This window comes from Humulus lupulus, chromosome 3 (genome assembly GCF_963169125.1).
Source record: "Humulus lupulus chromosome 3, drHumLupu1.1, whole genome shotgun sequence".
Taxonomy (NCBI): Eukaryota; Viridiplantae; Streptophyta; class Magnoliopsida; order Rosales; family Cannabaceae; genus Humulus; species Humulus lupulus.
The window spans coordinates 134,195,550-134,267,638 of NC_084795.1; the positions used below are offsets into that span (position 1 = coordinate 134,195,550).

At 37.5% G+C, this 72,089-nt stretch overlaps 1 protein-coding gene across 1 annotated transcript; it reads left to right on the forward strand.

Moving 5' to 3' along the window:
* Positions 1-33,263: 33,263 nt before the first annotated feature.
* Positions 33,264-33,900, forward strand: LOC133825069 (uncharacterized). Its single transcript, XM_062258065.1, has 2 exons — positions 33,264-33,477; positions 33,578-33,900. Exons 1-2 carry the CDS (start codon positions 33,264-33,266, stop codon positions 33,898-33,900), a joined length of 537 nt encoding a protein of 178 aa, XP_062114049.1.
* Positions 33,901-72,089: the final 38,189 nt, after the last annotated feature.

Consider the following 72,089-nt stretch of genomic DNA (forward strand, 5'->3'; position numbering starts at 1 on the left):
TTGAATTTCAAATTCCACCAACCCCCATGGCTGTTACTAATGTTTCATTGGATTTTATGGAATTAAAATGGACATTTGGGAGTTATTTGGGATGTTAGAACCGTTCAATTTGGAAAAAACTGAAAAACAATATAGGCTGTCAGCCTCACTGGCCGCGGCCACTGGCTTCTGTCCCCCAGGCTGCGGCCACAGGCTATTTTCAGCACAAAAAAGTCATTTTTCCAAAACGTTCCAAAACATCACAAATCCTTTCCCACATGATTTTGTAACCTCCAAACACCTATTGAGAGTTAAAAACATGTCTCCAACAGCCATATTTCATCATGGCTTTGTGAAATCCAATCATAAATGTTTAACATATAATATACACATTATTGGGTAATATTTGGGAGTTACAAATTTGTAACTGATTTTGTAACTCCAAAATATGTCACATTTGGGCACACAAATGTGTCTAATTTTTGTGACTCTCAATAATATGTTACAAGGTGTGACAAATCACATTTTGTCACATTATTTAATCTAACATTCCCCCACTAGATTAAATAATCACATTTTGTAACACTTATTTAATCAATCAAACATTATATTAAAATATAATATTCCCCCACTTGATTAAATAATCACTCTCTATTGAAACCTTTGCATTGGTGCATAAAGTAAAATGTCTTTCAACTTGAATTTTACCTTAGTGTAATTATCACAAAGTTTCTTGAAATTTTTGTTGCCGAAGCATTGAACCACTATCCCTTGATAACAAACCGGTGATAACACACACATTTGTTGTGTTCACTTAAGACCTCAATGTCTCACTCTTGAACCGTTAATGGCCATGTGAACATTCCATTCATAGACTTTTCTTGAGAATGACTCCCAATTCTCATGAAGGGTAGCACCACCTCTAGGTCTATATAGGTAGAACTCTTACAGTATCTTGTTACCCTAAAATACTTGTCTTTTCAAGACTGAGTTCTATTAAAAAAAACCTTTCGGTTTTAACCCTCATTTTTGTAACACACTGGTACTCATATCTCATATGGGAAAAAATTTGAGTACTACTACTATTCACTTCATTGACTTGTTATTACCTATTGAACCTAGTACCAGTTTGGTGACTAGTATTAAGATAGGTTACCATCAACCGTGAATCTCTTTATGGAGTCTAAGTCCCACCCCTTGAGATGTAGAAATGAATATATTTGAATCATTTCTTTTTTCATGTATGCATACTTTAAACACTCTCTTTATTTTATTCAAACTTTGTTGCTAGCCATAGTTTGATTAAAATAGTTACCTCTTTAAAATAGTGATTTTAACCATAGTCAACACCCCCACTATTTTATAGTTTAATATCTAAGATAAACATTTTCCTTGAATATTAATTCTTGAAACCTCTTTGTTTCTAAAATTCTCCTTTATGTTTTAAATTGATTCCTTCTTGAATCAAAATATTACAAACAATGACTTTAGACACCAAACATGTCTAGATTTGTCCGTTCTATACACATATAGCCAATGTGATTTAAAATGTGGAATTCCAAATCATCTATTTGATAGGATGACCAAATTAATCAATTGATTAACAACAAAATAAATTGAGTAACTTTGGAGCATCACCCCCACATTTCTCACATAGTGATAATAAAATATCACTTTAAAATAGAAATCTCTTCATTTCTATTAAGTCATTTATCATTCAAGATAAATCTAGACCTACGATTCTCAAAGTTCATCATGAGTCCTCTATGCCACATGATAAACTCTCAAGATAAAACCTCAATGTTTATCTTGATTTATTTACTTGCTAAAGAAAGAAACACTTATTTGAAAGTAACTTTCACTTGGTTGCTTTCTTTTATATATTTCACAAAATAAAATGTGAACACAAATGTAATATGAGAATTTCTCAAACAAATAATCACAAATGTTCATTTTTAGTTGTCTAAATAATCTCAAAATCACTTAAACAAATTTTGTATATTTCTTAAGAGTCTCTTTGAGATTCTTTTGAAAACATCAATTTGACATCCATTGATTTTCTCATCAAAATCAAAATGAAAATGTCAATTTTTTAAACACTTTAAATCAAAGAAAATAAACCCTCATTGATTTATTTAAACATTTTGATTTCTTATGTTTTTGTTTAAAATTCTCTCTTCATTGAGATTAATTTAAACATATCACCCTCTTTAACCAAAATGAATAAAGTTCTCTTTTATTCACCATTGGTGTAAAGATTCAAAATTGCTTCTCCAATTTTGAAATGTCTCCTCATTTAATATTTAAGAATTATTGTCACTAAATAATTCTCAAATATATTTCATTTGACCACACTCTAGACTATAAGTCTATTGAGTCAACGTGTCATCCCACAATTTTTGAATCCACTTTGATCCATTTTTCTTGCAATGGCAAGACACAACCATTAAAAGATGTAACCCCCTTAGGTTCATCTTTTCTTATCTCATAAAATGAGATGCTCATCTTTTAAATGTGAAAATTTTAAATTCTCAAATCATTCTTTTATTCACGAATCACATACTAACAATAATATTGGATAAAACCTATTAACATCTCACAAATGTTTGCATGATTATATTTCAATATAATTTCACATAGTTGTCAACATATATGACTTATATCATACTAACATGGCTCTTTATTAATATGTAAACATAAATTACAAGTATCATACACATATGATTTCATATTTCTATTGATTCACAAAATCAATATATTTATGCATGTCATATAGAACTCATAAAATTGTCATTCTAATAACTTATCATTATCACATAATAAGACAATTCTATAACATGCTAACATATTACCCAATAATCCACTAGATTATTTACATATTAACCACATATAACAAAACTCAAGATATTATATTATCTTCTAATCTAACCACTAAAAAATAAAGGAGATTAGAAAATAATGAACCTCATTTATAAACTTTTCTTCTTATCATTTCTATCACTATATGAAAGTCATTAGATATTCTAAGAAAACCAAAGAAGAACATTACCTTATCTTACCATCTTTTCAAAGTTGGATCCTCATATGATCTCCATGGTTTCTCCTTCCATTGAAATAGGAACATAAGCTTTTGATTGTTAGAGAATATATTTTTATACTCAATGGAAATATGGAAAAACAAAAATACAACTCTATGCAAAAACACAATAGACAAGATAATTGATTAAATAAATATTAGAACTCAATTGCTCAAAATACAAGTAGCTAGAAAGATGTAGAAGAAGAAGATTACAAACTCAAAAAAATAATAATACAAGTAAATAAGATCAAAAAGATCAAATGAATGAAAATAAAACCAATAAAAATGGACAAACTCTCACAGAACCAAAGTGTAGAGTGGTCAGGATCACCAACTTGAACAAGGTTCAAAACCTTTGTCCAAAAGCTTATTTCACCCTATTCTCTAAGCACTAAGGGATCTCTCTAGGAAATAGCTCTCTCGAATTATCAAGCCTCTATGGTGTATTTTCAAGCCAAGTGCTTTTTGGATGGAAAATGGTGTGTCTTATAAGTGAGCATTAGGCTCGTATTTATAGAGTTTGAGATACCCCTTTGAATTTCAAATTCCACCAACCCCCATGGTTGTTACCAATGTTTAATTGAATGTTTATGGAATTAAAATGGAGATTTGGGAGTTATTTGGGATGTTAGAACCATTCAATTTGGAAAAAACTGAAAAATCATATAGGTTGTCAGCCTCACTGGCCGCGGCCACTAGCTTCTGTCCCCCAGGCTGCGGCCACAGGCCATTTTCAGCACAAAAAAGTCATTTTTCCAAAACGTTCCAAAATATCCCAAATCCTTTCCCACATTATTTTGTAACCTCCAAACACCTATTGGGAGTTAAAAACATGTCTCCAACAGCCATATTTCATCATGGCTTTGTGAAATCCAATCTCAAATGTGTAACATATAATATACACATTATTGGTTAATATTTGGGAGTTACAAATTTGTAACTGATTTTGTAACTCCAAAATATGTCACATTTGGGCACACACATGTGTCTTATTTTTTTAACTCTCAATAATTTGTTACAAGGTGTGAAAAATCACATTTATTGAGTTGGTAGCGGTGGTTTTTGCGTTAAAGATCTGGCGCCATTATCTTTACGGAGAATGGTGTGAGATTTATATAGATCACAAAAGCTTAAAGTATTTCTTCACTTAGAACGAGCTCAACATGAGGTAGCAAAGGTGGTTAGAACTAATGAAGGATTATGACTGCGAAATCCTATACCATCGGGGGAAGGCAAACATATATGTTGATGTGCTAAGTAGGAAGAGTTATGGAAGTCTAGCAGCACTAGCCGGAATAGAAAAGCCACTATAGTGGTAGCTGATCAGTGTCGGAATAGAAGTAGTCATCGGTAAGCTTGCTAACTTGTCTATCTAGTCAAGTCCGCTAGAAGAAATATGGATTGGGCAAGAGCATGATGACACATTAGTAGTACATATGGATGCAGTTAAAAAAGGCAAGGCCACAGGTTTCTCAATATCAGGACAAGGGTTATTGAGAAATAAGGATCGGGTATGCATGCCAAATGATCAAAGGATTAAGATGAAGATTTTAGAAGAAGCGCACAATACCCCAGATTCAGTTCACCTAGGGTCGAACAAGATGACTCACGACATTAAGGCAATATATTGGTGGCCAGGAATGAAGAAAGATATAGTGGAATTTGTGTCTAAATGTTTAGTATGCCAGCAAGTGAAAGCAAAACATCAGCAGCCTGCAGGCTTATTGCAACCACTTAGCATTCCATAATGGAAATAGGATGATATAGCCATGGATTTCATGACGGGTTTGCCACAAACAAGTAAGCAGCATGATTCGGCTTGGGTAGTAATAGATAGACTAACCAAGCCAGCTCATTTTCTGCCTGTTAAGACTTCATACACACCAGATCAATACACAGACATTTATGTTAAAGAAATAGTATGACTGCATGGAATCCCTAAGACAATAGTATCAGATAGAGGATCGGTGTTTACATCGAGATTTTGGGGAAGTTTGCAGCAAGCCATGGGTACCAAGTTAAGTCTTCGTACAACATTTCATCCTCAGAAAGACAGTCAGTCCGAGCGTACCATACAGATTTTGGAAGATATGTTGCACGCTTGTGTACTTGATTTCAAAGGATCATGGAGTAAGTACTTGATGCTGATAGAATTCTCCTACAACAATAGCTACCAATCAACGATCGGGATGGAACCCTATGAGCTACTTTATGGAAGAAGGTGTCGATCGCCATTACATTTGGACGAGGTAGGAGAAAGGCAACTTCTTGGTCCTGAAGCTGTTAGAAAAGCTCAGGAAGCAGTAGCGCTGATTAGAAAATGTATGCTCGCTGCTCAAAGCCGTCAGAAAAGTTATGCGAATGCCAAGCGACGTGATGTGGAATTCAAGGTCGCAGATCAAGTCTTCCTAAAGATATCTCCTATGAATGGTGTGAAGCGGTTTGGGAAGAAAGGCAAGCTTAGTCCCTAGTTTATAGGTTCTTTTGAGATATTGGAGAAAGTGGGAGCAGTTGCATATAGATTAGCCTTACCGTCAGCATTGGCAGATAGTCACAATGTGTTCCACATCTCGATGATATGAAAGTATGTGTCAAACCCATCTCACATCCTCAAGTATGATACGATCGCACTCCAGAAAGACTTGAGTTACGAGGAACGACTGGTGAGCATCCTAGATAGAGGGATGAAGAATTTACGGTCTAAGAGTTTTCCGATAGTCAAATTCCTACGGAGTAATAGTTTTGAACGAGAGGCAACGTGGGAGTTGGAGGAAGACATGTTAGCACGGTATCCCGAATTGTTTGGTAAGTAAATTTCGAGGACGAAATTCTTTTTAGTATGGGAGAATTGTAGAGTCCCAGAACTTTACTTAGCTAGTTAGATAGTAGGAGTAGTAGTAGTAGTAGTAGCTAGTAGTAGTTATAGTATGATAATTACTGTGGTTTTTTGTTCAAGCTGAGACTTAGTTGAACACTCGTAGCAACACTTATAGATTTTATAAGTTTAACCTATAGTTTTAGAATATTAATTATAACATAAGGTTTGATTAACATAGTTGATTATAAAGATGTCATCTATTATACTATAATGTTTAGAAAGAATTAATAATATCATGACACTTGTCGTGTGCATGTTTATTTAAGGATTTAATTATAGTTTAAATAAAAGAAAGTTCTAGAAACTCTAGAATCTTTCAAACCATTAAGAGCATGACACTTGTCACAATCTTGTTTATTTGAGGATTTAAGCATTTTAAGTGGATAATTCAAAAATAGAAGTTTCTAGAAGCTCTAAACCCTTCTAGAACTTGCTGGAATCTCGTATTACTCACTCAAATCTGATTAATCAATTCGAATTATGCTGGAAAAAGTGCAATTACGTGTTTAATATATTCACGTATGCCGATATATTGAAGCATAGGGGCCGATATATCGCCTACGGAAGATACGAAAAACACATCAACTTTGCACGAATGATCGAACCAGCCTCAGGAATAATGGGAGAGGCAATATATCGCCTATAGGGGGCGATATATTGGCCCCACCTATGTTTTTTTTAAAGTCTGGTTTTTCAATTTTATTAATTTCCTTAACCTCTTGACTAGCCTCTGAATGTTTTTGACCGAGTCTTAAGCACCTGTTGAACGAATATTCAAATATTTTTAAATTAATATTCATTATTTTATTCAAGCTAAAAGGAGGTAGTTTCCCTCCTTGAACTCTATAAATAGGACCTAGTACCCAGCCATTTTTCTCATTCTTCAAGCTGTGTTCAGAGCCTTCAAGCTGCTAGGATTACTATAGAATGATAAACACTTGGGTTGGGATAAAAGCTTTATAATCCCAAGCTTTATAAACACTTGGAGAGTGAGATATAGAGTGTGTTTTCAATATCGAGGTGTAGATCGGTTCTAGTACATCAAAAGGCATTCTTATTCTTAAGTTCATTTCTGTTTAAGTCCTTAGTTTTCTTTAGTTTTCATTCAGATCCTAACTCATTATTTTGAATTCATGCTTAGGTATTTCAGTTCTTTGAACTTAAGGTTTCTGTTTGGAGTGTTCCAAATCCCGTCCTTGTTCTCAAATATCCCGGTGTTGGTAAGGAAAATAGGATAGTTTCTATATGCTTATATGTTATGATATATATATTTATATGAATATGTTTTTATGTTGCTAGGGCCTCATAGTTACTTATCTAGCAAACCTCAATGTATTTTGAGGCTCATAGTTGCTTAGCTACTAAACCCCAATGTTTTTATGTTATCTAGGGCTCATAGTTGCTTAGCTAGCAAACCTCAATGTATTTTGAGGCTCATAGTTGCTTAGCTAGCAAACCCTAATGTTTACCATGTACATGGGTCAGAGTTGTGATATATGTTTTATAGTATATGTTGTTTTATAGTATATGTTTTGTAGTTTTATGTTTATGTTTAATGTTGTATGTGCTAGTAGATTTTCCTTGCTGGGCATTAGGCTCATTCCTTTATTTTTATGTATGCAGGAAAATAGTTATGGCGACAGAATGATTCTTGGTAGCTTGGTTTGTGTATTAAGGATGAAGGGATTCAATGTACTGCGTGGCGATTCGAGGACGATGTTATTTTTAGTCCCTTTAAATTATGTTTTTTTATGTATTTTCCGCATTTAGCTTTGTAAACAATTTCCTTCAGTTTAAAGTTATGTTTTATTTTAAAACAATAGGATCCCATATCAATCATTTATGTATTTTAATATTTACTTTGGAGTTTTTAATAAAGTTATGAATATTTCTTATGTATGTTTTATTTAAATTAGTTGCTATGTCTAGTAGTTTTAATGGTCCAAGGTCCTAGAATTAGTGGGTCATTACACCTAGGCCTTAAAGTTCATGCAGGTCGTGGTGCCCAAGAACATTGCCACGACGCAACTTTGCGAACCCATATACTCCAACATTTTCCTGCATTCTCCCCGAAGCCCAAATAATCAAAATACAACTTAAACATTCATCACAACCAGAATTGAGCCTCTATGCCTCAATAGTACACTCAGAGCAATAAAATCACCTAAAACTCTAACCAAAAGCCGCCTAGGAACTAAGAATTCGACAAGACTTTTAAAAACTTAAAAGCTTAAGAAAACTCATAATTAAAAATTTAGATTACCATGGTTGAATTAATCCTAGCTCCTTTTCTTTAAGTCTAGAAGTTCCCAGCTTCAATTGAGCTCCAATCCCCAACAATCGTTGCCTTAATTTCAGAAAATTCAATGCCTTCCCTTAAGATTTCCAAAACCTCAACAATAGGAGTGAGAGAGAGGGAAATGAGAGAGAGAGAGAGAGAGAGCTGAGAGCTTCCTTTTATTTCTAGTTGTTTCTCAAGTCACCTAAGTCTATCCTAAGCTTATAGAATGACCAAAATACTCCTAGACTCATCCTTAGCCTCTTAATGCCCTTAAGGGCAAACCCTTCATTTATTGCATTTCCCGCTAATCCTCAAGTGGTCCTATAAATTCCCAATTAATCCTGACGTGCCCAAAATATTAACCAAATAACTACCCGTTACCCGATGAATCCCAAATGCGCACTAAGTCCCAAAAATACTCCTAGGCTCATCCCAAGCCGGGCATATAAGCTCGTTGTGACTATTCCGCTAATAAGATCACTAGGATCGATTTGAGCCAAATACCGCAAATATATCCACATAATAATGTGGTCTCAATCATTTAACACATATAATCACATTTATACCCTCAATGGGTCGAAATTACAAATATGCCCTTATTAACAAAAACGAGCCAACATGCATATTTAATACATGTAAACATGCACATAAATTCATATTACCATATAAATCATGTATGCCACATAGTCACACATTTAATCTATTAATTCCACATATATATATATATCCAATTATGCCCTCTAGACACACTAATCAAGGCACGAAGCCTTATTAGCAAATTTGGGACGTTACAATAACAATCTTCATGGGAACGATAATTGATTCATCACTTTATTACTTGTTATGATTGTGTATACTTGTGTACGTAAACTTGACACCACTTGAGAAGAAATACAAAGGAGAAGAGGATGGTACCAAGAAATTCCTTATAACTCATTACATGGAATTTAAATTTTTTTTTATGAGAAACCCATCTTTTTCATTATTTTATTTCATTGAATAGTGAACTTGAAACGCTTTTTATAAGAATCTATCATTGACGAAATCTATTATCAACATTTTGGTCCTTTCATTAATAGCTTAATTAACCTTCTCATTCCCTAAAACTATAAAGTTTTGAATCTACCATGCTCCATACAAAACCACACATAATTTGCTTCAGAGAGCTCAATCATCCCTATGGTTGCTCTTGAACTTGCAGATTCTTAATCATGTCAACTATGGTAGGAAAGAACCACACTCCAGTCAAGTTTGTGCCAATGTACTTTTGTAGCACATTGCAACTATGGCAAGCGTCAAGATCCAAGAGTGATTGAAGAGGATGTAGACAACGGAAGTAGAGACTCAAGCTGCCCTACAAAATGCACTGCACCATGTTTTCACCAATGGTTCAAACCCAAGCATAAGGTGTCGATTTCCTTTATCAACTCAGTCTATATATTCTTCTGCTAAAAGGAGGAACGATTCTTGTGAAGAACATGGGAAAACTTGGCAAAAAACATCGATCAAACAGAAGAGACACTACTAGAAAATTCACTTTTCCTAGCAGATTTTGGAATTGCTCGGTAAAATAAACTATTATCAATGCAATTCATGAAAGACACCAGTAAAAGTTGAATATAATAACGTCTTCTTTTTGCACCGGTAAAGATTTACTCTTGTGACAAAATTAAGAAATTCGGGTGAAAAGAGTCTTTTGCTGACGCATTGACAAAACATGCTAGCAAAAGTCGAAAACTTTTGACAACAAATCTTTTCCCGGCTCTTTTAATCTAGTTTCGTGGTGAATAGTTTTCTTTTTAATATTTACTTGTTGAATTTTGCCGGCGTCGATAAAGGTATAAATTGAGATGAAAAAAGTCTAATTGAATAAAAAAACACATTTTAAAAAAAGAGTGCTTTCTTTGTATTCTAGGATCCTTGTCAAATTAATGAGTATTTAAAACCTAATCAATGATTTGATTTCCTCGAGAGTGTTCTGATGTTAATAATGAGACAAGTCAACCTTGTTTTTATTAACTAATAGTGGTTAAGTGTTGCGATCTATGTTGATCGTTCTTGATTTACCCCAAGGTCATTGTTTCTTTTAATTATTGGTTATTTTAGACTTAATCTATGATTTAATTGCACACACAGTGTATGAAAATCCATAATGATACTACTATTGACTCAAAGTAGTTAAAGTACCTATTATGATTTGTATCTTTTAATTTTGACATATGAGAATGGGATAATAGTTTACTGCAACGTTAAATAATTGATCATTATTTGAGAACTAATGAAGGGGTAGATGATACCACTAATGTTCTAAAATCGACACTTTCAAAAAATTAATAGTGTTCTTATTGAATTTAGTAGTTAAAGTGTTGTAATTTATATCAATTGATGTCCCTCTCACTCGACGGTAGTACTTTCTTGCAATATTTGAGTATTTATTAGTTATTTTAAACTTAGTAAATAGTTAGATTAAGTCCTTATTGTTGAAAGATTCATAATGGGTAGCTGGGGGATTATTCTTGTTAATTGATAATGTTATCATCTATGTAGATTGTTCATGATGACACCTCAAAGTATTAGTTTGTTGATATCTTGGCTTATCATTTTGTGTTGTAGATGTAATGAACGGTACGATTATTGTCCCCAAAGTATAAGAAAATTTAAGAAATTCAAAAAGTTAGTTTCTTGAGCTTTGCCAATGCAAAAATACCTTTGTCAGCACATTTTTCCACCAACAAAGAATCTTTTACTGGCGTGAAACCCTAATGTGCCGGTGAAAGTCAAATTGGGAAAAATACCACGCTCACATTTTAAATGAGTTGTGTTAAAAACTTTTACCGAACTGTTTCATGTAACATGCCGACAAAAGTCCCACGTTTTTATTGCCGTTGGGACTTTTACAAGCGTGTTAGGTGAAAATCCTTAGGAATTCTTGTGGTTTAAGGAGAATCGAGGCTAGCTTAGGCTCGAGATAGCTTGGGGAAAGACTTACCATCGATTGGGGAAAAAGAGGTAATGATTTCTAGCCCAAAATCTTTGTGTTTTTCTAGTTTTTAGTTAATTTTTTAAATTTTTAGAAAATCAATTATGAGTTGTGAATTTAATGGGGTTCTGGCCAAGCTTTTCCTTGGGTTTGGATGGATTTGGTCTGCTGAATTGATTGGGGACTTTACTTTTAAGTTTTAGCTATGTGGGATAGGATTTTGGAGGGATTTGGATTGAGGAAAACGGAGAAAAAAAATTATTTTCATGTCGAGCCACGACCTTGTTCTAGGGGCGTTGTGACTCTCTTGAATCCTAGGAGAAACAGGTGCCTTTTGCCCATTTGAGCCGCGACGCCTACTAGGGCGCGCCGTAGTGCGAGTTGAAGCAGAGGAGAGCTTGGGCTCTCTGACTTTGGGTGGGCCAGGACTCCTTTCGTAACAACCCGGATTTTCAAGACTCGATAATGCGGAAATATAAATGTTTTCATTTAACAAAATTTCTCAAAAACCCGTATAAAAAAAACTTTTTAAAAGTCATATGGCCATACTTAACATTTAATTACAAACATATTTTATAAAGAATAGAGTGAGCCTAGTTTAGGAAAATTACACAACATTTCCAAAAATAAAATGGCTTCCCAAAAGGTCGGTCCACATGTACATTTGAAAGGTAGACTCCATCGCTCACTGCTCTGCCTTGCCCTTGTTCTTACCTACAACAGGAAACAACTTGGTAAGCGAAAATGCTTAGTAAGGTTAACTTTGAAACAAAAGCATGCAGAGAATTAGGGTTCTGAATCCATCTGAACCCTACACAATCAATTTCAAGAACGCAAAAGCGTCCTAGCAAACTTATGGTCATGCCTGATAACCAATGATAAATTATTTCCTATAAACAGATAAATTCATGCACTCAGAAAATCCCAGAACAAGCAGATATATTATATCATAACAATATCTTATCAACAAATATGTCCCTGCACTCACAAAATCCCAAAGCAAGCAGATATATTTTATCATAACTATATCTTATCAACAAATATATCCCTGCACTCAGAAAATCCCAGAGCAAGCAAATATAATATATCACAATATAATTCAAGACCAACAGTAAAAAATTTCCAACAATTTGGGCGCAACATGCCCTCCAACATAAATGCTAATCTGTAAGAGAGAATTGAGTCTCAACACTATGATCTAGCCAATAATATCCCCATCCAGGGTAACTATCGTGTTACCTAGGGCATCGCTACTAATCCAAGAGTAAATCAAATTTACACGATTTTACAGAGACTTCTAAGTTAATCAGTGGTGCTGATGAGCAGTTGCCCCTAGGGTGTTCAGCCTCAATCAAACTTGGCAACCCTTAGTATCTTTAGGCACTCTCACCGAATGGCCAATATTCACGGCTGCTATCTGGCAATAACTTATCAGAGCACTTGCTCGGGTTTTAACCGTTCACTGAGGGCCCCTAGATCCCATTCATTTTGGCGCTCCTAGGTTTAACCAGAAATCCTCACCTCTTGGCCACTCGTTGTGGTAATGAATCGGACATAATAAAACCAAGCAGTGTGACGGGGATCAGCCGTCTAGGATATGATAGATATCTACTGTTCATTTTTCCAAATCATCACACACTAGACTAACGTCTCTAAGCAACTTTCTACGATAGTGTATATATGCGCATTTGTCCCTATACTAACATACAATACATAGTTGTTTCATGTTGCAACCACACAATACAAGTTGACTTACTTGGAGTCCTTAGCACTCAGTGTGTTTTCACCCTCCAACGTTCAGTCCAGTTACGCTAGCCAATACTGTAGTTATCCATACAGTATACTTGGATTTATTATGACACTCATAATTCATTATTATTATTTTTGGAAGTTTGGTCATTTTAATAAAAAATTATTTGTAAGGATTTATGATCCTTATTTGGTTTTAAACCTATTAAGGAAATTCATACAAAATATTTGAGACTAATCCCTAAGTGTAACGACCCAACTATTCTAGACCTTGGACCATTAATAACTACTATACTAATCTTAAGCAAACGTACATATGAAAACACAGTAACTTTATTTAAAACTGTAAAGTAAAGGTTTAAATACATAAAAATCTCACTTAGGATATGGGATCCCATTGTTTTGAAAATAATACAAAACATAACTTAAATAAATTGGTTACAACATTAAGTGCGGAAAAATAATACATAGAAATCATAACTAAAAGACTTAAAAACTTCATCCTCGAATCGTACACGCAATCCACCGATTCCATCCTGTCTCAATACACTTCCCCAAGCTGCCAAGAACCTTTTCCGCCGCCATAACTATTTTCCTACACATATAAAACATAAAGGAATGAGCCTAATGTCCAGCAAGGAAAATCTACTATAAGCATGAAACATAAACATACACATAAACTATAAGCTATAAGCTATAAACTGTAAACTATAATCATATAACTATATAAATACAACATCTATTATAATGGCCATCATACTTCATGGGACTTGCTACCTAAACAATCATATGCCCATAAATTTACGGGGCTAGTTATCTAAACAAGTCATATAAATTTATGGGGCTGTTATCTAAACAATCATATGCCCAAGGAATCTACTATTGGGACTTGTTATCTAAACAAGTTATTTATTTGTTATCTAAACAATCCAACAACTAAAAACATATCATACTTACAACATAAACATATATCAACAATATAAAAGCATACAAATCTACCATATTTTCCTTACCAATAATACCAGAATATGAGAACAAGATCGGGACTTTGGAACACTCCTAAAAACCATAATAGAAAGATGAGTATACTAAAGCAAAAAGAGATGGAAAGAATAAACTACACCATCGAAACGATACTTACCAACGAAAACCTTAAGTTCGAAGAACTTAGATGCCTAACCAAGAATAGAGAATACGAGTTAGGATTTGAGTAGAAAAACTATAAGAACTTAAGGAAACAATAAAGAAATGAACTAGAATTTGGAATACCTTTAATGCTTCTATGACCGAGCTACTCCTCGAAACCAAAATATACTATAAACCTTACTTCCCGAGTGTTTATTAAGCTTATAATGATTAAGCTTATAACCTCAATCCAAGTGTTTATCACTCTATAGTCTCACTAGCACCTGGAAGGCTCTGATCAATGGTTGAAGAATGAATGAAAAGGCTTGGTGCTAGGTCCTATTTATAGAGTTCTAGGAATAAAAATCTTCTTTTTGGCTTTGAATAAAAACAATGAATTTAATTGAAAATATTCGATATTCTTCAGGCAAGGCTTAGGACTTGGTCAAATTATTCAGAGAGAGGTTTAAGGAGTCAAAGCTTGATTTTTAAAAACAAAAATAATAAAAACAAATAGAATCCTAACTTCTAACTCCCTAAATCTCGTAACTCTAAACTCACCTGCAGTAAAATCAATATATATGGAGTTTTAGGACTCCGATTTAGACTCTATGTATACCGTTAGAAAGCTAATTCAATTATCTACAACTTTATAGAAATAATATTTTTCGAAATGTATACCATAACTGGGTCAAAATTAGGTTGGAAGTTACAGTACCCTAGAGTTACGAAAAATTTATTTACAACCTAATCCACAAATAAATAAAATTGTGACAAATGTCATGCTCCTAACAGATTCTGGTGAAGACTAAGTCTTCTATTTCCCTTATTTTATCATTAAAATAATAATTCATTAATAATCATGCATATGACAAATGTCATAATCCTATTGGCTCTATCTAAACCTTAGGAATAACCATGCTCATGACAAGTGTCATATTCTTATTGGCTCTATCTAAACCTTAGGTTATAATAATTGTCATATTAATAACCAGCTATATTAATTAAACCTTATGTTATAATTATTATTCTTAAACTATAGGTTAAACTTATAAAATCTACAAGAGTTACTACGATTGTCCAACTAAGTCCCCGCTTGAACCAAAATCCACAGTCATAAACATACTACAACTACTACTAGCTATTACTATTACTACTACTATCTAACTAGCTAAGTAAAGTTCTTGGACTCTACACTAAGTCTCGGGGAGACCTATCCTATGGTCTCGATACCTAGGCTCGGGTATCACAATAGTATTTTCCCACAATCCGCTAAAAATCTTGTTCTTTAAACGCATCGCTATTGATCCGTACTTTCAACAAGTCGGTTAAAATATATAGAAGATTTTAGCCGGTATTATATCCAGAAAATACTAATTAAATTCTTTAATTATTTTTCAAGAAAATAAACTCTTAATTTTCTTTTCATTTTTTTCTTCAAGTTTTAATCTCTAAAAATTGTTTTAAGAAAATTGCCTAATTTGTCTTGATTAGGAGAACCGTTAAAAATTTCCCATCTTGACTAGTTAATTTTTCAAAATCAATTAATCAAGTTTACTTACTAGAAAAATAATTCACTTGATCATTTTCTCAAAAAATAAGGTTTTAAACCCTCTTTTAATTTATTAACTAATAATAAATTAAATCTTTTATTTTTAAAAAGAATAAAAGTTCTTTAATAAAAATAATTCACACTCAACTCAAAGTGGTAAATTTTAGTGAAAATATGTTTTCAAGACTTACCAAGCTTATATCTTGCAATAAGCAAAAATTTACTTTTTACCTTATGTTCCAAAATCTTATTTTTTTTTACACTAAATGTGAAAAGCCTATTTTTCACATTTTTAACTACATATTTTGTTAGTTCATAACTTTAAATTTGCTTATCCAATTGTTACCAAAATTTCCCAATTCTATTTCTGGTATGCTATTTAGGTCTCTGTAAAATCTTAGATCAAAATGAACATTTTTTATAAGTAAAATTATTTTCCAACAATGATGTAAAAAATGACCTTATTTTCAAGTCCTTATTTTTTCCAAATTTGACAGTTAATAACTTTCAAAACGTTCAGTATTTTCTTACCAAATTTTACATTTGAATACTAGGTTATGCCAATAATATGTCCACCAAATTTTAGGAAAAATTGGATTCATTTGCCCTATACCGTGGCTGTCCAAACTTGGTCCCGAAATTAAGAATATGAAAAAACAGTTTTTTACCTAATCTTTTGAAATAGCATAACTCACTCATTTTTTTACATTTTTGTGTGTTTCAAAAGCTCAATTTTATGTACTCAATCTCAACAACATCACAGTAAAATTAACGTTAATAAAATCAATATACAGTGGATGCTTGACCCCTTGGAAGTCACAACTCAATATATGTATTTTGTTTTAGGATTTCCAACAAAACCATTGGGGTTTTGGTCCCTATTTTCAAAAATCAACACTCAAGCATCATAAAAATTATAAAAAAACTGCCATAAACTTATTACATCACCAATAAGAAACTTTAAGCATTAAATATACAAAATAATGCTTAAAAATAAAAACCCTGCAACAAAAATCATAAAAAGTAAACTTTTTACCTCTTTGTTGTTCTTGCTTAAGGTTTGGATCTTCCTATTAGCTTTGGCACCTTCAAAACCTTTCAAAAACCATAACCAACTCCCCCCAACAACATAGATAATTAGCTATTTGAAAATCTATGGTTAAAACTGTACAAAAGTCTAGTTTATTGAAACTTTACCTTAGGGAAAACCCTTCCTAGACCAAGGCTTAGCTTCCAAGCCTCCTTAGTGTTCTTGAGGTTGAAGGTGGAGAGAAAAATTTGAGAGAGTTTTCAAAAAATATGAGAGTGATTGAGAGAGAGTGGGGGTCGGTTTTGGGGAGGGTTAGAAGAGTTTATACAACTCTTTAATATCTAAAACACTCAAGTGTTTTTACTTTACTATCAACTTGTCTATTTTCCCTAATATATAAAATGGGTTTAAACTCAATTAAAATTTTGTCATCCCCATTTAATTCTTCACATGGCTGGCCACCACATATATTATATATGTGATCTTATTTTTTTTATATATAAAGGTTAATAAATAATTCCTAAGAAGAAAAATCCAATTTGACTTCCTATAAACTTTTTCACTCTTAGTAAGTTTTAAGCAAAAAACTTAACACATAATAATTAAATTAAATGTCTCGCACATTTAATTTAATTAATTACACAATAAAATTTAACCTAAGGTCCATTCGTGGAATAAAATTTCCCATTTCGATAAAAATAATAATTTAACACAAAATGCACTAAAATTTCCATTTTCCCTTAGGTTTATTATTTTTAACCAAAATTTAATTTTTATGAATGTATTTTATGCCCAAACAATATTTTCCATAGTTTCTCATTTTATTTTCCGAGATTTTTACCTGATCAGGGTTTTTGTGTCGGTCCAAGATCGAAAGTCTTATCTTGACTTTTAAAACAAAAAATTCATATTTTGGCTAGAAATAACTCAAGGAATAATTTACAAACAAATATAATATTATTTAAAATAATATTCTTAACTCAGAGAAAAAAAACCTCGACTCGAGTCATTTAAAGATACCCAAAAATGCAGGACGTTACAATACCTAAAATTTATAGAGGTTTCGTCCTCGAAACTTAAAACAAATGAGGATACAGCTCCCTCATCTTGTCTTCTGTTTCCCAGGTTGCCTCTTCAATGCCATGGTTACACCACTACACCTTTACCAATGGCACCGTCTTGTTCCTCAACACTTTTTCTTTTCTGTCTAGAATCATCACCGGTTTCTCCTCAAAGATGAGTTTAGGATCAATGCGCAACTGCTCATTGCTGAGTACATGTGAGGGATCACACATGTATTTTCTCAACAAGGATACATGAAACACTTCATGCACCTTAGACAAGGCAGGCGGAAGAGCTAAATGATAAGCTACTTCCTCGATCCTCTCTATGATTTCGAAAGGTCAAACAAACCTTGGACTAAGCTTTCCTTTCTTCCCAACCTGCATATCCCCTCGTAGCGAATCTACCTTAAGCAGCACATTATCGCCAACCTCAAACACCAGGGGTCTCCTGGGTCAGTCGACATATTTGCGTTGTCCATCAACCGAAGTTTGCAAGTGTTGCCTTATCTGTTGGATGTCCTCAGTAATTTGATCAACCTCATCCGATCCGAGAAACTTTCTTTCACCGGTCTCGTGCCAATGAATCGGTGATCGACATTTCCTTCCGTACAAAGCCTCATACGGAGCCATCTTGATGGAATCATGATAGCTATTATTGTAATTGAACTTTATCAGTGGGGGCTTCTCATTCCATGACCCTTGAAAGTCGAGCATGTAGGCTCTTAGCATATCTTCCAGGGTCTAAATTGTTCGTTCACTTTGACCATATGTTTGCAGGTGGAAAGAAGTGTTGGACTTCAGTTTAGTACCCAACCTTGTTTGGATTCTATTCCAGAATGTCGAGGTAAAACGTCCATCGCAATCTGATATGATGGAGTTGGGTACACCATGCAGTCTCATTATTTCTGCAATGTAAATATCTGCTAACTTATGTGCCCCACAAGTTACCTTGATTGGCAAGAAATGAGCATACTTAGTCAGCCTATCTATTATAACCCAAATGGCACTGTGCCCCTTGGGAGTGGTTGGTAGACCTGTGACAAAGTCCATAGTGACAATCTCTCACTTCCATTATGGAATTTGTAAGGGTTGTAATAATTCGGCGGGTCGTTGATGCTCGACCTTTGTCTGCTGACAAGTCAAGCAGTGTGCCAGATATTCTGCCGTCTTCTTTTTCATCCCAGGCCACCAAAAGTACTTCTTCAAGTCTTGGTACATTTTCGTGGTACCTCCATTTATTTATTAAATTAAACCATAATCTTATGATTTTATGTAACTATGGTTTCTCTTAAGAAAGGTCTTCTATTTCCTTTGACTTACGCTATTTTATTATTCCATTTTTTATGAGATTATCTAGAGTTTAGTTCTTTTGAATTATCATATTCATTTTTTGATAATAAGCTATACTCCCAACAATCAAAAAACTATATCCCCAAACTCTCGATTTCTCTTCTAAGGTTCTTGTTTAAAACTCTAACCCAAAGACCATGGAAGAAAGTTCATCTATCTCAGCCCTCAAGTTTATGTCCAAAGATCTAGTGAGGCTAGATCAATTTGATTGCTCTAACTTTGTTTGATTGCAAGACAAGATCAAGTTCCTTCTAAAAATTTTGAAGGTTTATTACATCCTAGAAACAAATTTGAAAGATTTGGGTGCACCTAAAGACAATGATTCTCAAGAAGTGATCAAGGAGAGGAAGAAGTGCGAAGAAGATGAGCTTATATGTCGTGGTCACATCCTCAATGCTCTCTCAGATTGTCTCTGTGATCTTTACACCAACACAACATCGACAAAATATATTTGGGAAGCATTTGAGAGGAAATATATAGTCGATGAAGAAGGTACCAAGAAATTCCTTATAACTCAATACATGGAATTTAAATTTTTTTATGAAAAACCCCTACTTCCCCAAGTGCATGAATTACACGTTATTGTGAATAAGTTATCTACTATAAAGATAACCTTGCCAGAGTCCTTTATTGTGAGTGCAATAATAGCCAAGTTGTCTCTATCATGGAGGGGCTATAGAAAGAAGATTCTCCATAAGAATGAGGATATAACTTTGGAAGAAATCCTTAAGCACCCAAGGATTAAGGAGGAGTCTTGTTATAGAGCAAGTGTGTGGAAGAGTGCAGTGGAGGGACATCCAAGGCTAACGCCATAGAGAAATCCCTTCAATCATTAGGGAAAGCTTACAAGAAGCCCCAATCAAAGAAGGACAATTACCTAGCCAAAGGAAGAATGAAGGGAAATTCAAGGGAGTCAAAGGCCTTTGTTTTTTTTTTATGGAAAGAGTGGTCCCTTGGCTAGGGAATGCGAATTCCGTTCTACACAACCGAAGAGGGGTTTGTTGCAACCTTGAGTGATGTGACTGCCATCTAAGGGAAAGTGAAAAGATGGTGGTATGACACTTGTGCCACCATTCATGTAACTTATGATAGAGGAATCTTCAATAAATTTAAAGAGACCAAAGAAGACCATGAAACCCAAATGGGTAATAAGCATATATCCAAGGTTATGGGCAAGGGCAATGTTGGTCTCTTCTTCACATTTGGAAAGAAAGTTCTTACAAATGTGTAGTATGTTTCAGACATGAGTTGAAATCTTGTAAGTTTAAACTTGTTGAGCAAACAGGGCATCAAAGCGATGTTTGAGTCCAACAATCTAATATTGTCCAATGGGAACTACTCTGTGGAAAAGGGGTATGGTTTTGACAATAATGAATCTAAATATTCATCTTATATGCTTGCTCATATATAGTACAATTAAAAGAGTTATTAAATGTGGTTTAATTGTATGTCATAATATTGAGCATGATAAATGTGAACTATGTGTTAAATAGAAAATGGTGGAGAAACCTTATCCTAGTGTTGAAAGAGAAACTAATATGTTAGATTTGATACATAATGATTTATGTGAATTGAATAGATTGATAACTAGAGGTGGACATAGATATTTTATTACATTTATTGATGATTATTCGAGGTTCACATATTTAACGCCCTAATACCCTAGGGTCGTCACATTGTGTGTTTTGAAAAGGTGCTGAACTCGCTAAGACAGTCGTTTAGACTCAAAACTGTAATTAGAATAAATTAAAATACTACATTATAAATTTTTTGGATAAAAATGTTGAAAGTGTCATTAAAATTATAAAATAGTTGACACGGGATCCCAAAAATTAGTTTAAAATGTAATAGCAAACACAGATTTCAATACAGTTGACCTAAGCGACAAAATTTGGACTACTAAAGAGAGTTTCTCAAAACACCTCAACCGTGACGTACGATCAGGCCAAACATTTACGCGCTGCTCCGAAGCCCTCCAACTCATGGCTAGTTCTCTTTCTCTTCCCTTACCTGCAACATAGAGCACCCTTGAGCCCGGGCCCAACAAGGAAACTTTACAAGAAGATAACATATCAATTCAAATAAATGCAACAACAAACATGCTTTATAAATAATAAACCACTTCATTTCAAATTAGAAGTACTTATGCGGCCCATGCCGAGCGAGGTGCATCATCAAAGCACTAGGCTTGTGGCCTTCATCGGGTGGGTGTGTACTGCACCCCCTAGGTGGCCCTGCCATCACGGCCAGCATACTTCATTCTTATTGTCAATTCCTACCCATGCCAATCAATCCTAAATAATTATGATATAAACAAACACAACTATTCAAGATAGGTATTAAACCTCCACATATTTACATACATAATTAGGCCATGCCTTGCTCTAAGTTCATACAACGGTCCCTTACCAAAATTCCAATAAGTAAAATGTAGCGACACAGATGCAATCCCCATCAACCACTCGGAAAAGCCCTAAGTCACAATTATAATAACAACAGTTACATAACTCAACTTATCCAACATAATTTATCAACACTACAACGCTGCCAAATAAATCACAAATATGCTTAAAAATGTCGTGGGAACCTCGACCCATGACCCATTGGATTCCCCCTTTAATTTCACAAGAGAGAGGGTCCAAAACCCATTTGCCAAATAGGCCAGTCTACCGGTTCCCAAGGACAGTTGATCTTTTGGCCAAAACAACCTATCCTTCACAAAACGCAAACCGGTCGATCGTTTCCCTAGGACGGTCGACTGTTTCATCACAGAGAGTATACTCTGTGTTTTTTCAATTGTTTAAACTCCCCCAATTCGACTTCAATCTATTCCAAACTCAAAATTCCTACTCCAAAGCATACACACAAGTCAATAATACACCTAATAACACCAATAAAGCTTCAAAATCTCCAGTCCCAACTCAAATTCATAGAAAATTTAGGTCAAAATCCTATTTCACTAAAAACAAGCAATAAATCAATAAATTTCTTGTTTCCATCTTGAATTCAAACTTCAAATCTCTTTATAAACATGTTCTGAATCCTCATACATCTATATAAAGTTACCATAGCCACTAGTTACGAAAACTAAATTAAAACTACCAAGATTCCTCAAGAACCTAAGAAGGACAAGCTAAAAATATTGAGAGAAATTCTTACCTCTTCAAAATTTAAAAATTTCCTCAAGTATAGTAATGATTAATGTAACGCCCTACTTCCTTAGAGGCGTTACTAAGTGAGTTTAAAATGTACTTTTATCTTTCTAATCGAGTTTTTAAGGTAAATGTGTAATTAAATCAATAACAGAGATATAAACTTTAAAAATAATTCCATTTATTGAAATTCATAAAACATTTAACATTTGGGATCCCAAAATACTACTTATAAATGTTTACAACTCAAAATATATACTTTAAGTCGGCTAAACGAAAAAATAGGGTTCTTTACAGACAACTTTAAAAAAAATACCCCTGGCCGAGGCAGCGAGGCAGACCAGACATGTACGCGTTGCATCACGCTCTCCATACTCATGGTCGGTTGAATTTCTCCTTGCCCTTACCTGCACCACAGAGCACCTGTGAGCCGAAGCCCTGCAAGAAAACTCCACATAAACAGATAACATATGCATATGAACCATTTAGCATATAACCAATTTGTCAACAAGCTAAACACATACGACCATGCCGTCTCAGGTGCTTTACCAGGCCCTAAGTTGCGGTCTACACCGTAAGGATATCCCATGTATCCTTTAGGGTCTTACCCTGGAAACTCGCACTCCACGTGCTAAACGTTGCTCCCGGCCCCTTGCCGTTCTCGACCTTTGTAATTCCCGGCCTTTGCCGCTCCTGGCCTTCGCCGTTCCTAACCTTTGCCGATCATTCACATATATGCATTCACAGTATAATCAAAATATAACTTAAACATATACTAACACAATCAACGGGCTATACCCAATACATAACCACATAGGGTCGTGTCGTGCAACACAACCATGGGGCCTCGCCCTGCTCTATGGGTACACCTGCTTTCTTACTTGCGTCCCGAGCTTCTTGAGCACTTAACCCTCGAGCACTGTCCTCTAGTCCGAGCCTCACCGGGAACCTAGTCACAACACATACATAGCACTCCCATTACTAACCAATTCAAAAACATCTCCTGGAACCAATCCCGAGCTCTCGGGACCTCTCGGATCCCCACACAAGGTGGCGAAAGCATCCCCTGAGCCCCCTGGGCAAAAGCCTAAAAACTGAGATTTTCCCCTGCCCAGAAATGGCCTAGTGTCGCGGCGCCACCCTATGAAGGTCGCGGTGCCTAGAAGGCCCAGCCTAGCGCCGCGGCGCAGAAGAACAGGGTCGCGGCGCTCCTTCGCAAACCCAGAAATCTGGGTTTCTCCCAACATTTTCCCCGAGCCAAAACACTCCCAAATCAATACCAAGGCATACCTAAGTCCCAAATTCAATTCAAAACCCCAAATTAACCATCTAACAACTCAAAAACATCAACAACAAGCTCAAACATACAATCAAACCTACAATTCATAAATTGTTTCAAAATTCTCAAAACTTATACTAGCCCTTGCAAAGTTTAAACCACCCTTCAGAATTCTTAAACTAAACCAGAAATAACTTTCCAATATGCATGGAACTCCTTGAGCCACCACCAAATCCACTTCCAAGATTGACACCCTTTGATTCTCTAGCTGAATTCCACAATTACTAAGCCAAAACCTATCTTTCAATATTCAACCTAATCTCCAAAATCAATCTTGCAAGAAACTAAAATTCAGAGATGATGCCTTACCTCTGGACAAATCTTGGCCTAAGCTTGACTTTAGCTGCCCCAAACTCTGCTCTAAACTCCTTCTTTGATCTCAAGAAACTAGGCCTTTCCTCCCGCTTCCTTTTGCTTCTTGGTTCTCTCTATACTTCCAGCAGAAAGTTCCTGAGTAGCATAAGTAAAAATAACGTATCTGAATTTCCTCAGCCAATATTATCCTCTCCTAATGCCAAATGACCCAATTTCCCTCCTTTCCAACTTAGTCCCTAGCCAACCCTCAAGGGCATTCTAGACTTTTCCTTAATCCCTTGCAAGAATACCACTTTCCACTTAAAACAACTATCCCCAAGAGTTACCTATGGTTACCCAAGTTACCAAAATGTCACTAACCATTACTTACAAATTCCCAAACTCAAGTTATAATATTCCCGAAATACCCCTAGGCTCCTCTCGAGTCGGGTATTTAATCCTGTTGTGACTTTAAGCGGAATAGCTCTCTAGGACCGTCTCAGAACGTGCATCACAAATAAATCACTATTATATCGAAAATATCACATATATTACATTTATGCCCTCAACAGGCTAAAATTACCACTTTGCCCCTAACTACCAAATGGGGCCCACGTGCATATTTAATCACCTAAACATGCATTCTAACCATATAATCATATAATACACATATATTATCATAATGAACCATTTATTTCCCTCCAGGCACGCTAATCAAGACCCAAAGTCTTATTAGCAAATTTGGGTCGCTACAATTAAGCTACCTTCACTTCCTTCTTTGATGCTCAAACTCCTTCTAATTTCGTCCAAAAATTTCAGAAATTAACACCAAGCTTTTCCTTGAGTTTATGCTCTAGAACTCTTATGAAGCCTTTGATAAATGAGAATAAATGTTTTATCCATACAAGGAAGCCTTCAGCAATGGTTTTATCTAAACTTAAGGTCAAAAGACCACTTTACCTTTCCCATTTTTTTAGTTCCTTTAATAACCTCAAGGGCAACCTAGTAATATACCACTATTTTAAAAAATACCACAGTTCCCCTTATTTCAATAATCACCACTAAACCTAAAAGTTCTCAAATAATACCACAATTCAACTAAGCTCCAAATATCTTATTTTGTGACTTTCTGCTAACTCCGCTTGACGAAACTCACCATTGCTGAATTCGCACAAGACATATCATTTAATTGAATATATACCCTCAATGGGTTAAAATTACAAAGATGCCCTTTTTACAAAAAATGGGACTTAAGCATACTTAAATTCACATAATCACAAATTCGTTCAATTATAAGCATATAATTTCACAAATATCCACTTGTGCCCTTATCGACAAACAAGCCCAGGTATAAGAGCCTGATTAAGGATTTTCGGGACGTTAAAACTATCCCCTTCTGAAAAGCTCGAGATACTGGTCCTACATAACTCACTCAAGTTCCCAAGTTGCTTCTTCCACTTTACTATTTCTCCACAATACTTTCACTAGTGCAATAGTTCTCTACCACAAGACTTTATCTTTTCTGTCTAGGATTTAAATTGGTCGCTCCTCATAGGATAAGTCCTGGTCTACTTCCAGATTCTCATAAGATAGCACGTGGGTAGTATTTGACGCATACTTTAGGAGCATCGATACATGGAACACGTTGTGAACCCTTGATAAAGTTGGTGGCATCGCTAACCTGTAATCCACCTCTCCAATATTTTCTAGGATCTTAAATTGTCCAACAAACTGAGGGCTCAATTTTCCTTTCTTTCCAAATTGTCTTATCCCCTTCATCAGGGAAATCCAAAGAAAGATATAGTCCCCCACTAAAAACTCCACTTTTATGCCTTTCAGATCTGAGTAGCTTTTCTGTCTACTCTGCAAGGTGAGCATTTGAACTCTAATCTTCTCAATGGCCTCACTTGTTTTCTCAATTACTTCAAGGCCCATATACTTTCTCTCACCCATTTTGTCCCAATGAATGGGTGGCCTACACTTTCTACCATAAGATTCTTATACGGAGCCACTCTGATAGTTGACTAATAAATTTTATTATAGGAAAATTTTATCAGAGGGAGATACTTACTCCAAGATCCCCCAAAGTTTAATAAGCATGCTCGTAGCATACCCTCTAGTATCTGAATTGTCTTCTAGATTGTCCATCAGTTTAAGGATGATAAGTTGTACTAAACTTTAAGAGTGTACCCATAGCCTTTTGCAGGCTTCCCAAAAACATAGAGGTAAATGTGAGGTCCTGATCTGACACTACTAACTTGGGAGCCCCATGCAGACGTACAATCTCCTTCACATACAGTTCAATATATTGGTCAACTGTGTAGTTTATTCTCATAGGAAAAAAAAGTTGGCTGACATGGTGTATTTATCCACAATAATCCACACTGAGTCATGTTGTTCCACTATCCTAGGTAACCCAACAAAGAAATCCATGGCAATGTCTTCCCACTTCCATTTGGGATAAATAAACATTGTAGCAACCCTGTTGGCCTCTGATGTTCAACTTTTACCTGCTGACAGGTTAAGCACTTAGCCACATATTCAACTACATTTTTCTTCATTCCTTGCCACCAAGACAGAGATTTTAAATCTTGACACATCTTCATCATGTCTGGATGTAATGAATAAGGAGTAGTATAAGACTCATCCTGTATCTCTCATCCGATACCAACATCCATCGGAACACAAATCTGATCTTTGTACCTTAACATGTTTGTCTTTAAAATAGTAAAGTCTTTAACCATTCCAGCTAAGACATCCTCCCTGTGTTTCCTTAATCTTTTAGTCTGAGCATCTCTTAGTCTTTCAAGAAGTGTGGACTAGAGAGTAATGTTGGCTAAGTGGCCAACCACAAGTTCTATCCATGCCCTAGTCATATCTTCTACTAACTTTTCTAATATCCGCTTCAAGCTAAACAATTTCCCTAGACCCCACCGACTTAATGCATCTTCCACTACATTGGCTTTCCCGAGATGATAAGGGATCTCACAATCGTAATCCTTTACCAACTCCAACCAACGTCATCGTCACATATTTAAGTCTTTCTGTCTAAAGAAGTATTTCAAACTTTTGTGGTCAGTGTATATTTCACACCTTTCCCCATACAAGTAATGTCTCCATACTTTTTGTGGGCACACCACTGCTACAAATTCTAAATCGTGAGTGGGGTATCTCTGCTCATAATCCTTCAACTATCTTGAAGTATATGTGATCAATTTTCTAGCTTTCATTAAAACACACCCTAACCCCTGCCTCGAAGCATCACAATAGACCACAAACTTTTCTTGATCTGAAGGAAGACATAGTACTAGAAAAGTAATCAGTTGTCGTTTCAATTCTTGAAAAGTGTTCTTACACCTGTCAGTCTAGACGAACTTTATATTCTTAGGCGTCAATTCCGTCAACGACATTACAATTCTCGAGAACTCTTCAAAAAATCAATGATAGTACCATGCCAACCCAAGGAAACTTTTGATCTCCATAGCGGTCCTTGGCCTTGGCCAGTCACTTACTACCTCTACTTTGGTTGGATCAAGCAAAATCCCATCGTTACTCATAATATGACCTAGAAATGTTACTTGAGGCAATGAGAACTTGCATTTCTTGAACTTAGCATGCAACTTACGCTCCCTTAATCTCTGAAATACCAGACGGAGGTGTTGCTCGTGCTCTGCCTATGATTGAGAGTAAATCAATATATCGTCAATGAACACAATTACAAATTTATCCAAATAGTCCTTGAATACTATGTTCATCATGTCCATAAATGTTGTCGGGGTATTGGTCAACCCAAAAGACATGACTAAGAACTTGTAGTGCCCATACCTTGTACAAAAGGTTGTATTTAGAATATCCTCCTCCTTGACTCTTAACTGGTGATAACCAGATCGAAGATAAATTTTTGAGAACACAGTCTTACCCTACAACTGGCCAAACAAGTCATCGATCATAGGCAATGGATACTTGTTTTTTATGGTTAACTTATTCAGTTTGCAGTAGTCAATACACATCATTAGCAACCCGTCTTTCTTTTTTCACAAATAAAACTAGAGCACCCCGCGGTGAGAAGCTTGGCCTGATAAACCTCAAATCTAGTAATTCCTACAACTGAATCTTTAGTTCCTTCAACTCTGCTGGCACCATTCTATACGGTGACTTCGATACTGGTCTTATCCCTGGTGCAAAGTCAATAACAAATTCGATCTCCCGAGGCAGTGGTAATCTTGGTAGGTCGTCTGGGAACACACCACGAAACTCACAAACCAGTTTGGTCTCTCCTAGTACAACTGGAACAACCTTAGCGGTATCCACTACGTAAGCTAGGAATCCTATGGAACCTTCTTGCAATAGGACTCTAGCCTTTAGTGCGGAGATCATAGGGACACGGGTCTCGTTCACACCATGTACAAACATAAACGGGTTGTCATCTTCAGTCTCAAAGGTTACCATCCTTCATTAACTATCAATCTTTGCTCCGTACTTGGTTAACCAGTCCATTCCCAAAATCATATCCACAGCTAATTCTCTAGCGTCTATTTCTATTGGTAAAGCTCTTATACATCTCTTAAAGACTACCGATACCCCAGTAAGCAGTATAGTCCCAAATCCCAAAGCTTATAAATCACAAGGCCTACAAAGATGATCTCTCACCCTACTAGACACAAATGAATATGTAGCACTAGAGTTAATCAATATAGTAAATGAGGAAGCAACATTGGAAATCTGACTTCTCACCACCGAGGGACTAGCCTAAACTTTAGTTTGGGTTAACGCAAACACTCTAGTTAGAACCAAGCTATCACTATTCTTCGATTCCTCCTTCCTTTCTTGTGGAAAATCCTTCTTAAGGTTACCCATAATCCCATAAAAAAACATTCCTTAACTCGGCTCTCTCCCAAATGTCATCACCAGCATCTGGCACAATCTGGGTAACTTCTCTAGATTTCCCCACTGCCATGACGGCCATTCACAGCACCCCGAACCCTCCTATCTTGACCAAGAGTTGTAAAAGTGTCTAGGGTCTTCCTTTTCTGCTCACTAGGGCCACTGCCCCTACTAGACTATGTAAATGGAGGTTCCACCCTCTGAACATCACGTCATGGGGCTCTCTCCTTCCATATATTTTTCTCCGCACCCTCAGCAGTAAGGGCTTTTTCAACCACCTGCGCATAATTAGTTTCCCCAGGCACTTAAGTAATCCTAAAATCTTGGGCTTGTTGGGGTTTTATGATCTAATTAACACTCAATTTCTTTGTAATCCCATTTTATTATCTATAAAAGATTAGAAATCAATTTTCGATATGGTCAATCACTTTGCTCAAATGTTATATTTTCATGATTATTTTTTTAATATAAAATTCTATTAAATCTTGAGAATATAGCTAATCATATTTGTAGTGACGTCATCATAGTGGAATATAAATATGATTATATGTTCAAACATAAGTAAGTGCACCGGATTTACAATGACTTGCCGATCTACGATATGATCTACTTACACATCGTAGTGTTATGTTCTTTCCAAAATAATAGCAAAGTACATAAGATTGAATGTATTTGTTACATCGGACTGGACAAATAATTACAATAGACAGGATAACTAAACATACCGTTTTTATCTATTCTAGTCATATCATATTGTTGACCATAGGTCAATTCAATCTAAATTCTGAGTGGTTAGTATTCTAATTGATTGTATTATTTGAGTTCTTTCACTTGTTCAGTACCAGCTTACCCTACAGACTAGCCCATACTTACATCGTGGGAACTCTGTAGTATAATTGAGTGAGAGTTTTAATCGTAGATATGAACATCTATAGCTTCGGATGAAGAAGTAAAATGATTGTTTCCTTTTAGTTTGGTTCAAGGTGCTATATTCTCATTTTAGTAATTAATATTAGTTTACTGAAATATCATATGCAAGGAACTAAGTGTTTTAAGCATTCATACAATGAGGGGTAAAAGGTATTTTAGTCCCATAACATTGTAGACCATCTATAGAGGAATGAGTGACAATTATGGTTGTAACAATGGATAAATAATAACGTATCTATATTTCTTATAGAGCATTCTAGGAATTCAAGAGTGCAATTCTGAGTCTTTAGCGGAGTCACGAGGAATTAATAAGTTAGTAAATTTATTTGTTAAATTTATGATAACTTATTGGAGCTTTATTTCATAGGCCCATGGTCCCCACTGTACCTTGGATAAAATCCTCTAGATATTCTCAATTAATTGATTTAATTACCAAAGTTGACTAGGTCAATTTGGATAATTTCACAGAGTTATACAATTTTGAGAAGAAAAGAGATTTTAGGGCAGATTTATTAATTAAGACAAATTGGTGTCTGAATTAATATATAAGTTAAAATCAAGGTTCAAATTTTAAATAATTAATTTGATATAGGATTTAAATAATTATTTAATTAATTAATCAATAAAAAATAATACATGCCTTGATTTTTAGTCCAACAAGCTTATAATTAAATTGGAAATTTTACGAACCTAAAGCCTATACATGCCTTGATTTCAACCTAATGGCTGATTCTATATATTATTTTATTGATTTTTTTAATTAAAATAAATGAACCAATTGAGCATGTAAAAGGAATGCTAAGTGATAGTTGAAATTAGATTTTTGAATAACTGGTTTTTTGAGAAGATCAGAAGATCTATTCTTGATGCTCTAGGTTTTAGATTCTCTCTACAACATAAGTCCTTTTCTAAGCCTCAATATTCTCTTCTACTCTTCTTCTCTTTGTATATATCTCATGTGTTGAGAATTGCCCATTCTAGTCTAGGTGATTCTAAGGATACTTTGGAAGACTGTGAAGAAATTTGAAGATCGGTTTAGTTTATTGGTGATACACTGCGACAGAAAGGATTCAAGGATTAGAGAAACTGAAGGAATGACTAATACATGCCGCTGCATATCATGTAAGTGTCCTCATCATTATCTCTGTTTATATTCAATTGTAGAAACATGTTCTAGGTTGTCTTATATTAATGTGTTTAATATATGATTTACATGAAAATAATTAAGATCTTGTACAAGTTTTCCAACAATCGGCCTTGGAGCCTTTGGTAATCTTTATTTTCGTGCATGAACATGATAAAAAATTAATTATTTGATGTGTTGAATAATTGGATGGACTTCATGTTTTTTATGAAGCATATTGACTCTTATGTGATTATTAGCGAAATTGGGTTATTTTGTTGTGTTTTCTATGCAATTGATTTTTATAAATGCTTTATTTGATACAAAACATGTTAAAAATTATTTAGAAAATGTTTTTGGATTGAAAAATTACACAAAATTTTATTGAATTTTTTTTGGCTTTGGCCGCAGCCACCATTTCACAACCCGTGGCATGCTATAAATTTTTTCTTAAATTTTTGGGATTTGGCTGCGGCCTACGATAATTTTTTTCTTAAAATTAAAATTGTGAATGTATTTTTTAATGGGTTAATACAAAAATATCATATTTTTTCTATTATTCAAAAATATCTTTTTGAAATACGATATTTTTGTTGTTCAATCTTTTAAAAAATAGATATTTTCTACAAAGATTCAAATTAAAATTTAAAAATAGGTTAAGTAATTAATTTTAAATATATTGATATATTAAAATATTATAATTAAGTTAACAGATATTAAAGATATTTTTGAAATATTTTATTTGAAAATAATAATATTTGATTATCCTATGGATTTTAATATTTAAATAATTTGAAATTTGAAAATTTGTTGACTAGATATTTTTATCGATATTTGAATTTGTTTAACTGTTGAAGATATTTTTTTCAAAAACAGGAGATGATATTTTTTTTAAAGTTTATAACTGGTTAAATTTTTAAAAATATCACATTTTTCAAACAAATTAATAAAATATTTTTAATAAATGGGACTTAAATTAACTTTGGTTAATTTTTGATAAATCCTATTTAAATTAAATTAATGTTTTTCAAAATGACCTAAACTAAGTTGATTGTTGATAAATGAAATTTAAATTGACATTTGTTAATTGTTGATAAATTTCATATAAATTGACTAATTTATTTTTGAAAAAATTTAATTAATTCAAATTTTTGGATAAATTATAGAAAATTAATTGTAGTGTTTTTGCAAATGAAATAAATTATGGTATTTTTGCATAAATTCATAGAGTTGCTCACATAGTAACATGATTAGGCCTATCCAAATGAAATAAATTGTGGTATTTTTACAATATGACTTAGATGCATATAGTGGCCCATATGTTTGCTTAATATATGGATTTTGCTAAATAAAACATTCATAAAATGATAGGTTTTATTTGGGTCCATTAAAAAATGTAAAGTTTAAATTTCTCTCTTGTCGGTGATTCCACTTCTGAAGGCTGATTTGCTTTACATGACTATAGTAGGCCTAATCAATTAATAACAATTAATAAAACGAAAGTTTAAACTCCTCTCTTTTGGACCTTGTATGGAAGTATGGGGGCCTTAGTAGTGGGAAGGACATACTGGACCCAGCTCTCCTCCATACAAGCCTAATTTTTAAGGCTCTTTTGCCTGAGTTAGACTTAATTGTATAGATTCATTATAATAGTTAAACCTAAATATTGATTAGCAACAAATTAATTCTAATTTAATTGAATTTGTTTCAATGTGACACTTTATAATTAATGGAAAATTATAGGACTTTGGTTTGAAAAATTTAATCATTTTACAATTTTTTGGAGAACCATAATCATTAATTTTTAAAAAAAATAATAAAAATACTATTTTAATTGAATAATGAGCTTATTTTAATAATTATATTTGATCTTCACCATTAGTATATCAAGGTCAATAGCTTAATGGGGCCTTGAGATGCTTTGATTTGTCACCCAATGGAAGGTTTTCATTAGTTATTTTGACAAGGTTAGATTTCGAAAAGATAGATAATTATAGGTCAAATTCTACTAGACTCACTCCTACGGTGACTACTAGGACTAAATCTATGATTATCGAAACCGTTGGTCTAGCTCATAAAATAAGAGATTTTTTTCTTATTTTGATCGAAGAGTAGGTAGTTAATAATGGTGTCCATTATTAAATGAGATTACAACTCTATTTAACTAATGATATTTTTTGTCTATCGCCAATTGGGACAACGATATCATAGAATAGTTAAAACCTAAAGAAATAAAGATATGATTATTTTGGTATATTTTCCATATCTTACATATTTATTGAAATTAGAGTGAATAAAACTTTTTTTGAGCAAATGTGATTGATTTCTATTTTACCAATAATATGTAGTTTTAAGTATGGTTATGTGTATTCCCATCCTTTCTCAACTTTCTATGGAGAAACTCACTAGAGAAAACATCCTTAAATGGAAGTAGAATATCAATAGTGTTGATTGGTGACAATGCTAAGTTCGTCATGACTGAGGAATCCCTGAAAGTTCCAGATGAAGGAGCTACCAAGACTGTTAGAGACAAATATGAGCATTGGCAGGTAGCTAATAACAAATCACTGTACTACATGTTGAATAGTATGGTCGACACTCTCAAGACCAAGATGGGGAATGTCAAGACAACCTACAAAATCATGGTTCAGCTCCAAGACATGTTCAGTGCGAAGTCTGTGCAGACTCGTTTTGAGGCCACCAAGAAATATGCCAATGCTCGGATGGCACTGTCTCAGGACGTTTGTGATCACCTTTTAAAGATGACCAACTACTTTCATGAAAGCAGAACTGCATGGAGCAAATATAGATGAGGAGAATAAAGTCGGCTTAATCCTCAACAGTCTCTCTCCAGCTTTCATGTCGTTCACCAAAAACTATGTGATGAATAAACTCAACTATGGTCTGATGCAGCTCGTGAACGAGCTTTTGACTTTCGAGTCTATCGTGGGTGGACCAAGCAAGGGAGGAGAAAAGAAGACTACTGTTGCTTCTATTGATCCATCTAAGGCTGAAGCTAACCAAGCTTCGTCTCCGAAAACTGGAAATAAGAGGAAAGATGGACAAAACAACAACCCCAGGTGCCTTGTCCCACAATTTTTACTTAGCTAGATAGTAGTTATAGTTAGTAATAGTTTGTAGTATGTTAGTTTCCTTGGATTTTGGTTCAAGACAGGACTTAGTTGGAAACTCATAGCAACAGTTATGGATTTTATAAGTTTAACCTATAGTTTAGAAATATTAATTATAACATAAAGTTTGATTAATATGACTGGTCCTAGAAATATTATTTATTATAACCTAAGGTTTAAATAGAATTAATAGGAGCATGACACTTGTCATAATCATGTTTATTAAGGATTTAAGTATTTTTTATGAATAGTTCAATTAAAAGAATGATCTAGAAGCTTGAGAACCTTCCAACAGCTGTTAGGATCACATTTTGACTTAGTCAAAGCTGTTTAATCAATTCAAAATATGTTAAAAAATTGCAAATACATGTTTGATATATCAACGTATGACGATATATCGCAGCTATAGGGGACGATATATCACCTACGGAAGAAACGGAAAAAACATCAACTTCGCACGAACCAACGAACAGGGCTCGAGAAAATGGTCTAGGCGATATATCACCCAGGGTAGATGATATATCTCCCCTGGTGCAATTATTTTGGAAGTTTGGGATTTTAAATTTAAAAACAACCTTAACCACTTAGACCTGCCTTTGAACGATTTTGACCGAGTTCAGGGCGTTTGTTGAATGAAAATTCGAATATTTTTCATTTTATATTCATTTATTTATTCAAATTAAAAGGGGTTAGTTTCACTCCTTGAACTCTATAAATAGGACCTAGTACTCAGCTATTTCCTCCATTTATTCAAGCATTGTTCATAGCCTCCAAGCTGCTAAGATTACCTTAGAGAGAAACACTTGGGTTTCGGGATAAAAAGCTTTTCCAATCTAAGCTTTTCTAAACAATTGGGAAGTAAAATATAGAGTTATTTCGGTATCGAGGTATAGATCAAGTCATAAGATCATTCAAGGTATTCTTATCATTAAGTTCAGTTTTTCATAGTTCTTTAGTTTTCAGATCCTAAATCTTGTTATGATTCTTGGTTAGGTGTTTAAGTTTCTTGAAACTTAAGGTTCTTTTTGGTAAGTTTCTTCTTGGATGATTTAGTTTTCTTTTCATCTCTTTTTCTTTAGAAACACATGGTTTTACTATTGGTTTTAGGAGTGTTCAATATCCCATTCTTGTTCCCAAATATCCCAGTTTTTGGTAAGGAAAATAGGATATATTATATTGTTTATATGTTTATGTTATGATATGTTTTATGCTAAGATATGAATAAGTTTTGTAGTCACTTGGGCATATGACTTGCTTAGATAGCAAGCGCCAAGAATTTATGTTGTAGTCGCTTGGGCATATGACTTGCTTAGATAGCAAGCCCCAAGAATTTTTTATCATTTTCATGGTTTAGAGTTATGATTTACCCTACCTCGATTAGTAGACAGAGGACCTAGATGGTTTTATCACATACTATGTTAATGAGTTAATGGCCATTAATATTGTAGTCCTATATGATATACGTTTTTATAGTCATATGTTTTATAGTATATGTTTATGATATAGTCTTATGTTTATGATTTATGAGATATGTTGTTAGTAGATTTTCCTTGCTGGGCATTAGGCTCATTCCTTTATTTTTAGTTTGATGTAGGAAAATGAACAAGGAAGTTGGGAAAGATTCATGGCCGCTTGGCATGTGTGTTGATGATGAATGGATTGAATGGGCTGCCTGAAGATCGAGGATGATGTTGTTTAAAGCTTTTTAAATTATGTTTTGATGTATTTCTTCATTTAGTTTTTAAACAATTAAGTTTATGTTTTTTGTTTTATAAACAATGGGATACCATACCATATCACAATTTATATTTTTACCATATTTTGTATTTCGTACAATATTTTGGGTTTTAAATAAAGTTATGTTATTTCATATGAATGTGTTTCAAATTAGTAGTTATGTCATAGTAGTTTTAATGGTACGAGGTCTTAGAAATAGTCGGGGCATTACAGTTGCTATCAGAGACAGGTTCATATGCATGAAGTTCTCCTTGATACACACGCTCAAGCTTTGAATCTAACCGCCAATGTAAGTGTTTATGTTTATTATGGTTATGTTTAGGTTATTAGCTAACATTTTAGCCATTACATTTTCAGTTAAGAATGGATGGAGCCTTGACCTATGAGGATATCTAAGCCATTAAGGGATTGAAAAGGATTAGAGAGCCAAGGAATACTATAGGAGTGTTAGAAAGAATCACTCAGAGATTAATCTGATTCCACAAGGAGATAGTTCATCTTCAGACTACTAAGCAAATTATGATGAGAGCTATGCATAAATATGTCCTAGTAATTAGGCTTTTTAAAGAATTTTCTTCTGTAATTTCAACATTAGAAGAAATATGGGAGACTATAGATGATGATGATGATGATTTACCGATAGCTATGAGATAATATTTTCTCATACTTAGGTTTACCTCTAAGTTGGAATTTTAATTCGCTAATGAACAAAAGCATAGAATCTTTATGAATCTTCCCTGAGGTAATTTTGAGGCTCAAGATAATGATGATTATAAAGAAATAGATGATGATATGTTAGATGAAGGGTTAGATGTAGAAGATCCTGCTTTTTAGATTTACCCTAGTTATGTTAGTTTATTTATTTATTTTGCATTTATGATTGTACTTAGTGAAAATCTTTTTCCAAATGAATATTATTGTTATTTTTGAATGACATATATGTGTTTGATATTTTTTACAATCATAATAAATAATATATTCAATAAATAATGGCCAATTTCTGTGAGGGTGGATACAAATCAATGGACCGAGTTCTAATTGAGAGTTTAGGGGGCCATAGTAGTAGGAACGATTTTACTGATCCCAGCTCTCCCTCAATATGGTTAATTTTGGAACAGCGACGAGTTTCGAGCCTGAGAATTAAGTCATATAGGATAATTAGAAACAGACTTAGAAATAATAAAGATGGCTAATTTTTAAAGTATAGAAACACACACTAATTATAAAGAAGGCTCACATAATTTTTTCATAAGATATCATAACTACTAGGTCTGAGTGATGTTTGCTTAGACTAAGTTTTGCCTTAGAGCCTATTAGGGTAAGTTTTGATTTTTCTCAACAGTTAGAACTTTGCTCAAGATGCCACTCAGAAGGTCTGCACGCACAGCCGGCAATGCCTCCAGCACCGCCAACGAGACTAATGAAGCCCCTCCAGTCCGAATAAGGGGAACACGTGCTACCAATGCTGATGCAAACATAAGTGCACCGCCTCTGGTTGACAACACCGCTGAGATTGTCCGACTATAGCAACAAGTGGAAGAATTGCTTCAGCAACAATGACAATAGGCTCAGCCGCAGCCACAGACTCAGACGCAGCCTCAGCCTCACCAAATGGCTCAAGCACCCCAACAAGTAGGTCCTTATGGGGGATGGCTAATGGCAAACTATGCGCCTTAACCAGCACAATACATAGAGCCAATCTACGAGCAGTTTTGAAAGCAACACGCTCCAAACATTGAAGGGATAATCGACCCCTTCGAGGCGGAAGAATGGCTTAGGAATGTAGAGCCGATCCTAGCACACATGAACCACGGCAACGGGGACCGCGTATCCTGTGTTTCATCTCTTCTAAAGAAGGATGCTAGAATCTGGTGGGATTTAGTACAGTAGACTCACAACGTCATCACTACGAGGGTAGAAGAGTTCACCCGTATGAAGCAGGGCAGCTTAACGGTAGCAGAGTATGCTCGACAGTTCGACCGACTAGCCAAGTTCGCGCTAGAATTGGTCCCAACCGACTTTTTGAGGGTCATCAAGTTCGTTAGAGGACTCAAACAATGATTGAACTAGGAATTAAACTAGCAAATCTGGGAACCACTTCTTATATCGATGCTCTAGAAATGGCTATAGAAGTGGAAAGGCTTCAGGCGAATGTTAGTAAGGAGGAGACCAGTAAGCCTGAACCTAAACAGCAGAATTAACCTCAGAATGGTCAGAACCACAACAATAACCATTAGCATAGAAATAATAATGGTCAAAAGAGAAGGCATCTTGACAATAAGCAATCTAACAATGACAAAAGAGCACAAACTAACAATGGAAACAATAGGTCGGGTTATGTAGAATACCCGCAGTGCTCCAAATGCCAAAAGAAACATCCCGGTGAGTGTCGTGCAAACAATAAGGGATGTTAAAATTGTGGTCAGGAAGGTCATCGAAAGAGGGAATGTCCCGAACTTAAGTAAGAAGAGAAACAGGACAACAAGATGGTTCCAGCCAGAGTCTTTGCCTTGACCCAGGGAGAAGCTAAAGCTAGTAAAAAAGTGGTCTCAGGTCAGATTCCTATCCTCGATAATATATGTTCAGTATTATTTTATTTGTGAGGAACACACTTGTATATATCGTTAGGAATGATAGAGAATTTAGACAAACCTTGTGAAAGATTTAGAACTAGGTTTGTGACAGAATTGCCTTCGGGCGAAGTGGTCATATCATTACGGATAGTACGAGGCGTATCGATCAAAATTGAGGACGTAGAACTAGAAGGAGACCTAATAGAGCTAGAGATCAAAGACTTTGACGTAATACTGGGCATGGATTGGCTAGCAAGGCATGGCGCAACCATCAACTGTAGACGTAAGCAAGTGACGTTCGAGACTCCTAACAGTCAGAGACTATGTTTATGGGAAAGGTTTCAAGACTACGAACAACGCTTATTTCATCTCTCAAAGCTTAAAACATGACTGAAAAAGGATGTCGTGCATTCTTAGCAAGTGTCACGAATGTGGCAAAGGAAATACCACTACAGGTTGGAGACGTCTGCATCATAAAAGAATTCCCAGAAGTATTTTCTGAAGACTTACCAGGGCTGCTGCTGACTCGGGAAATTGACTTCATAATCGAACTAGTACCGGAACCGAGCCTATCTCAAAGGCACCATACTTGATGGAACCTACCGAACTCAAGGAGTTGAAAACGCAGCTACAAGAACTCCTGGGCTTGGGTTTCATTAGACCAAGCCATTCGCCATGGGGAGCATCGGTTTTATTTGTGAAGAAGAAGGACGAAAGCATGAGAATGTGTATAGATTACCGCAAGCTAAATAAGGTGAAAATTTAAGAATAAGACCCCGCTACCCCAGATCGACGATTTGTTTGATCAACTCTGAGGAGCGACCGTGTTTTCTAAGATTGATTTACGGTCCTAGTATCACCAGCCCAAGGTACAGGAAGAGGATATTCCTAAGACAGCCTTTAGAACTCGATATGGACATTACGAGTTTTTAGTTATGCCTTTTGTTCTTACCAATGCTCCAGCCGCATTTATGGATTTAATGAATCGGGTCTTCAAGGATTACTTGGAAAAATTCATCGTAGTATTCATCGACGATATTTTGGTGTACTCCAAGGACGAAGTTGAGCATGAGGAACATTTACGAATAACCCTGCTACAATTGAAGGAGCATCAAATATACGCCACGTTCAAGAAGTGCGAAGTTTGGCCTTCGCAAGTAGCATTCCTCGGCCACATAGTATCCAAGGATGGAGTTGTTGTAGACCCAGCTAAGGTAGAGGCTGTGAAAGATTGGCCAAGAGCTATGAATGCGTCAGAAGTTAGAAGTTTTCTCTGGCTAGCAGGCTATTATCGGAGATTTGTAGAAGGCTTTTCTAAGATAGCCACTCCGCTTACCAACCTAACCCAAAAAGAACAAAGGTTCAACTAGACAGATAGATGTGAAGAGAGTTTCCAATTACTCAAGGATAAGTTATGCTCAACACCATTACTTTGTGTACCGACACCCAACGACAACTTTGTAGTATATTGTGACACGTCAAAGCAAGGTTTGGGTTGGTGCTGATGCAGAATTACAAAGTGATAGCCTACACCTCAAGGCAGCTGAAGGAATACAAGCAACGTTATCCAACGCCTGATATGGAGTTGGTAGCGGTGGTCTTTGCATTGAAAATCTGGCGCCGCTATCTTTATGGAGAACGGTGTGAGATTTATACGGATTACAAGAGCTTAAAGTATTTCTTCACATGGAACTAGCTCAAAATGAGGTAGCACAGGTGGTTAGAACTAGTAAAGGATCATGACTGCAAAATCCTATACCACCCGAGAAAAGCAAATGTAGTTGCTGATGTGCTAAACAGAAAAAGTTACGGGAATTTAGCAGCAATATCTACAATAGAAAAGCCACTTCAGCAAGAGCTGATCAATGCTGGAATAGAAGTAGTCATTGGTAAACTGGCTAACTTATCCATCCAATCAAGTCTATTAGAAGATATACGGATCGGGCAAGGGCATGATGACACGTTGCTATCTAACTTATCCATCCAGTTAAGTCTTTACCAGAACAGTGGTTCTTGAGATATAAAGGTTAGTATGTGGGTTGAATGACTATGGAATTAAGATGAAGATTTTAGAAGAGGCACTTAATACTCCATACTCAGTTCACCCAGGGTCGATCAAGATGACTCATGACCTTAAGGCATCGTATTGGTGGTCGGGAATGAAGAAATACATAGCAGAATATGTGTCGAAATGCTTAGTATGCCAGCAAGTGAAAGCAGAACATCAGCGGCGTGCTGGCTTATTGCAACTGCTTAGTATCCCAAAATGGAAGTGAGAAGATATAGCCATGGACTTTGTGATAGGATTTCCACAAACAAATAAGCAGCACGACTCGGCTTGGGTAGTAGTAGATAGACTAACCAAGTCAGCTCACTTCCTGCCTGTCAAGACTACAAACACAGCGGACCAGTACGCAGACATTTATGTCTGAGAAATAGTACGATTGCATGGTATCCCTAAAACCATAGTATGTGATAGAGGATCGATGTTTACATCGAGATTTTGGGGAAGCTTGCAGCAAGCCATGGGTACTAAGTTAAGTCTTAGTACGACATTTCATCCTTAGACCGACGGTCAGTCTGAGTGTACCATACATATTTTAGAGGATATGTTGCGCTTGTGTACTAGATTTTGGAGGATCATGGAGAAAGTACTTGCCACTAATGGAGTTCTCCTACAACAATAGCTACCAATCAACGATCGGGATTGCACCCTATGAGTTACAATATGGAAGAAGGTATTGATCGCCGTTACATTGGGACGAGGTAGGAGAAAGGCAGCTTCTTGGACCCGAAGCTGTTAGAGAGGCTCAGGATGTAGTAGTGCTGATCAGAAAGTGTATGCTCACTACTCAGAGTTGACAGAAAAGCTATGCAGATGCCAAGCGACATGATGTGGAATTCAAAGTCGAAGATCAAGTTTTCTAAAAGATATCTCCCATGAAAGGTTTGAAGCGGTTTGGGAAGAAAGGCAAACTTAGCCCCCGGTTTAAAGATTCGTTTGAGATATTGGACAAGGTGGGAACAGTTGAATATAGATTAGCCTTACCGCCAGCTCTATCTGATAGCCACAATGTATTTCATATCTCGATGCTGCGTAGATATGTGTCAGACCCATCTCACGTCCTCAAGTATGATACGATAGCACTCAAGAAAGACTTGAGTTACGAGGAACGACCGGTTAGCATCCTAGATAGAGGGATGAAGGAATTACAGTTTAAGATTATTCTGATAGTCAAGGTCCTATGTAGTAATAGTTCTGAACGGGAGGCAACGTGGGAGTTGGAGGGAGACATGTTAACACAGTATCTGGAATTGTTTGGTAAGTAAATTTCGGGGATGAAATTCTTTAAGTAGGGGAGAATTGTAGTGTTCCAAAATTTTTACTTAGCTAGATAGTAGTAGTAGTTAGTAATAGTTTGTAGTATGTTAGTTTCCATGGATTTTGGTTCGATCCGGGACTTAATTGGAAACTCATAGCAACAATTATGGATTTTATAAGTTTAACCAATAGTTTAGAAATATTAATTATAACATAAGGTTTGATTAATATTACTAGTCCTAGAAATATAACTTATTATAACCTAAGGTTTAAATAGAATTAATAAGAGCACGACACTTGTCATAATCATGTTGTTAAGGATTTAAGTATTGTTGATGATAGTTTAATTAAAAGAAAGATCTAGAAGCTCTAGAACTTTCCAATAGCTGTTAGGATCACGTTTTGACTCACTCAAAGTTGTTTAATCAATTCAAAATATGCTAAAAAAGTGCAAATACATGTTTGATATATCAACGTATGCCGATATATCGCAGCTATAGGGGCAGATATTTCGCCTACGGAAGATACGAAAAACACGTTGACTTCGCACGAACGAACGAACATGGCTTAGGAAAATGGTCTAGGTGATATACCGCCAAGGGTAGGCAATATATCGCCCCTGGTGCATTTATTTTGGAAGTTTGGGATTTTAAATTTAAAAATATTCTTAACCCCTTAGACCTACCTTTGAACGATTTTGACCGAGTTTTGGGCGTCTGTTGAATGAAAATTAAAATCTTTTTCATTTTATATTAATTTATTTATTCAAATTAAAAGGGGTTAGTTTCACTCCTTGAACTCTATAAATAAGACCTAGTACTCAGCCATTTCCTTCATTCATTCAAGCATTGTTCAGAGCCTCCAAGCTGCTAAGATTACTATAGAGATAAATACTTAGGTTTTGGGATAAAAAGCTTTTCCAATCTAAGCATTTCTAAAAACTTGGGAAGTAAGATATAGAGTTATTTCGGTATTGAGGTACAGATCATGTTATAAGATCATTCATGGTACTCTTATCCTTAAGTTCAGTTTTTCATAGTTCTTTAGTTTTCTTTTATTTTGTTTCAGATCCTAAATCTTGTTATGATTCTTGGTTAGGTGTTTAAGTTTCTTGAAACTTAAGGTTCTTTTTGGTAAGTTTCTTCTTGGATGATTTAGTTTTCTTTTCATCTATTTTTCTTTAGAAACACATGGTTTTACTATTGGTTTTAGGAGTGTTCCAAATCCCATTCTTGTTCCCAAATATCCCAGTTTTTGGTAAGGAAAATAGGATAGATTATATGTGTTTATATGTTTATGTTATGATATTTTTTATGCTATGATATGTATATGTATGAATATGTTTTGTAGTCACTTGGGCATATGACATGCTTAGATATGAAGCCCCAAGAATTTTTTATCATTTTCATGGTTTAGAGTTATGATTTACCCTACCTCAATTAGTAGACAGAGGACCTTGATGGGTTATCATATACTATAGAGTGATCTAACCTACCTCGATTAGTTGACAGAGGACCCAGATGGTTTTATCACAAACCATGTTAATGAGTTAGTGGCCATTAATATTGTAGTCCTATATGATATATGTTTTTATAGTCATATGTTTTATAGTATATGTTTATGATGTAGTCTTATGTTTATGATTTGTGATATATGTTGTTAGTAGATTTTCCTTGCTGGGCATTAGGCTCGTCCCTTTATTTTTACTTTGATACAGGAAATGGAACATGGAAAGAGGGAAAGATTCGTGGCCGCTTGGCATGTGTGTTGTGGATGAATGGATTGAATGGATTGCGTGAAGATCGAGGATGACGTTGTTTAAAGTCTTAAATTATGTTTTGATGTATTTCTGCATTTAGTATTTAAACAATTAAGTTTATGTTTTATATTTGACAAACAATGGGATCCCATACCATATGACATTTTATATTTTTACCATATTTTGTATTCCGTATAATATTTTGGGTTTTAAATAAAGTTATGTTATTTCATATGAATGTATTTCAAATTAGTAGTTATGTCATAGTAGTTTTAATGGTCCGAGGTCTTAGAAGTATTCGTGGCATTACACCAGGCCTGCAAAGGCTGCAAAGACGAGCGCACAGACACCTAAGGGGGAGAAAAAGAAAAACAAGAAAGGTAAAGGTATGTGTTTTCACTTCAAAGAGAAGGGGCGTCGGAAACAGAATTGCCCCAAGTTTCTAGCAGTGAAAAACAAAGGTAATGATTATAGTTCATATATCTTAGAAACATGTGTTTAGAAGAATGATAAATCTATTTGGATTATTGATTATGGATCTACTAACAATGTTTGTAACTCTTTATAGCTTCTTGAATTGGGGAAGGAAGTGGATGAAGGCGGCTTAAATCTTAAAGTTGGGAACGGAGTGTTCGTTATGGTCCAAGCTAGAGGAAGAGCTCGCCTGAAGTTTGGAAATAAATATTTAATTTTGAAAGATGTATTTTTTATTCCAGATTTTAGTTGAAATTTAATTTTAGTTTCCATGTAACAATTAGAACAATTTGTTATGACTTTCACAAGTTTTAATATATCTATTTCTTTCAATGGATCACAATTGTGTATTGCATCATTGGAAAATGGGCTTTATATTCTGTGACCTAATGAACCCCTTGCTCTTAACAATGATTTATTCAAAGTAGCCAAACCTAGGTCCAATAAACGTCAAAAGACCGATAACGATAACATGACATATTTATGGCACTTGAGACTAGGTCACATTGGCTATGATAGAATTCAAAGACTTACAAAGGACTGGCCTTTGAGGGAGCTCACCTTAGGCGAATTACCTGTCTATGAATCTTATCTAGAAGACAAACTGACCAAGCTTCGATTCTCTCAAAAGAGTGATGGGGCCAAAGAACCACTTGGACTTGTTCATTCAGATGTTTATGGACCTTTGAATGTACAAGCAAGGGGTGGTTTTGAGTATGTCGTCACTTATATTGACGATTAATCTAGAGAGTCATGTCTTTACCTAATGCATAGGAAATTAGAAACATTTTCAAAGTTTCAGGAATTCATAGCTATGGCTCAGAACCAATTAGGTAAAACGTTAAAGATCTTGCGATCTGATAAGGGTGGAGAATATTTGGATATGCAGTTCCAAGATCATTTAACTGAACATGGGATTTTATCATAACTTATTGCCCTGGTGTAATGACCTACCTATTTCTAAGACCTTGGACCATTAAAACTACTAGACATAGCTACTACTTTTGGAGAAAACACACATAAGAAATAATCATAATATTATTGAAACTCTAAAATAATTATTGTATCAATAACATAAAAGTGTAAAATAAAATGTGATAGGGTATGGGATCCCATTGTTTACAAAACATAAAACATAATTTAAATACTAATTGCGAAATTACATTAAGAAAATATAATTTAAAAGACCCAAAATAAATAACTTTGTCCTCGATCGACATTTTTTACCCAAAAATGGCTCCTGGTGACGTGGCAAGAATTTATTACACGTGGTTGGCACGTGACAATGTTAAAGTGAAGGGATACTGATCGCCTATCGACCAAATGTTTATTGCTTCATCAGATCTCGCGTTTAGATGCGACCAGTCTGGTCGCATGCTTCGATTTATTTCCTTTGAGATACACAATCTTGTAATAATTATATTTATTATATTTTCTCTTTATTGCCTTGATACGCTGATATTAAGGCCCATTTCCCCATGTAACCCGCTTGAGCCTATAAATATGAGTGAGAGGGCTCAAGGAAGGGACTTTTGAACTTTGAACTTGAATTCTCAGAGAGATAGCATAGTGTGTTTATCCATCGAAAAGTTATAATTCTCCTGAGGCTTGTGAAACTCAAGAACCCTAGTTCTTTGATCATGACATTGGAATTCAACATTAATAAGAACACTAAGTGGACGTAGGTTATTACCACACGGTTGGGGCCGAACCACTATAAATCATTTGTGTCACCTTTTTCCCATTTGATTCCATTCTTGTTTCACTTCTTCATTCTTTGTCATTATTTTGACTCAGTGTCGTTGGCCAAATCAAGGGTCAACATTTTGGTGTTTTCATTGATAGATTAATCAAAAAGCTTGAAGAAAATCAAATGGCGAAGACATCCAAGAGAACTGGACAGGCTGCTGGCGCCGCATTAACTCAATGTCCTCCTTCAAATGTGGCTGAAAATGAGCCACACTTGGATTTTGAAGAGGAAGAAATGGATTCTGAGATGTTGAGGGCAACACTGGGCATGTTCCAGGATGAGTTGCCCAATCTGAAGGCCAATCAGGAGAATGCAGTAGAGACCTTGGCGCTGCAACAAAGAGAGATTGAGCGTCAGCGTCAGGAGCTAAATGAGCAGCATGCAGAAATGCACCGTCGACAGAGAGATGCCACGACTGCTTTTGAAGCAGCCATTCAGTTGCCCAGAAGACATGCTACGCCAGCCTCTCAACCGGATCAGCCACCAAGTGCGCCATCGCAACGGGCCCCAAACCCAAGTCCTCCGCTGCAGCTAGCAAGCCTTCAAGGGCCGGAGCAGCCACCTGATGTCCCGATTCGGGTTGCTGAGCAATAGCCACCCTCTCAAGCTGGTCATGGAAATCCCCAGCACCAAAGGCAGAATAGGGCCGGGCAGCCTCCCTGCAGCCCTAGACGCCCAGGGGACGATGACCCAGATCCACCGAGAAAGGGGAAACATCCTTCTGCCAACAGAAGGCATAACGAGTTAGGCTCTACGGTTAAGGGCCCCCCACGGCATAATAATGCACGGGGACCCACCGACCAGCGCAGGCCTCCCTTTGACACTCAGGAGATACCAGCCAGAGGAGGAAAAAGCGTGACCAGCCTGTCACGCCATAGTCGGCTGTAATTTAGGGATGGCCATGACTACAATGAGGCTGATTCCAGTAGGGGGAATACTAGTCGAAGGCATGAGAAAAGAGGTGGAGATAGTAACCCCCCACCAAGAGAAAATAGGCCTGCGAGCCATGACGCTGGGGGGTAGCCCCGACAACATAACGTCTTTGATCGCCTAGGCGCTAGTGAGCAAAGGCATAGGGATGATGACTTGAGGGACATACTCAACCACAGGCGTGAGAGGCATGATGAGTACGCTCCTTTGGCCCCAGTCGCCCCAACGATCCCAGACGTGGTTCAGGCTCAACTTGATGCTCTAAACCAAGCAGTACAACAGCTGGTCGGGAGCTAGACATCCCACATTGAGTACGACCGGAGGAGAGGCACTCCATTTGTGCAGAGGATTGCTGTGGCAGAAACCCCCCAGCAATTTCAAAATATCAGTACTGCCAAACTTTGATTGGTACGGGGACCCGGTATCTCATGTGAACAAGGTTGAGATACAAATGGATATTCAGAAGGTGTCGAACAGTGCCCGCTACAGGATCTTCCCCGCCTCTCTGTCCTGCACTGTCCAAGAGTGGTTCTTTAAGTTCCCTCCTGCTAGTATAGTATTGTGGGAAATGTTTGTAAAGGAATTTTACGGAAAATTCTACGCAGGTCGCGTACTCCCCACAAAGGCCAACCAGCTGGTCGAGATATGCCAAAAGAAGGGAGAGCCCTTAAAGGAGTACGTCCAGTGCTTTATACAAGCAGTGGCTGGAGCCAAAATAGTGGGCGACGAGGGAAAAATGATGGCCCTTACTGCTTGGGTTAGACGCCATTCTCCCCTCTGGAGCAGCCTGAATTTCTACATCGAGTTGATCGATACATCAAGCTCGAAGATGCGATCGCCAACAAGGGGAAGTTGCCTATGTAAGACAAGGGACCAAAGGACGATCCCACCAAGTCTGCCAACGGATCAGATAAACCCAATGGCAACGAGAACAAAAATGGTAGAAATGGAGGAAAAAGGGCAGGCAATAAGTCGTCAACATCTGAAAATAAACGCCCCAAAGGCAATAGATATGAGCCAAGATTCACCAACTATATGGCCCTTGTAGAAAGTAGGGCAGAGGTCTACCAGGCGACTAATGCCAATGTCCCTTATAAGCGACCAATGCCTATGAGGAAGGATATCTCCAAGAGGGATACAACAAATTTTTGTCGTTTTCACAACGACTACGGACATGACACCAATGAGTATAACCAGTTGAAGGATGAGATCGAGTTCTTGATCAGGAAGGGACACCTAAGGAGATACGTATGAGCCGCATGAGGGTCTCAGCGAGAGGCTCAATGTGGCAGGTACGTTACTTACCATCTATGGGGGCCCCACACCTTGCAGAGAATAGTGGGAAAGCAAGAGAGTGATACACTTGGACCTTACGCCATGACCATGACATCGAGATGATGAGTGTGGAGGATCGTGCACCAAAGAAAGCTCAAATAGAGGAGGAGTTAATAACCTTCTCTGAAGACTATGCTCAGCATGTTTGATTCCCACACTCCGATCTGTTGGTCGTTGTCATCCAAATTGCCAACATGATGTTTAAGAGGGTATTAGTTGACACGGGAATCTCAGTCAACATCTTGTATAAGTCCTCACTCGAAAGGATGAAGTTGTCCATCAAGGACTTTGAGCCATGCAACCAAACAATATATGGTTTTTCTGGCGAAAGGCTCGCTCCGACTGGGTCAATTAGGCTCCCAGTCACAGCAAGAACTGGGCCTGCAAACAGGACATTACTCACTACTTTCATAGTAGTAGATTTTCCTTCAGTGTATAATGTTGTAATTGGAAGGCCAATTTTGGTCAACCTGCGAGTCGTTACCTCAATATGGCACCTTGCCATAAAATTCCCAACCGGTGCAGGGGTAGGATGCGTGTTGGGAAACCAGCGGGAAGCGAGGGAGTGTTACAACACCTCGATATCTAAGGCAAAGAAAGGTGGATCGAGGGAAGCTGTCAGGAAAGAGTTGCAAATGGCTAGTGATGTACAAGCCCAATCAGGTGATGGTGTCACCAAATAGGGCATTGCCCAAAGTGAGGACAGGGACTTGGATCCTTGTTTTGGGGATTTTGTTGAAGAGATAGGACCCATCGAGTATCTTGAAGAGGTCCAACTTGATGAAGCAAATTTGACTAGGGTTGTGAAAGTCGGTAAAAACATAGAGACATCAACGAAACAAGCACTGGTGGAATTTTTGAGGAAAAACCAGGAAGTCTTTGTCTGGTCGCATAATGACATGGTCGGGATAGACCCTTCGGTCATTAGCCATGTCTTGAACATAGACAAGAGTTTTCCACCAGTACAAAGGATGCTACTAGACAAAGACAGATCAAAAGCTCTAAAGGAAGAGGTCGAGAAGCTAAAGGAGAACGGATTCCTCAGGGTAGCGTTTTATCCATCCTGGGACTCTAATCTTGTACTAGTTCCCAAGCCGAATGGCAAGTGGAGAACGTGCGTGGATTTCACAGACCTTAATAAGGCCTCCCCTAAAGATTGTTTCCCACTCCCTAGGATCGACCAGGTGGTCGATGCCACTGCAGGGCACGAGATCCTCTCATTCATGGATGCATACTCTGGGTACAATCAGATTAGTATGCATCCACTTGATGAGGATCACACTAGCTTTCGGACCGATACATGGCTTTATTGTTACAAAGTAATGCCCTTCGGTTTGAAAAATGCTGGTGCAACTTACCAACGACTAGTCAATCACATGTTTGAGGAGCTTCTCGGTTCAAACATGAAAGTATATGTCGATATGTTGGTTAAGTAGAAGAAGGCAGAAGGACATATAGGGGACTTCCAAGAGTGCTTCAACGTCTTGAACAAATATCAAGTGAAGCTGAATCCCCTCAAGTGTTCCTTCGAAGCTAGTTCAGGGAAATTCTTGGGATTTATAGTAAACTCACGTGGAATTGAGGCCAATCCCAAGAAGACCAAAGCTCTGGTCGATATGAAATCGCCGACAAAAATCAAGGATGTTCAAAGCTTAACCGGAAGAATTGCTGCTCTAAGTAGATTTATCTCCAAATCTACGGACAAATGCGTCCCATTTTTTAATCTGCTCATAGGCAACAAGAAGTTCGAATGGACGGAGGAGTGCAAGCAGGATTTTCAAGATTTAAAGACTCACATGTCGCAGCAACCGATTATATCGAAGCTGGTCGATAAGGAAACTTTGTTGATCTACTTAGCGATCACAGAGTATGCTGCTAGTGTAGTACTAGTAAGAGAAGAAGAGGGCGTGCAGAAGGCCGCCTATTATGTAAGCAAAAGGCTAATAGAAGCGGAACTGCGGTATCCTCCTATTGAAAATTAGCCTATTGCTTGATCTTAGCCTCCAAAAAGCTGCGGCCATACTTCCAAGCTCACTCGATCAAAGTTTTGACCGACCAACCTCTACGACAAGTTCTGTAGGAGCCAGAAGCCACGGGCTGATTGTTGAAATGGGCGGTTGAACTTAGGAAGTTTGATATCTCTTACTTACCACAAGCTACAATAAAAGAACAAGCTCTGGTTGACTTCTTTGCAGAGCTCACTGCTCTTCTAGATAGTGATCAGCCAGAAGGAATAGAAGAGCATGAACCTCAAAGCCAAACCCCTTCATGGAAATTTTTTACAGATGGTTCTTCTAATGAGCATCACGCTAGAGTAGGAGTGATTTTGATAATGTCTGAAGAACATCGATTTCATTGCGTGATTAGATTCAACTTCACTGCTTCAAACAACGAAGCTGAGTATGAAGCACTGCTCGCAGGATTACGGTTAGCCAGAGACATGCACATAAAGTCACACAAAATTTACAGTGACTCTCAGTTGGTTGTTAATAAGATCATTGGAGAGTACCAGGCCTGAGGTATAAAGATGGTTGCCTAATTGAATAAAGCAAAGGATCTATTTGCACAGTTTGATAAGTACACTCTCCAGCAAGTACCTCGTGACCAAAACTCAAACACTGATGCTTTGGGCAAGTTAGCAAGTGCCGAGGATGCTGATACCCTGAATATAGTACTAGTTGAACGGCTGTCTGCACCAAGCATCCAGGCAAAAGAACCTCTTTGCTGATTCAGGTGGCGGATACATGTATGCCACCTTACATAGAGTACCTGATGCAGGGTGTATTGCCAATGGACAGAAACAAAGGCAGGGCCCTTCAGCGGCAGGCTGCTAGGTATATCCTGGTCGATGGGATTCTGTACCGAAGGGGCTACTCAATGCCACTCCTCAGGTGTATTTCAAAAGAGAAGCCCAAAGAATTGATGAGAGAAGTCCACGAAGGCTTTGGTGGGGACCAACAATGATACTTTGGCCAACAATAAATGAAGACTTGATGGAATTTGTGTAGAGGAGCGACAAGTGCCAAAGATTCTCAAAAATTTCGCGAGCAACCCCTAATGAATTAAAGCAGATGCAAAGTCCGTGGCCATTCGCAATCTAGGGTATAGACCTTATCAGATCTTTGCCTGCATGAAAGGGTGGCATCAAGTATGTCGTAGTAGCCGTTGATTACTTCCAAAAGTGAGCCAAAGCTGAGCCATTTGCAACTATAATGACCAAGAAAGTGCTGGACTTCGTGGTCAAGAACATCGTGTGTTGCTATGGATTGCCAAGAAAAAATTTCTTAGACAACGGCACACAATTCGATAGTGATCTATTCACAGATTTCTGCGAGTGGCATGCAATTATCAAGAGCTTTCCTTCAGTTGCTCACCCTCAAGCAAACGGACAGGTCGAGGTAGTCAATAAGACACTAAAAGACACTTTGAAGAAAATACTTGAAGAAGCGAAGGGGGCATGGCTAGAGCAATTTCCTGAAGTCCTCTTGTCGTACAGAAGGTCCCATCGCACATCAATAGGCCATACTCCATTTTCCTTGGCTTATGGGTATGAGGCTATGTTGCCTGTCGAGTTAGATCTGCCTTCGCATCGGAGAATGACATATGATCAAGGCTCTAATAGCCAGCTATTGATGGAATCTCTAGATTTGTTCGATGAAAAGCGCGAGTAAGCCCAACTCCAAGTAGCGGCTTACCAGCAAAAGGTCGCCCGATATTTCAATTCTAAACTACGTGAAAGGAAATTCAAAGTCAGAGATCTAGTACTCAGAAGGGTTTTTCTCAACACCCGCGACCAGGCCGCAGGAGTACTCGGACCTAACTAGGAAGGACCATACCAAATTGAAGAAGTCTTCCATCCAAGCACTTGCAAACTTGCTCACCTAAATGGAGATCTCATTCCTCGCTATTGGAATGGAGATTACCTGTGGAAGTACTATCAATAAACAATTCTTCTTAAAGAATTGGCTTGTATTAATTTTACATTTTACAAGTTATGAAAAAGGGTTGATCATTTTATGTGACTAATCGCTTATAAGTGTTAGATCATTTTGGTGATCACTCGTATAGACAAGTTTTGTCCATTTATTACGAGAAATAAAAGGGATTGTGCATAGCCAGTCAATCTTGCCAACTATTGTATTTATTACAAATATTGGCCCATTACGTATGTTTTTCTGCTATATTCTCATTTTAAAATTTATCGTACGAGTAGAAATGTTAGAACAGGTCTTAGTCAAGGTAAGTGATCGAGGACCTAAAGCTCCTCCATCACTTGGGGGACATATAAGATATCGAGTAAGCAAAGCATATCGAAAGGTATGTAATCAGATAAGCAAAACAAGTGAAAACATGCTAGGGTACTTAGAGTATTTTTCAAAATTTTGTTATTTTCTTAAATCAATCCAAAGTACTATGCTAAGTTTGTTCATGCGAACAGATGTTATAATAAAGTGCAAATATATTATAATATCAAAAAAGAATCCTTTTCCACCGCGAGCAGTTACTGCTCGAATGTAATTGTTTGATTAAAAGGGAAAAAGCAACCCATGTAGTAATAAAAGTTAAAAAAGAAATTGTCTTTACATCACAACCCGTATGTCGTGTATTTAAAAGATAAAGAAAGAAAAATAAAAAGACTATGAGGCAGGAGGGTCCTGAGGAGTGTCCTGGTCGACTTTAGTACCAGCTTCATTTTCCACGCTATCAATCCCTTTTGCTAAGGAAATTTCTAGGGAAGTAGGAATTTTGGCTCTTTCTTCTTCCTCTAGGTGAATAGTGCACCAGGGTATTTGAGTTTGCCTAAGGCGCTCAAAAAGGTAGTTGAAGTTGGCCTCGCGGTTGTGCTTCCAGAACTCATATACGCAGAGGTGGGTGGCTTCCCTATACTTCTCCAAGTTTCTGGCATTTGTCTCCTCAAGCTCCTTGACGCGCCCCTGCAGCTCCTTAGTCTCCTTTCTGATCGCAATCAGATCGACCTCAAGTTGTTTGGCCTCTTCACAGTTAAGTCTAGCACACTCCCTGAACTTCTCTTTATCTTCATTGGCTTTGTCCAGGGCAGTCTTAAACTGCGGATGTTCTTTGGCCAGCTTAGAATTTTTCTCGAGTATTTCGGTGTTCTTGCCGAGCAATTATGTGTTTTTCTCGAGCAGATCAGTGATCTTCCCCTCGAGCACCTTCATCACCTTAGTGTACTTGGTGTCGGAGTTTCTGGTCTGGGTGACCAAAGCTCCCGTGCGGTGCCAACCAACAGTTATAGTCAGCAACCCCATGCGAACAGGTGAAGATAAGATGATAGCAGAAAATAACAACGTAAAGTAACTCAGCTAAAGAAAAGCAACTTACATTGGCTATCTCGTTCAACCCTTAATTTATTATCTGGTCGGCCTCCATGGAGTTGGTGCCAAAAATGGCCTCTTGGCTACGTTTATGCTTTGAGAGTTTCTATATCCTCTCTTTGGCTGAGCCAAATATGGTGCTGGTGAGGGCGTCTTCAGATTGATTACCCTGAGGAGTCTGTTCGGTTGGTGCTAGAGGGGTAGAGTGCTGGTCGAACGGTGCAGGTGGAGATTGCTGGTCGTGTAGAGAGGGAGGCGGCATTGTTTCTTTTGAAGGAGCGGCTGCTGGAGGATGATCCTCAGTCCAGGCCTTCTTTGGAGCAGCTTTGCTGCTTTCCCCGCGAAGCCGCTTGTTGTCTTTCTTCCTGCTCGAGGGAGCAGTGAGGTGGTGTAGTGATCGAAAATGTCTCCAGATGACATATCTGCAAGTGAAGAAACATTGCGAGCAGTTAGACAAAATGTATAGGAGGAGATGAAATTAAAAACAAGAAAATTGTAAGTAAAGTACCCGTGCTATAACTATTGGTCGCTACATTACTTACTGAACTACTGCTACACTCACTCACTGCCTGGAAGAAATCAGAATTTAAATTTGGAGTGTACTTAAAGTTGCCGTCCTCGTCAAATAAATGACAGGGAATGGGCAAACTATCTAAGAATGAGAAGACAATGTCGTTCTCATATGAAGACTCGTCGACAGGTGTAGGGGGTTTGGAAGTTTTCCCTTTTCCCTTTCCCAAAGGGGCAGGGGCAGCAGCTGCTCACGGGATGCTGGAGGGTTCCCTGATTGTCACTTTAGTTGTCCTCCTCCTTTGAGGTTGCGACACGTTGGGGTGCTGCTCGGGAATTTCTCCACTAGTGGCACTCCCCGTTGTTGACTCCCTCACGTCCTAGTGAGGTGCCAGAAGCCAGACTAGCCTTAGGTTGGCTTCAGTGACCAGCTATTTGATGCATTTTTCTACGTCAGTCATGCTAGCCAGTAGTGCTTCTCGAAGCTCCATTTCTGGAGTAGGATTTGGTTGCAGCCATGGACCTGAAGAGAAATAGTTTTCTAAGGAAAATGCAGATAAAATAAAAGAAAATAAATGACCAGGAGAACGAAGAAGTTACCTCCTTGGGTGAAGGCTAGGTTGTTGGCAACCAGCTCGGTGGTTAAAAAGTACTCCTGGTGGTACTTTCCTACATTAGACTTGTAGGTAGTCTCACTCAGGAAGGTGCAGGTCGATTCCTGGTGGCAAAAATGAAAGAACCCCGTGTTTTCCTGGTTGGGGTTAGATTTGAGATCGAACAGGTAGTTGATCTCATGAGGTGAAGGGATAGGCCAATTTTTTTTTGGGTGAAAAGGATATAGAGTGCGGAAAGCATTCTATACCCGTTTGGGTTATTTATATTGATCGTGGCACTGTAGAAAAGGCAATAATGGGATTTACTATTCGAGGCATGGGGAAACGCAATAGTTGTCAGACAACTTTTGGGAAACTGAAAAGACATGATTGGTTGCCTTTTTCGAGAAGGCATGGACGACTCTCATAGATCTGGTGGGGTATGCGAAGGGTCAGTCTCCTAAGTTTACTTTATGCTGGTCGCAGTAAATTAAACTTGGGGGCAACTGTTTACCCAAAAATGGCTCCTAATGACGTGGCAAGAATTTATTACACGTGGTTGGCACGTGACAGTGTTAAAGTGAAGGGATGTTGATCGTCTATCGACCAGATGTTTATTGCTTCATCAGATCTTGCGTTTAGATGCGACCAGTCTAGTCGCATGCTTCGATTTATTTCCTTTAAGATACACAATCTTGTAATAATTATATATATTATATTTTTTCTTTATTGCCTTGATACGTTGATATTAAGGATAAATAAGGTCCATTGGCTCAAGGAAGGGACTTTTGAACTTTGAACCTGAATTCTTAGAGAGATAGCATAGTGTCATGATTATCCACCGAAAAGTTGTAATTCTCCTGAGGCTTGTGAAACTCAAGAACCCTAGTTCTTTGATCACGGCATTGGGATTCAACATTAACAAGAACACTAAGTGGACGTAGTTTATTACCACACGGTTGGGGCCGAACCACTATAAATCATTTGTGTCACCTTTTTCCATTTGATTCCATTCTTGATTTACTTCTTCATTCTTTGTCGTTATTTTGAGTTCGTGTCATTGGCCAAATCAAGGGTCAACAGACATGCAGTCCATTCATCCTCAACACACAAGCCAAGCTACCAAGAATCCTTCAGCCTCCATAATCATTTTCCTGCATCACACTAAAAGTAAAGGAGTGAGCCTAATACCTAGCAAAGAAAATCTACTAACAATCATATAACATAAATCATAAATCATAAACATAAGGGTATATCATAAATATATACTATAAACATATGACTACAAAAAATATATATCATATAGGACTACAATTGCCATCATACTTCTTGAGGCTTGTTAGCTAAGCAAGTCATATGCCCATAAATATGTGGGGCTTGCTATCTAAGCAAGTCACATGTCCATAAATTATTGGGGATTGCTAACTAAACAAGTCATATACCCAAGGACTATAAAACATACTATATATATACATATCATAACATATACATAACATAACATAACACATAAGAACATAAAATCTATCCAATTTTCCTTACCAAAAGCTGGGATATTTGGGAACAAGAACGAGATTTAGAAACTCCTATAAACCAACAATAGAAAAGGGTGACAACCTTTATGAATAAAGATGAATATGGGAACTAACCCATCAAGAAGAAACTTACCAAGAAAGACCTTAAGTTTCAAGAACTTAAATACCTAATCAAGAATCAATAACAAGAGTTAGGATCTGAATACAAGAAACTAAAGAATTATAAAGAACTGGACTTAAAGAATAGGAATACCTTGAATGACCTTATGAATTGGTCTAAACCTCAAAACCGAAATCACTCTATTTCTCACTTCCCAAGTGTTTATAGAAGCTTAGAATGATAAAGCTTTAACCCAAAACCCATGTGTATCTCTCTATGGTAACACTAGCACCTTGGAGGCTCTAATCAAATGCTTGAAGAATAAAGAAAATGGCTGAGTACTAGGTCCTATTTGTAGAATTCAAGGAGTGAAACTAACGCCTTTTAATTCGAATAAACAAATTATTATAAAATGAAAAAGATTTGAATTTTCGTTCAACTGACGCCCAGAACTCAGTCAAAATCGTTCAAAGGTAGGTCTAAGTGGTTAAGGGTATTTTTAAAATTCAAAAATTCAAACTTTCAAAACTATAATCATGGAGCCGATATATCGCCCACCCTAGGGGATATATCGCCTCCCCCTGTATTCCCGAGGTTTGTTCGATCGTTCGTGCAAAGTCGACGTGTTTTCCATATCTCCCGTAGGCGATATATCGACCCCTATGATGTGATATATCGCCATATGTAGATATATTAAACACGTATTTGCACTTTTTTAGCATAATTTGAATTGGATAAACAACTTTGACTGAGTCATAATATGATCCTAACAGCTGCTGGAAGGTTCTAGAGCTTCTAGATCTTTCTTTTATTAAAACTATTCATCAAAATACTTAATTCCTTAATAATCATGATTATGACAAATGTCATGCTCTTATTGGCTCTATCTAAAACTTAGGTTATAATAAATAATATATCTAGGACCAGCAATATTAATCAAATCTTATGTTATAATTAATATTCTTTAACTATAGGATAAACTTATAAAATCCATAACTGTTGCTATGAGTTTCCAACTAAGTCCTGACTTGAACCAAAATCCATGGTAACTAACGTACTACTAACTAATACTAAATACTACTACTACTACCATCTAGCTAGGCTAAGTAAACATTCTGGGATTCTACAATTCTCCCCTACTACAAAGACACTCACCAGGATGTTTCTTTTTGCACTTAGAGCATTGTGGGTATTCTACATAACCCGACTTATTGCCTCCATTGTTTATCCATGTTCTTTTATCATATTTGGGAAAACACCAAGGGATGCTACAACTTTGGTCAGGAAGGCCACCAAAAGAGAGAATGCCCCCAGCTCAAGCTAGAAGAGAAAAGGGACAACAAAATGGTTATTGCCAGAGTCTCTGCCTTGACCCAGGGAGAAGCTGAAGCTAGTAATAAAGTGGTCACAGGTCAGATTCCTATCCTCAATAATGTATGTATAGTATTATTCAATTTAGGAGCCACTCATTCGTATATCTCGTTAGGAATGATAGAGAAAGTAGACAAACCTTGTGAAATATTTTGAACTAGGTTTGTAACAGAATTACCTTCGGGTGAAATAGTCCTATCATCACGGATAACGATGCGTACCGATCGAAATTGAGGACGTAGAAATAGAAGGAGACCTGATAGAATTAGAGATCAAAGACTTCGATGTGATACTGGGCATGGATTGGCTAGTAAGGCATGGCGTGACCATCGACTGGAAATGCAAGAAAGTGATGTTCGAGACTCTTGACGGTCAGAGATTATGTTTTATGGGAAAAGTTTCAGGGCTACGCACACTGCTTATTTCATCTCTCAAAGCTCAAAGGATGATAGAAAAAGGATATTAATCATTCTTAGCCAGTGTGACGGATGTGGTAAAGGAAACACCACTAAAGGTTGGAGACTCTACATTATAAAGGAATTCCCATAAGTATTTCCTGACGACTTACTAGGGTTGCCACCGACTTGGGAAATTGACTTCATAATCGAACTAGTACTGGGCATCGAGCCTATCTCTAAGGCACCATACCGGATGGCACCTACCGAACACAAGGAGTTAAAGACGCAGTTACAAGAACTCTTAGACTTTGGTTACATTAGACCGAGCCATTCACCATGGGGAGCACTGGTTCTATTTGTGAAGAAAAAGGACAGAAGCATGCATATGTGCATAGATTATCGTGAGCTGAACAAGGTAACAATTAAGAATAAGTACCCGCTACCCCAGATTGACGACTTGTTTGATCAACTCCGAGGAGCAACCGTGTTTTCAAAGATTGATCTACAATCTGGGTATCACCAGCGCAAGGTATGGGAATAGGATATTCCTAAGACAACTTTTAGAACTCATTATGGACATTACGAGTTTCTAGTTATGTCTTTTGTTCTTACCAATGATCCAGCCGCATTTGTGGATATAATGAATAGGGTCTTCAAGGATTACTTGGACAAATTTGTCATAGTGTTCCTTCACGATATCTTGGTGTATTCAAAGGACAAAGTCGAGCACGAGGAACATTTAAGGTTGATCTTGTTGCGATTAAGGGACCATAAACTTTACGCCAAGTTCAAGAGGTGTGAATTTTGGCTTTCGTAAGTATAATTCCTCGGGCACATTGTATCCAAGGAAGGAGTTGCTGTAGACTAATCTAAGGTAGAGGTTGTGATGGATTTGCCAAGACCAAAGAATGCGTCAAAGGTAAGAAGTTTTCTGGGACTAGCAGGTTATTATCGGAGGTTTGTAGAGGGCTTTTCTAAGATAGCCACTTCGCTGACCAACTTGACTCGGAAACAACAAAAGTACAACTGGACGGACAAATGTGAAGAGAGCTTCCAGTTGCTTAAGGATAAATTATGCTCAGCACCAATACTTTGTGTACTGACATCCAACGACAAGTTTGTAGTCTACAGTGATGCATCGAAGCAAGATTTGGGTTGTGTGCTGATGCAGAATGACAAGGTGATAGCCTACGCCTCAAGGCAGCTCAAGGAATACGAGCAATGCTACTAATGCATAATATGGAATTGGCAGCGGTGATCTTTGCATTGAAAATCTGGCGTCATTATCTTTATGGAGAACGGTGTGAGATTTATATGGACCACAAAAGCTTAAAGTTTTTCTTCACTCAGAACGAGCTTAACATGAGGCAGTGCAGGTGGTTAGAACTAGTGAAGGATTATGACTGTGAAATCTTATACAACCCAGGAAAGACAAACGTAGTTGCTGATGCACTAAGTAGGAAAAGTTATGGAAGTCTAGAAATGTTAGCTAGAATAGAAAAGTTGCTACAGCTGGAGCTGATCAATGTCTGAATAGAGGTAGTCATCGGTAAACTTGCTAAGTTTTCCATTCAGTCAATTCTATTAGAGGATATACAGATTGGGCAAGGGCATGATGACACATTAGCAGCACATATGGATGCAATTAAGGAAGGCAAGGCCACATATTTCTCGATATCAGGACAGGGGTTCCTGAGATATAAGGACCGGGTATGCGTGCAAAATGATCATGGAATTAAGATGAAGATTTTAGAAGAAGCGCACAATACCCCATACTCAGTTCACCCAGGGTCGACCAAGATGACTCACGACCTTAAAGCGTTATATTGGTGGCCAAGAATGAAGAAAGATGTAGCGGAGTGTGTGTCTAAATGCTTAATATGCCAGCAAGTGAAAGTAGAACATCGGCGGCCTACAGGCTTATTTCAACTGATTAGTATTCGAGAATGGAAATGGGAAGACATAGCCATGGATTTTGTGACAGGACTACCACGAACAAATAAGCAGCACGACTCGGCTTGGGTAGTAATAGATAGACTAACCAAGTTAGCTCATTTCCTGCCTGTCAAGACTACGCACACAATAGAGCAGTATGCAGACATTTATGTCCGAGAAATAATAAGACTGCATGGAATTCCTAAGACAATAGTATCCGATAGAGGATCGATGTTTACGTCGAGATTTTGGGGAAGTTTGCAGCAAGCCATGGGTACGAAGTTAAGTCTTAGTACAACATTTCATCCTCAGACAGACGGCCAGTCTGAGAGTACCATACAAATTTGAGAAGATATGTTGCGCGCTTGTGTATTTACTTTGGAGGATCTTGGAGTAAATATTTGCCGCTGATAGAATTCTCTTACAACAATAGCTACCAGTCAATAATCGGGATGACACCCTACGAGTTAATTTACGAAAGAAGGTGTCGATCTCCGTTGCATTGGGATGAGGTAGGAGAAAGGAAACTTCTTGGACCCGAAGTAGTTAGAGAAGCTCAGGATGCAGTAGCGCTAATTAGAAAGCGTATGCTCGCTGCTCAGAACCGTCAGAAAAGTTATGCGGATGCCAAGCGGCGTGATGTGGAATTCAAAGTCAGAGATCATGTAACGCCCTGGATAACCAAGACTATTACACTGTGTGTTTATAAAGGTGCAAGACTTGTTAATCAAGTCATTTAATTAGAAACGTGTTACTGAAACTACAGTTGAACTAGGGTTAAAAGATTTTGGTCTCAAAAGTTTCATTTCTAATAATCAAACATTTCCTTTACATGGGATCCCAGAAGTAGTAAAGTTAAAAAGCCGTTTACAAAAGATTCAGGATTAAAATACAGTTACTAGCCACTCTAAGGCAAAACAGACAATTAGGCTTTTCTCATCCGGTACCACTCCTCGGTCATGGCGACCGATCAGCTGAATATGTACATTCAGCCCGAAAGCTCTCCATTTCAGAACTAGTCCAATTTTCCCTTGCCTTTACCTGCACCACGTAGCACCCGTGAGCCAAGGCCTAGCAAGAAAACACAATAACAGAACATAATCATCAAGCAAACAACCAGATAACTCACACAGTATAAACATGTACTCAAAAGTCCAAATATTCATGTTATTCAAGTATTCAACATACCAAGTACAACATTTCATATCAATAATCAATTCACATATGATAACCAGGGTTAACACCCTTAGGCCGCACCCTCTATTTATCCCACTGGCTCCAACCTGCTTAAACCGAGCTCAATGAATATTAAGTTGTCCTCAGCTACTAGTGGCCGAGTCGCGCCCTATGTGCAAGTATTATTTATGGCACCCTTAGGTCGTTTAACACATATCCCATGGCATAATACCATCTATGACATCATACAGATATAAGGAGCTCTTAGCCCCATCACAAAGACATAACCGGGTGCAGTTTTCTCACCTTTAGATTTTGATAGCTTCGTTTAATTCGATCCTCGAGCACGTTCCCGTTTGAGCCCTAGTGTACACCTAGTCATGATCACAAGTTAGAACCAAATCCAAACCTAAGGGTGGTGGAATCTAGCCTCAGGACCAATCCTGAGCCCTCGGGAAGCCCTAATTCCACCAAACGGGGTGGTGGAATCAAACTCTGAGCCCCCAGGCAAAAACCCTAAGAAATAACTCAAAAACCCCTTTCTGGGAACAGGGTAGCGCTACAGCGCCCTAAGGACAGCGCTATAGTGCTACAAACAGATCCAAAAAGCTCTGGAGCTTCAGGGCCTAGCGCTGTAGCGCCCAATGACTAGCACTACAGCGCTAGTCACAGCATAGCCCAGCACAGATATTTCTCCTTCGAATTTTCCCGAGCCAAACCTTTCCAAAACTCTACCAAACCTCAACCAAAATTCAAAACAAGCCTCCCAACATCCTCAACTCATCCCATATGTCCCAACCATACAAAACTCAATCACATGCACCCCAAATCAAGGAAATCACCATAGCTGAACCTAGAGCTCAGAAACCCAACAAGAAAAACAACTGAAACCACAGAATTCAAGCGACCAAGATCAGAACTTCTTACCTTCAATAGAGAAGTTCAACCTTAGGCTATTCTCCACTCTTCCTTAGTTTTCACTCCACAAAACTTCAGCCTCAATTCCCTAGAATTCCCACCAAAACTCAGCCCAAAATCCATATTTACATTAAGAACCAAAAACTGAAAACAACCTTAAACCTTACCTCAAATGGATGGACTACTCTTGCTAACTCCTTAAGCCAAACCAAGGACCCTATCCTCAAGCTCTTGCCCAGACTCTCCCTGAGTTACAGCTCCAAGTTCCTTCAAGAAATGAGGAAGAAACCTAAACCGAGAGGGAGAAGAAATGACTCCTATTTTTCCTTCTTTCTTTTTCTTCTTCTTTTCTTTTCTTTCAGATTCCTTCAAATTCTAGACATTCCACTAAGGCATAAAACAGACTTAACTCTTATCCCTTATAAGCCAAATGACCATGATACCCTCCCATTAAATTTAAGCCCTTAATCCTTCCAAGGGCATTCTGGTCATTTATTCCCAATTCCCGCTAATTCCTCGAGTGTCTCTAATATTTATCGCTTACTTCTCGACACCTAACTAATCACCAACTATATTCCTCAATATCAAAATAGACTCCAATATATTCTCTAAATCCCCAGAATTACCCCCAGGCTCGCCCCGAGTCAGGTATAAATCCATGCCGTGACTTTTTCACTGAACCGCTCACTAGGATCGCCTCGAGTCACAGATTCCAAATATATCCACATAATAATATGGTCTAAACAATTTATCAAAATTATTTACATTTATTCCCTCATCAGGCTAAAATTACGAATATGCCCTTCTAACCTAGTCAGGGCCTACATGCATACTAATACACATAGTCATGCATCACAGATATTCAAATAATCATATAACATGCTTTTTAATCATTAAATCACGTATAATTCAATTATGCCCTCCCGGCACACTAAGCAAGGCCCTTAAGTCTTATTAGTGAATTTGGGTCGTTACAGATCAATTCTTCTTAAAGATATCTCCTATGAAAGGTGTGAAGCGGTTTGGGAAGAAAGGCAAGCTTAGTCCCCAGTTTATAGGTCCTTTTGAGATATTGGAAAAAGTGGGAGCAGTTGCATATAGATTAGCCCTACCACGAGCTCTAGCAGATAGCCATAATGTGTTGCACATCTCGATGTTGCGTAGATATGTGTCAGACCAATCTCTCGTCCTCAAGTATGATACGATAGCACTCTAGAAAGACTTGAGTTACGAGGAACCACCGGTTAGCATCCTAGATAGAGAGATGAAGTAATTACGGTCCAAGAGTATTTCGATAGTCAAGGTCCTATGGAGTAATAGTTCTGAATGTGAGGCAACGTGGGAGTTGGAGGAGGATATCTTCGCCAAGTATCCAGAATTGTTTGGTAAGTAAATTTCGGGGACTCTACACCCGGGTACTCCGCAACAAAATGGTGTAGAGGAATGCCAGAACAGAACTTTATTGGAAATAGTTAGATGCATGCTTAGTTACTCAAATTTTCCAACTTCATTTTGGGGACATGCAATTGAGATTGCGAACAACATTCTAAATGTCCTACCATAGAAATTAATCCACAAAACACCTTTAGAATGCTGGAATGGTCGTGAACCCACCTTACGTCATTTTAGAATCTGGGGGTGTCCCGCCCATGTCCTGATGAAAAAGGAAGGAAAGATAGAACTGCGAACCAAAGTTTGCATGTTTGTTGACTATCCTAAAGGCACTCAGGGTGGACTTTTCTATAGTCATTTAGAAAAGAAAGTGTTTACTTCTACGAATGCTACTTTTCTGGAAAATGACTATGTCCAAAACTTCAAATTGCGTAGAAAAGTAGTTTTAGAGGAGATGGTTGAAGAATTGACTCCAACCAATGTTCCATCATCACCAATGCAATTTGATGAGGAAATTCCCACTCTTCTTGTCCAGCTGACGCAAGTCAATTTGAATGAAGAAAGTACCACTGTTCCTGAGTAAACAGTCCTAGAGCCTCGTCGTAGTGGGAGGGTTTCTAGGAACCCATTTCACTATGGTTTGGATGGTGAAACCAATATGGTTGTTGGTGACCCTGGTGACGATGATCCATTTCTTTCAAACAAAAAATGGCTAGCCCTAAAATGGAACTATGGCTTGAAGTCATGAAACAAGAAATGAAGTCCATGTACTCAAATTTTGTCTGGGATCTTGTGGAAGAACCTAGTGACTTTAGGGTCATTGAGTGCAAGAAGATTTACAAGAAGAAACTTGGTGTTGATGGAAATATCAAAACTTATAAAGCTCGATTAGTGGCAAAGGGTTATACCCAAAGAGAAGGCATGGACTATGAGGAAACTTTTAGTCTAGTAGCCATGCTAAACTCCATTCGCATCCTCCTGTCCATAGCAGTTGCTCTCGACAATGAGATCTGGAAAATGGACGTCAAGATAGCTTTTCTGAATGGGAATCTTGACAAAATCATTTATATGGATTAGCCAGAAGGATTTAAAGTAGCTGGACAAGAAGGAAAATTTTGTAAATTGAATAGGTCCATTTATGGACTTAAGCAAGCTTCTCTTTCTTGGAACCTTAGGATTACAGAAATAATCAAAACCTATGGCTTTGAACAAAATATTTATGAGCCTTGTGTTTACCAACTAAAGGAATATCAAATAGTGGTATTCGTGGTTCTTTATGTAGATGATATCTTACTCATCAGAAACAATGTTAATAAATTATCAGATGTTAAGAATTGGTTTAGCACTCAATTCCAGATGAAGGAGTTTGGTGAAGCAAGTTATGTTCTAGGTATCCAGATCATTAGGGATAGAAAGAACAAACTCTTAGCTCTATCTCAAGCATCTTACATTAATAAAGTGCTTGAACATTTTTCCACGTCTACCGCCTCGCCATGGAATTCATCTTTCAAAGAAGCAGACTCCCTAGACTCCTGAAGAGAAAGATGCAATGAGAAAAGTTCCTTACGCATCTGCAGTTGGAATTCTGATGTATGTTATGTTGTGTACTACACTAGATATCTGTTATGAAATGGGAGTAGTGAGTATGTCTCAGTCAAACCCAAGACCGGAACATTGGATAACAGTTAAGCATATTCTGAAGCATTTAAGGTGAACTAGGGATTATATGTTAGTCTACAAGGGTGATGTTCTGAACCTTGTAGTCATTCCACTAATTCAGATTTTATGATTGATGTCGATGATGGGAAGTGTACTTCTGGAATGGTGTTTAGTCTTGCGGGTGGAGCTGTGGTATGGTGAAGCGTAAAACAGTTTGCGATCTCAAATTCCACCATCAAGGCTGAGTACATAGCTGCATTTGAAGAAGTTAAGGAAATAGTCTAGCTAAAGAAGTTCTATTCAGATCTTGGTGTTAAACCAGATATCGACAAACTGTTTGTGTTGTTTTGTGACAATACAGGAGCGCTAGCCAACTCGAAAAAACCTCGAAGTCATAAGAGGAGTAAGCATATAGAAATGAAGTATCACATAATTCGAGAATATGTGGCCAGGGGAGATGTGAAGGTTATGAAGATTGCATCTAAAGAAAATCTTGCTTATCCGTTTACAAAGATACTACTAGAAGCCACATTTGATAAGAATATCAAGGAAATGGGATTAGTATAATTAAGGCATTAGTTTCAATTAGTGCAAGTAGGAGTTTGTTGGGGTTTTATGCCCTAATTAAAATCTGATTTCTTTGTAATCTAATTTTGTTATCTATAAAAGAATAGAAATAAATTTTTGACTCGGTCAATCACTTTGCTCACATGTTTTATTTTCGTGATTATTTGTTTAATATAAACTTCTATTAAATCCCGAGCATATAGCTAATCATATTTACAGTGATGTAATCATATTGGAATATAAATATGATTATATGTTCAAACATAAGTTAGTGCTAAGATTAGTCAGCGCACAGGATTTACATTGACTTGCCAATCTACGATACGATCTACTCACACATCGTAGTGTTATGTTCTTTCCAAAACATTAGCAAAGTAGATACGATCAGATGTATTTGTTACATCGGACTGGACCGATAATTACAGTAGACAGAATAAGTAAATATACCTTTATTGTCTATTCTAGTCAAATCATATAGTTGACCATAGCTCAATTCAATCTCAATTCTAAGTGGTTAGTATTCTAACTGATTGTATTATTTGAGTTCTTTGACTTGTTCGTTACCAACTTACCCTACGAACTAGCCCATACTTACATCTTGGGAACTCTTTAGTATAATTGAGTGGGAGTGTTAATCATAGATATGAACATCTATAACTTCGGATGAAGAAGTAAAATGATGGTTTTTCTTTTAGTTTGGTTCAAAGTGCTAAAAGATAGAGATCTCATTTCAGTAATTAATATTAGTTCACTAAAATATCATTTACAAGGAACTAATTTTTTAAGTATAAAAAAAAAAGGATGGGTAAAAAGATATTTTAGTCTCATCTCATTGTAGACTGTCTATAGAGGATTGAGTGACAACTATGGTTGTAACAATTGATAATTATTAACATATCTACATTTCTTATAGAACGTTCTATGAATTGAAGAGTGCATGTAATGCCCTAGTTAACCAAGACCATTACACTGTGTATTTTAAAATAGTGCAAGACTTGCTAATTAAGTCGTTTGAGCATTGTGATCCTAAAGTCAACTATCAAGTTAGGGTTAAAAGATTTTGATCATAAATAGTTAATTTTCATTAAAACAGACGTTTGATACATGGGATTCCAAAAACAGTGTATATGTGGTAAATACAATTCCCAAATGTTGGTATAACAAATGCCAGTCTAATGGAAAAATACAATTTAGAGCTCTATTCCGGTAACTTTCCCTTGACCGTGGCGGTCGAGTAGCCGACGAAGTACACTTCGCCCCCAGAGCTCTCCACCTCATGGTTGGTCCAGTTTCCCTTTGTTTTGACCTGAACCACGTAGCACCCGTGAGCCAAGGCCCAGCTAGAAAACCATGAACAACAAACACATATAGCAAAGGTAACAGTCAATCAACATTAATCCAACTAATTCAGTTATTAAATAGAGTACAAGCATTAGGCTAAACAATAGTAAACATGTATTTTCAAACATACATCTTAATCAGTAATGCAAATGCCCAGGGTCGGGGCCCTTAGGCCGAGCTCTCTATTTATCTAGCGGACTCCGGCTCGCTTAGGCCGAGCTGCATTCAGTACGCTTATCATCTGCCCCGACACCCTTAGGCCATATATTCTCATAATGCATAACAAGCGTACAATCATACAACACATATATTCAATTACTAGGGATCTTAGTCCCGTTCACAACCACATAGGTGTAGTTTTCTTACCACAAATTGTAATGCCACAAATTCTCCGATGTGTTTTAATGGCAGGAATAGTAGGCCGGGAGGGCTATACTTGTTTAATTATGCCATTAAATGAGTATATGCATGTTTATGTAAATTATATCATAATATGATGTTAAATGCATGCCTGTGGGTCCACATTTTAATTATAGGGGTGTGATGATAATTTGGCCCGTTGAGGGCATAAATGTATAATTGTATGCATGTTGGTGATATGTTGTTGAGATCACATTATAATGTGGGTTTGTTCGAGTTATTCGACATGAGACGATCTTGGAATATGGATTAGCGGTCTAGTCATAACAGGTTTAAGTTTGGGGGTCGGGATGAGTCTCAGGGTGATTTTAATGATTAGAGCGTTACCTAGAATCAAAGGGTAACGTGATATAAATTATTGGTGTTTGAGACTGTTGAGAATAGCAGAAATTGGAGAGCGTTAATTATGATTAACGAGGTAGGTTGGAAAGGACAATTTTTCCCTAGGAATCTTTAGAAACCCTTAATTGACCTAGGGGTATAATGGTCTTTTTACCCCTAGGATAGATATAAGCCTTTTATGGCTGTAGAAATAAAGAGAAACTGAGTATAATCAAGAGCTAACCCGTACCTTCTTTCTCCTTCATCTTCTTTGTGATTTTTGAGCCATTGTTGAGGATTCAAGCTTAGGAAGTAAGCCTTGGGAGTTTGGGAGAGTGTTCTACCATTGAAGAGAATCATAACCTGAGTTTGAGGTAAGTTTCAAGCCACTAGCTCCCTGGTTTGCTCTATTTTTGTTTTTAGTTTCAGCTTGTGATTTTGTTGTGGATAGTTAGAATTAATGGAAGTTTTGGTTGGGGTTTAACTTGGGTTTTGATAAGGGTGTGATCTAGATCAAGTTTAGGGGTTGTATTGGAAGTTTGGGTGGTGTTTTGTCTTGGTTTGAAAGGTTGGTTCCAAGGAAAATCGCAATGGAGGAAAAACCAGAGTATTGGCTGAACTGTAGGCTGGGCTGCAGCATGGCCAGGTAGGGCCACGACTCTAGAGGGTTGCTGAAGGAGGCCGCCTCTGTTTGAGGGGTGGGCCACAGCATGACCAGGGAGGTTCATGGCCCTTAGTGGCATTTTGGCCAGAAATGAGTTTTTGGCTTGGGGATTCTAGCCTTAGGCATCAGGATTGATCCTATTACCCAGTTTAGTAGGATTCGATGTCCTGGAGGCTAGGTTTTGGTTCGGGAACCCTTTGTTATTCATTTTATTGATGGAATCCCATAATTGGTTATGACCAGGTAACCGCTAAGGGACTGAAAGACAGGTCGTTCTCAAGGGTCGCTTTATATTAATTCTCGCTCGAACCATAGGTAAGAAAACTGATGTCACATGTGTGGTTGTTCATAAGGCATGTGGATTGTGTAAATGTGGACATGTCTTGATTATTGAATGCATAGCAAATCTTGCTCACTCATGCATGGTACTGACTAATTAGTTAGATATGGCAAAGGTGTCAGTATCAACTGTGAAGCTGTGACTCATTAGTCAAGTTCAGCAGTGGTACTGGGCACTGGTCACACGGTGCTGACTCATAAGTCAGGAACGGCCTTAGCGTGTTCAACGCAAGCCAATAAAGATTATATCTAATCGATATCTACATTGGATAACTCAAAGAGCATTAATGCCGGACCGACCTCAAGTTCGATGAATACTATAAGCGCTTGTGTGACTTACCCATCGGTCACTCATCTGTTAAGTTAAAGACCTACCCATCAGTCTCTCATCTGTTTAAGCTAGTGACTTATCCAGTAGTCACTCATTTGTTTAAATTAGTGACTTTCTTGTCAGTCACTCAGCATGGTTTACTAGAACGTCAAGTGTTGAATCACTCATCCGTTTGAGAGCTATAAGTTCTGTGTGATTATAATTATAATCAGTTGTTAATATCTTTATGCATTACTGTGTTTTCTTTCTGGGCCTTCGCTCATGGGAGCTATGTGGTGCAGGTAAAGGGAAAGAAAAGCTCACCCAGCCTTGAGTGGAGAGCTTAGGTGGTGATATGTACATATACGGCCGCTTGACAACCACGGCCAAGGAGTTCTCAGAGGAAGTAGGGGGTTTACCATATTTTTGCCGCTTAGGTCGGCGGGTTTGTAATTTTGAAACAGTAATGACTACTTTCAGTTGTAAATAATTTGTAAATGTTTTTGTGGGCCCATGAACAGTTTTATGTATTTAATAAAATATATCCTTTCCTTTTTATTGATTTTTCCACCTTAGCCTGTTAATAACACTTAGAACACGTTTTTAACCAAATGACTCAGGTAGCGGGTCAAATTTTCGGTTCACCGTAACTGTTCTGGGGTGCCAGGCAAGGTTAAGGTTCCAGTAGACTGGCTGGGCATGTACACACATCACTGAAGTCAAGCTCGACTCATGGTTTGGTAACTATTTACGTAGTTATATGTATAACTGCTTAAATATAGTCTATATGCTTTACCTGTATGCGTGAGACACCATGTTAAACCTGTGCCCTGAAACATTATATCCTCAACAAATGTGTGCTAATTAGTACTAATATTGCTGGAACATACTCATTAGTATGGTTGATTTTGAATTATTATGCAATACATGCTAAGTGTTAAATGCTATAAACACGTATCTACCTGTATAATTGTATGACAGTGGAGTGTGATAATTGTCTGTTTGTTCTTGGATCGTAAAGCGGCAAGAGGTTTAGTTATTACTACCTGACTGGTCGTATTGATCATTGTTTCAGCAAGGTAACAGATAAGAATGAATCCAGGGTAGACAGATACTTCAGCTGGCCAGAGTGATCAGGACTAGAATAATAATAACAGTCAGGGTCAAGAGAATGACCAGTCGCAGATTCCACAGCCAGCTCCTATAAACTGGCTGTAGATAGTGAGTGATCTACAGGCTACAATATTAAGACAGGGGGAAGAACTTCGACTCCTGAAGCAGAAGCAAGCGCCTGCAGTGGCCAGTGTATCAGAGACACCTCCTGTGTCGGTGCCAGTAGCTGAGCATCTGCCTGAGGTTGGAAATAAATGGGAACCTTTTTATGAATGGTTCAAGAAGCAGCAACCTCCAATTTTTTAGGGCAGTGCAGACTTAGTCAAGGCAGAACAATGAATGAGTATGATTACCACTATCCTTGATTTCATGAGGGTATCTGGTAATGAGAGGGTGGCCTGTGCCACCTATATGTTTCGGGAGGATGCCCAGATTTGGTGGGAGGTGATTTCACAGACCAAGAATGTAAATGCCTTGAGTTGGGAGGAGTTTCAAACTGTGTTTAATAAGAAGTATTATAATGATGCCATCAGGGCAGCTAAAGCTGAGGAGTTTATCAGGCTACTTCAGGGAAGTTTGTCAGTCACTGAGTATGCCTTGAAATTTGATCGTTTGGCGAAATTTTCCATGGAACTGGTGCCCACTGATGGGACAGGAGAGAGAGATTTCTGCAGGGGCTATAGCCCAGGTTAGCCCGTGATGTACGTATCACCACTGTGGCTGAGGTTACTACCTATGCACAGGTGGTTGAGAAGGCACTCACAGCTGAGAGTGCAGAGAACAAGATCTGGCGTGATAGTGTAGCGAGAAAGGAATTCAGGAGGACAGGTCCTCCAGTTGTGGGTTCAAGTAGGGGTGGAGGCCCAAGTGATCAGAAGAGGAAGGTTCCTGACACCTTCCAAGTTACAGGTCCTGATAGGCGGCCCCATGGTATTTCTATGGATCGTCCAGAGGGTAGTGAAGCCTGAAAGAGTCAACCTGAATGCCCTAGATGCAAGAGGCGTCATTTGGGAGAGTGTAGGGCAAGGGCCTGAGCAATGGGTTGCCCTGAGCAATCTCATGTGGATCAATGGGTCATCTTAAAAAGGATTGCCCTAAGGCTAGAAAAGAAGAACCCAGGAAAGCGAACAGCTCGGCCCCAGCTCGAGTTTTCGCATTGACTCAAGCAGAAGCTGAGGCTTCTCCCTCAGTTGTTACAGGTGTAATGCCCCGGATTCCCTAATGTTGTTTAGCGGCTGGATTTGTAGGCCGGGAGGGCCATAATTTTTTAATTATGCCATTTAATGTGTTTATGCGTGTTTATGAGAATTATATTATAATATAATGTTAATTGTATGCATGTCGGTGATATATGTTGAGACCACATTATGATGTGGGTTTGTTCGAGCTATTCGACATGAGACGATCGTAGAATATTGATTAGCGGTTTAGTCACAACAGGTTTAAGTGTCGGGACTTGGGTTGAGTCTCGGGGTGATTTTGATGGTTAGAGCGTTACCGGGAGATATAGGGTAACGGGTTGTGAATTATTGGTGTTTATGATTTTTGAGAATAGCGGGAATTGGAGAGCATTAATTATGATTAACGAGTTAGGAGGAAAGTACCAAATATGCCCTTGGGAGTCTTTAGAAACTATTAATTGACCTAGGGGTAAAATGGACATTTCACCCCTAGGATAGATATAACCTTTGATAGCTGAGAAAAGTGGTGGAAAAACAGAGTGTGCGAAAGAGTTCTCCCGTACCTTCTTCTCCTCACTGTTCTTTGTGGTTTTTGAACCAACTTTGAGGATTCAAGCTTAGGAAGCAAGCCTTAGGAGTTTGGGAGTGTGTTCCACCATTGAAGAACATCCTAGGCCAAGCTTTGGGTAAGCTTCTAACCATGGTTTTCTCTGGTTTGCTCTGTTTTGGTTTGTTTTGCAGCTGAGATTACTAGGGTGAATTCATGGTTTTTGTTGGGAGTTTTGGCTAGGGTTCCCATGCTTGTGATGTTTGGGGTGTGTTGGGATGGTTTTTGGGTTCATTTGGCATCAAGAATAGGATTTGGAAGCTTGGAAATCGAGTTAGAATCGAAGGAGTTGAAGAAGGTCGGTTCAGGGGTGTTTGGGCCTGGAGGTAGCGCTACAGCGCCCACCCTAGGGCGCTGTAGCACTCCTCAGGAGGCTTTCTGGTGCTTGGGAGGTTCTGAGTAGAGCGTTGTGGCGCTAGGGGTTGAGCGCTGTAGCGCTACCCTGTTCCTTCCAAACCTCGTTTTGAGTATTTTTAAGGGTTTTTGACTTGGGGTTTCAATCCTTA

Excerpts from the sequence above, each read along its gene's own strand:
- LOC133825069 (XM_062258065.1), top strand. The coding sequence starts at position 33,264 with ATGACTGAGGAATCCCTGAAAGTTCCAGATGAAGGAGCTACCAAGACT. Across the intron at positions 33,478-33,577 it reads TGCGAAGTCTGTGCAGACTC|AACTGCATGGAGCAAATATA; the intron begins GTTTTGAGGCCA and ends TCATGAAAGCAG.